We start from the raw sequence: 72,089 nt of genomic DNA on the forward strand, positions 1-72,089 counted from the left end.
GCAAAGAAGGTACCAATGTGAGATTTCTAGAGATAGCTACTCAAAGAGCAACAAGGTGTGGAGCATGCTTTCAGAAGTCTTAAAAGAGCAACACTCCAATGCAGAAACTACAGAACCCAAACCACCAAAACAAAAAAAATCAACCTTCTGCTGGTGGCATCTGACTCAGATGATGAAAATGAACATGCGTTGGGCTGCACTGCTCTGAATCGTTATCGAGCAGAACGTGTCATTAATATGGATGCATGACCTCTGGAATTGGGTTGAAGCATGAAGGGACATATGAATCTCTAGCACATCTGGAATGTAAATATCTTCCACCACTGGCTACAACAGTGCCATGCGAACGGTTGTTCTCACTTTTAGGTGACATTGTAAACAAGCGGGCAGTATCATCTCCTGCAAATATAAACAAACTTGTTTGTCTGAGCAGTTGGCTGAACAAGAAGTAGGACTGAGTGGACTTGTAGGCTCTAAAGTTTTATATTGTTTCATTTTCGAATAGAGGATTTTTTGTACGTAACTCTACAGTTGTAAATTCATCTTTCATGATAGAGAGATTACACTACAGTACTTGTATGAGGTAAATTGAAAAAGACTTTCTTCTGTTTTTTACTGTGTAAATATTTGTAATAAAAAATAAATATAAAGTTAGCACTGAACACTTTGTATTCTCTGTGACTGAAATCAATATATTTGAAAATGTAGAAAACATCCACAAATATTTAAATAAATGGTATTCTATTACTGTTTAATCATGCGATTAATCTTTTTAATCGCGCAATTAATCATGATTTTTTTAATCGCTTCACAGCCCTAATCACAGCCCTAAAAGCAGTACCTTCAACATCAGACTTACATCACAGTAAAATCAGCTTTAGTCCAACTCGTTCCCTGCCCCACTTGAAAAACGTATCTTAACGTCCTTAGTCTGGCATGATACTAAAAACAAAACTATCCAAAACAATCTAGGGTGTGAGGGAGAAACAATCAGTCTTTATTACATTAAATCACTTAAAATTATACAATAATTTTCAATATAAAAAACCCTTGTTAAAACAATGTAAATTGTTTTCTTTAAATGTAAACAGTGACCATTTTGTGCAATATGTGCCAACTGATGAATTAAGTAAAACTAGAGAAATGTGATGGTCAAAAGGGCACTGTAGTTCGTTAGTACAGTAGGTTTTCTAAACATAATTAAAAATATTTATTTTTCTTAAGTCAAAATAAATAGTTGTTGCTTCTTGGCACAGTCTGTTTGAAGACAGAAAAGAGGATAGACAAAATACAAAAACTTTTATACAATTCACTATTTTCACATTCATCCAGTTGTACTATTCATTTTTTGCCTTACCTATGAAAAAGCTTATTTTACACAATTTTAGTGATTACTTTATTATTTGTGACTAATTTGAAAACTCTGATCATTGAACATGCAGCTCCGAAGAATCCAACTAAATTTAATTTTAAAATGATAAACCACATTTAATTTCACATTTCAACCAGAAGAGTCCAGAAGTTCCACTGATACTATAGGGATCATTTTCATTACTGGTACAGGGCACATGCTTTGAAAAAAATATATTGTCTCAGAAATACTTGTATTGGTCTACCAATGTGCTTCTAGCTTAATCAGGTCACAAGATCCAACCTTACATTCACATAAAATTCTGATTACCATATTGCTTTCCCTCTTCTTCCCCCCCACCTTATATTAGCATAATATTAGCATCCATTATATGTTGGTAATCATAAAAAAAGTAATACCCTAAACATTCCTTATACCCTCTGGAAGTCTGAAATCCTTGCTTTCAAATGGCATAAAGCATTAAATTATCTGTTTTACAAGATAGTGGCTACTAAAATCATGCCAATACAAGCAGGAAGCAGAAAAGGGGAAGCAGGATGACAAAATGTTTTTTTTCCATTTCTGATCTCATGACATTCCAGAGAGCAGAATTAGAAAGCAGCATGTTCAGTTTCTAATGGTATAAAGTTATTTTTATAGCCCTGATGGTTTGAGAGATCAGACCTAAGTATACAGTTCAGGACATACATGCACTGTAAATTTTTAATCCCTAGATTATTCAAGTGGACTTAAAACACAAAATACAGAAACACTGTGCCAAACCTAGTTGCAGTTGATAGTTATAGCTCCTATTTCAAGGGTTTATCATCACAATTAAATAGTGAAGTGTGACTTATCCTCCTTGGCACAGAGACTATGGCAGGGACCAACCTTTATTTATGCCAAGAACCTTAAACTGACAGGTAAAAAGGACAAAGTTTAAAAATGTAAAAGAACAAAAACAAAACAAAAAAGCACCTCAGAAAAGTATGTTAATTAGTTGATTACACATTTTAAATGAATCACAAACTTCGATTATTTTTGCAATACTTAAGTTTGAAGAAACAGAAATTAATAATATTTTATTAGGGATATAGAAGTCTCCCTGTCAATTTCAATGTAAATTTTTTCCAGAGTGGTCATTGCTGAGGTAAGGATAACAAACATACAGAGGTTTGTGATTTGACAAAATTTCACAAGCTATTTTCCGTTTCAAGTAACAATTCAGATGACTTGTTTTTTAAGTGCCATACAAATCCTTCTCACATTTTATCTTCAAAAGTGTTCAAAATGTAATTGAGACAGTTCCCTCCAAACTATAACACAACTGATTCCGTTTGCAAAAAAGTCATATGTGCCAAAGGCTACTTGTCAGCCTTGGTCTAATCACTTTGATAGAGGCATTTCTGCAGGTTATTGCATAGAATGACAGGCAGACTCTCCATCCAAGATCTTGGGACTGTTTGTCCTTACTATAAAAGAAAAAGAAAGAAAAAAAGCTTAACTGGAAGAATCTGATCCTGGGACAAACATTCATTATACAGCTTCTAAGATTAGGTTATCCACAAAGGTAGAGTGCCAAGTTCCAATATCTTTGTCTCCAACTGCCAGGCTGGTGAGTAATTCAATGTATTTTTTTTCAGGTTTTTAAGTCCAGTGATTTTTGTAAACTTGGCTAGTCAAATCTGACATGTTATCTTTGCCAGTTTTGCACCACTAATTTAAACAAATCCTACAATTGCAAAATTAAAGATATATAATTTAGTGCTTTTCTGTTGAATATCTATTTTCAGTGTTGAAAACTCATTCCAGCTTTGCTAGAAAAAATATATTTTGAGAAAAATCTCTCTCATCAAGTCCCTCCATTTTCTCATTTAGGGTTTGACCTATACAGTGATGGCCATTGTTTATTTTCCTGAATCATCAGCCTTTCCTTAGTCAGTCTTGATTTTTTCCCCTGATACAGTATGACTACAGCAACTTTTTGTGTAGCATCTTTCATGCAAACTGTATCCCCAACTGTTTTTCAGAGTTAAATTAAAAAGCACAAAGTAGAGGCAAAAGAGAAGAGAATTGAGGCAGATATGGAAAGACTGTTCCAAATGTCAGAAACTGTAAAGTAGGGACCAGCAATGTAGATATTATAGGGAGGACCACAGGTCAGTGGTTGTAAGCAGACAGTGTAAGAAAATATCTGAGTGGTTAGTGCAAGTCCATGGGAAGTTTTTAAAAACAAACTTGTCTTTGTATTGAAATTGATGAGGAGCTAGTTGAGTTGATTGAGATGGAGAAGATTTATTTCTTAGAACAGACAGGAAGTTATTCTGCAAATACAATAGCCCACAGAGGTGGGATTTGGGAATTACCACTAAAAAGGAAGCTGAAAAAGTGAATTCCTAGCTAAGAATGTCAGTGTATATGGAAGTGAGAATATGAGCAATGTTGCAGAGGGGTTGACAAGCCAATCTATGAACCTAGGAAAATGCAAGAAGAGGAGCAAGAAAATTAAGATCATAAATTATATTCTGAAGACAGTGAAGGAAAAATGGAATAGATGAAGAAGTTGGTAAAAAGAATGAATATGGGAAAAGATCCTTGTGGAACTCCATAAAGGAGAGGCCTTTGTGTGTAGAGGAAGTATCAACAGGGACAGAAAACTATCAGATACAAGCAAGAATGCAACTAGACATCTGCACAGCTACTGAAGTTGGGCAGGAGAATGGAGTAGTTCAGTTTCAAATACTCTGCAGATTTCAAGGAGAAGGAAGGAAGGAGCGAGTACCAGCAGCAACAGAAAAGACATAGTTAACTAGGAAGAAAAAAGAGTGGCTTCTGTAGAGTGGCCAAAAGTAAAACTAATATTTTCATACTGAAACTCCAACATACTATTCTACTGAAAAGTGTTTAAGCAATGAGGTTAGAAACTGAAGATAAAAATTGGTCACTGTGTACTCTCAAGAACTGGCAAAAGTAAAAGGACTGGTTGACAATTGTCCACTAGAATGGGCAGATGACAGACAAGGGCAGGGGATAAGGAGTTTTTGGTAAAGAACTAGGTATCAAAAAAGTCCCAGAGGAGTCTCTCACTGCTACTTCTGTGCTTAAATCTACTGGACCACAATCAAAAGAGAAGTTTTTCTTTTGCACATTCAGGAAAAGATTATGAGGGAAGAGTGAGCTAGTTATGGAGTGCACAATGTATAAATAAGGATTACCAGTACTGTAGTTATGGAAGCAGAACTATATTGTGTGCTTCACACCCTCATCTGGCAATTTCACAGCAGATATTTTGATGTAACATGCACCTTTTTTGATATGTTAACTAAACATTTGAGGGTCCTTATCTGGAAGAAATATTGGTGGATGAAAACTAGAGGTGTTTATCAGGGCAAATTTGTTCATGGGCAACGTCTAGGTTACATGTATACTAAATGGCTATGTTGCAAAATCTGTAATCTACTTTTTGCTTTATTTAGAGAACAGTGAATATACAGAGACTGTAGAATACAATATCATCCCCTGAATATCTTCCAATAGCTCAAACTGGTTTCCTGTGAATTAGGGCTGTCAAGAGATTTAAAAAGTTAATCGTGATTAATCACACTGTTAAACAGTAGAATAACATTTACTTAAATATTTGTGGATGTTTTCTACATTTTCAAATATATTGATTTCAATTACAACACAGTATACAAAGTGTACAGTGCTCACTTTATTTTTTATTACAAGTATTTGCTCTATAAAAAACAAAAGAAATAGTATTTTTCAACTCACCTAATACAAGTACTGTAGTGCAATCTCTTTATCATGAAAGTTGAACCTACAAATGTAGAATTATGTACAGAAAATAACTGCATTTAAAAATAAAACAATGTTTGTTTACATTTGAAGGAGATAATGCTGCCAGCTTCTTGTTTACAATGTCACCTGAAAATGAGAACAAGCATTCTCATGGCACTGTTGTAGCCAGTGTGGCAAGAAATTTATGTGCCAGATGCACTAAAGATTCATATGTCCCTTCATGCTTCAACCACCATTCCAGCGGTTCATGCTGATGACAGGTTCGGATCGATAACAATCCAAAGCAGTGCGGACCGACGCATGTTCATTTTCATTATCTGAGTCAGATGCCACCAGCAGAAGGTTGATTTTCTGCTTTGGTGGTTCAGGTTCTGTAATTTCCTCATCAGAATGTTGCTCTTTTAAGACTTTTGAAAGCATGCTCCACACCTCCTCCCTCTCAGATTTTGGAAGGCACTTCAGATTCTTAAACCTTGGGTCGAGTGCTGTAGCTATCTTTCGAAATCTCACATTGGTACCTTCTTTGTGTTTTATCAAATCTGTAGTGAAAGTGTTCTTAAAATGAACATGTGCTGGGTCATCATCCGAGACTGCTATAACATGAAATATATAGCAGGATGCAGGTAAAACAGAACAGGGGATATAAAATTCTCCCCCAAAGAGTTCAGTCACAAATTTAATTAATGCATTTTTTTTTAAATGAGTGTCATCAGCATGGAAGCGTGTCATCTGGAACAGTGGCCGAAGCATGAAGGGGTATCTGAATGTTTAGCATATCTGGCACGTAAATACCTTGCAATGCTATCTACAAAAGTGCCATGCAAATACCTGTTCTCACTTTCTGTTGACATTGTAAATAAGAAGAGGGCAGCACTATCTCCTGTAAATGTAAACAAACTTGTTTGTCTTAGTGATTGACTGAACAAGAAGTAGGACTGAGTGGACTTGTAGGCTCTGAAGTTTTACATTGTTGGTTTTTTTGATTGCAGTTATGTAACAATAAAAGTCTACACTTGTAAGTTGCACTTTCATGACACAGAGATTGCACTACAGTATTTGTATGAGGTGAATTGAAAAATAGTATTTCTTTTGTTTATTTTTCACAGTGCAAATATTTGTAATCAAGAATAATATACACTTTGATTTCAATTACAACACAGAATGCAATATATATATATAAAAATGTAGAAAAATATCCAAAATATTTAATACATTTCAATTGGTAGTCTATTGTTTAACAGTATGATTAATGGTGATTAATTGTTTTGAATTAATTGTGTGACTTAACTGCGATTAATCAACAGCCCTAATGTGAATGTCGTCCAGTGTCCAAACATGGAAACAGTTTAAGAAACTGCTAAAAATTCACCCATTCTAAGGTTGCTAATATGCAGAGTGTATTTCTATTGAAGCTAGTACAGCTAAGATTTTGGAACAATTTGCCATTTCTAGAAACCTGCTAGTATTGTTCACAGAAACAGCTCAAAAGAAAAAATGCTATTATTTTTGTTTCAAGTCCAGCTCACACCTCCCTAATTTTCCATGTCCAGTGGATGTGGTTAGGAGAACCTGTATAGATTGCTGCTTCCCAGCTCCCTATAATACATATCAAACAAGCAGCAAGGCAGCAGTTTGGTCTGCTACCTGAGCTCAGTTGTAGTATTTCTGTGCTCATCATTCTTCAGGTCATACAAGATAAACTATTAACAAGCACTAGCCAATAGCATTTTAAGTTCTCCATAAAAATCCACATACCATTTTTGTGAAATCCCTGAATCTGATGTTCGTTGGTATGTTTCCAAGTAGAAAAGTTGCAAGTTGCATTTTGACTGAATAATGTATTGTATGTTTTTACTTTATGGAAACATGGTTGACTCTCTGGCGACTTTGCTCTCAACAGCTGATTGTCTTTATAGTTTAAAACAGGAAACTCCTAGGTTTGTAAACAAATTTATTTTAATATCATTATTTCAAAAATCTTCATTTCAATAAGTTAACAATTCGGACTTCACTTCATTTGAATCAGTCCATGCTATAAAGGGTGCTGATCTCAGGATATAATAGAAACAAGTGACAAAGAGTCCTGTCACACCTTATAGACTAACAGACGTATTGAAGTATTCACCCACAAAAGTTTATGCTCCAATACGTCTGTTAGTCTATAAGGTGCCACAGGACTCTTTGCTGCTTTTTACAGATCCAGACTAACACGGCTACCCCTCTGATAGGACAGAAACAAGGTGGTTGAATTTCTTTTATTGGACCAACTTCTGATGGTGAAAGAGCTTACACAGATGCTGTAGAAGAACTCTGTGCAAGCTAGAAAGCTGGTCTCTTTCACCATCAGAAGTTGGTCCAATAAAATATATTATCTCAACCATCTTGTCTCCATGTTATAAAGGATCATTTTGGGGGTTAAGTTACTGGAAGTTTCAGATCACCAGTATAAAAGTTTTATCTTCATCCCTTCTGAAAATTAAAAAAAAAAAAAAAGAAATAAAACAGTTATTCCCGCTATAGTAACTTTGGTTCTTATAGATGCTGTCCACTTCTGGTGCACATGCGCCCTGTGTCAGTGAGATCGGATGCTTTTGGCCAGCAGTGTTCATTGGGGAAGAGGCATGATCTGATTGCTCTTGTGTGTCGTCATTTCCCCCTCCCCCCAAGGGCATAAAGGGCAGGACAGAGCAGAGCCAGCTGCTCCTCAGTCCCTGCACAAATACAGATTTGGGGCATAAGGGGACTCTGTAGTAATGGGGAAGGTCAAGGAATACACATGGACAACATCTCAAAGTTACCATTTGCTCTTTCATGTGATTGTCCATACAGATGTCACTGCTGATGATTCTCAAGCTTTGACCTGATGTATAGAATGCACTTGCTAAGTATCTACTCAAATATCAACTGCAGGACCGCTCTGCCAAAACAGGCATTAGAGTTTGATGCCTCAACTAGGGAAAAATGTCATGCACATATATGACCAGATCCCCAGGTCCCTGATAACTTTCAGATTTCAGAGGTGGGTACACTTCTCAAGAAAGCCACAGAACTTACCTCAGCTCTGGTGAAGTGAGCCCTAACCTGCACTGAGGATCTAATTTGCCTAGCTCAAAAAACCCTCAAATAAGTAGACACCCACTTAGATGGCCTCTGGGGAGATACTGCCTGACCTCAATTAGTCTCAAGAAAACCTAACATTTTGGTCCTATCCAGATGAAATATTAGAGCCTTGATCACATCTAGGGTATGCAATCTGGCTTCCTCTTGATGGGAGTGGAGTTTAGGGAAGAGCTCAGGTACATGACTCATTTGATTCAAATGTAAGTCTGAGACTACCTTAGGTAAAAATTTAGGGTGGGGCCTAAGGGTGACCTTCTCCTTATGGAGCTCACGAAAGCTCATGCTAAAATAAATTTGTTAGTCTTTAAGGTGCCACAAGTACTCCTGTTTTCTTATGGACTACAGCATCTGATGGGACAGAATTAAGCACTTGTATTTTTCCTATTTGCCACGCTGATATAATTGTCACTAAAAAGGCCATTTTTCATGGACAAATGATGTGAGGGGCTCAAAGGGAGTAGCCATCAACCCTGCTAGGACTGCACAGAGATCCTAGGGGGGGAAGTGACTGACTGGGGGAAAACATGAATGAGACCCGTAAACCTAGCTACCACAAGATGGGAGAAAATGGCATCACCCTGCATGGAGGAGATGGTCAGCTGATTCACTGCCAAGTGTACTGTAATAGAGCTGCTGGACAATCCCGTGGGTTTTTTTGTTTTTTTAAATCTTAGCAGATAGTCCAGAATAGCTGGAATCTGGGTATCTAGAGGAAATATGCTGTTCACCCTACTTGTGAAATGTTACAGATAAAGGATCTTCAGTGTCCATTTGTGGTCTTCTAAGAATTGCTTTATTAGGTGGCATACTGCAGTTCCCTTGGGACAACTCCAACAATGTCCAACAAAAGTGCCAAGTTCATCAGTCTGGAGAGAGTAAACATCAGTACCATAGATTTGGTATTGGGCATGGCATGAATCTTTTCATAGGCTGGTACCATGTTCTCCAGGGTGTCATCAGGACTCATTCCGGGCTGAACTACCCCTTTGTGGGAGTGAAGTGAGGAGATTTTTGCTTCTTCCAGTTAGGGCCTGAGGAAGGCAATCTGCACTTCTGCTCCCTGGAGGAACAGTGTTCTTCCCTACCCATTAGAAGATTTTGAGGAGGACTTGGCAACCTTGCCTGTCTCAGCAGCTGGGGTCATCTTAGAGAAAGAGCCTGGGAACTCAACATTGAGCCATAGCTAACTGGAACACTCCTGCACATAGTCAGTTCAGGTCCAGGGAGGTCCTTTCTGCACCGATCTAAAGCAGGCTTCATAAAATAGTGTAAAAGCAGAAGTTTGAGGCAAGCCCCTGTAGCCTTCCATGTCCTTTTTGAAAAAGAATGATAGAGCATTTCTCTGGGATATGCCCTTCCCAGGGGCAAAAAAGGCACCTTGAGTGACCACTGTTAAAGAACACAGTTGTCTCACATGAAGGGCAGTTCTTGAAGCCAGGCAACTTTAGGTATGTCTACATCTTGAGCTGGTTGTAGGATTCCCAGCTTGCATAGACATACTTGCGCTAGCGCAAGTATCAACCTTCCACACAAAACAGAATAATGTAGCCAGGGTAGCAGCGGTACAGGCTAGCCATGCCAAATATTAACCCACCTGAACCCTGTGCATACATATTCAACCCAGTTAACCTATGCTGCCACTTGCTGCTGTTCATGCTTCACTACTCTCTTTAGCATGCTAGCTACACAAGCTGGGAATCACACCCCCAGCTCCAAGTGTAGCTATACCCTTTGGTTCAGGCATAGAGGAAAAAATTCCTAACACTAACAGAAGTTTGGGGGCGTTTTTCCCAACAGATGTACCAACCCTATACACACTAATAGTAACTAATTTAACACCTAACTAACAATACAAAGATGTGTTTATTTGCTTCATAAAGCACATAGTGATGCAGACACTGCAGGGTTCTGTCTCACAGCCATGGATGGTAAGAAAGAACTGAAGGGCAGTTGGACCCACTCTGACTTTGGGTGGGGATGTATAAGGGCACTCAAGGTGTAGACACAGCCCCAACAGACACTGCTGTGCAAAATAATCTGATTTCATGCACACAGGGCATAGGCGTACCAAGAGTGGAATACACACAAACATTTGAAGAACTGAATAATTCCCCTTTGTTTTAGTCTAATATATCCCCTTTCACTATTCTCAGAAACTGTATTATGTGTTTGTTGCTTTCCCTTGCCTCTGTACAATGAGATCCACAAGTGGAAATAGAGAACTCAAGTTGAAAAATGATCTTAAAGACATTCCTCAGCGTACTGAATCAAAGTCAATACCATGGAACTTTTAAGATATCCAGGGACGGCATGTTGTCCATTTGTAGTCTCACCAATGCTTTTGCCAAAGAACACTGAGCCAAGTTCTCCCCAAGCCCCCAGTGCCTTTTACTCCTGATGGAATTCTGCGCACCTGCACGGGCAGAGAATTCTTATGGTCATTAGATATCTGTCCCCCCACGCAGAAAAATGCAGAAGAAATATGCGGGGGACATGCGCCTCTTCCTGGGCAGCCCAGGCGGCGCATATGTTCCAGCACACCTGGAGCAGCCATCGGAGATGCAAATCACTTCGGAGTGGGGCAGGGCATGCGTGCCTCCCTGGGAGACATTAATCACCATCAGGGGGCGGGGCATGCATGTGTGTGAACAAGCGAGAGAGACTTACTACATTGTAGCTTGCCGGGCATGGAGAAATAGGGCTTAAGGTTGTTAGGCATAAGGCAGGCTCTGTCCCCTGAGGCAGAAATGTAATAGCCTGCCTGCCTATGTTCCTTCACTGCAAGGAAGCAAGCAGCTGTTTTGCCAGGGTTAGAAATGCAATCAGCCAGTGCTATCCCTTTAATTGCATGGAGGTTCATTTTATAACAGGGATTGGATTGAAACAAAATTCAGTCAGTTTTTGCCTGAGATGGGATAAGGTGTGGAAGAACAAGAGTCTGTTCTGTGCATTCCTTCAAAACCGTTAATCTTTTATTTCATACATTGAAACAATGTGGGTTTTTTTCACATTTAGAACAATGACAGGTTTCAGAGTAGCAGCCGTGCTAGTCTGTATCCGCAAAAAGAACAAGAGTACTTGTGGCACCTTAGAGACTAACAAATTTATTTGAGCATAAGCTTTCGCGGGCTACAGCCCACTTTTTCGGATGCATAGAATGGAACATATATTGAGGATATATATATACACATACAGAGAGCATGAAAAGGTGGGAGTCGTCTTACCAATTCTGAGAGGCCAATTAAGTAAGAGAAAAAAAAACTTCTGAAGTGATAATCAAGATAGCCCAGTACAGACAGTTTGATAAGAAGTGTGAGAGTACTTGCAAGGGGAGATAGATTCAATGTTTGTAATGGCTCAGCCATTCCCAGTCCCTATTCAAGCCAAGCAGGGGGGGACAGATAGCTCAGTGGTTTGAGCATTGGCCTGCTAAACCCAGGGTTGTGAGTTCAATCCTTGAGGGGGCCCCTAGGGATCTGGGGCAAAATCAGTACTTGGTCCTGCTAGTGAAGGCAGGGGGCTGGACTCGATGACCTTTCAAGGTCCCTTCCAGTTCTAGGAGATTGGTATATCTCCAATTATTACCTTTATTACCTAAGTTGATTGTATCTAGTTTGCATATCAATTCCAGCTCAGTAGTTTCTCGTTGGAGTCTGTTTTTGAAGCTTTTCTGTTGCAAAATTGCCCAACGTGTGTGTGCGTGTGCGTCCTCAATATATGTTCCAGTCTATGCATCCGAAGAAGTGGGCTGTAGCCCACGAAAGCTTATGCTCAAATAAATTTGTTCGTCTCTAAGGTACCACAAGTACTCCTGTTCTTTTATTTAGAACAATGTTACTATAGATAGTTAATTCATCTCATTCTCTAATGCAAAAATGTAGCAGCCTGCCTGCATAGTAATATGGTTGATGTTCCTATTGTTAACTTACTGTTCCCATTCTCAGTCAATTCCTCCAGGAGCATAAAACGTAAAAGTGTAAAGGCTCCTTTACATTGCCAGAGTGATGTAAACGAGCCTTGTTATAAATGACTTTAAGGGAATCCTCATCTAGGAGGTCTGTGTGCTTTCTTACTTTATGGGGTTAGATTACAGCTCAGGATTTATTTTACTTACCCATTAAAATAATAATAAATTAAAAATATTGGGCAAATAAAACATTTATCAAGTAATCACTAAAATGTCACGACAAATCAGAACCAAGCACTTCCCAGAGTACCCAGCCAGGTCCAGATGAAGTTACTAAAGGGCAAAGGGATATTTGTTCTTTTGCATGACATGAATGGCCTTTTCATCATGCATCAAAAACAGTTGCACCAGGTTCTCATGCTCGAGAATTCCCTATAAAACTGCATGTGGACAGGGACAAATTATTTTGCACATCCTGCAATGTTGTTTTCAATCGTGACTGACTGTAATTGTGAATCATTTTACATTAAAAAACAACCCGCATTATTTTGACCAATAAAATATGAGAACTTTAAAATGTCGTGTGCAGAATTTTAATTTTTTTTTGGCACAGAATTCCCCCAGGGGTAGCCTTTGGGGTCATCAGAACATATGAATTTTAAAATTAGGATTTTCAGTATAAAATTTTCCTTTATTTTATAGATCATCTTTTTAATCTAATACTTGACACTAAGGCCAAATAAATTTGCTGTCTACAAGTTCCCAGAAGTTCTTAGAAACAATTTGTCAAACCTCTGACCTAGCAGGGAGTGGTGTGAAGGAAGGCTGGGAGGAAACAAGGAATGGATATTGGAAATAGAAAAATATATCATTCTATGCATTTCCTACCTTAGTTTTGGAAAGCTGAGATTTGTTCTGAGCCTCATAAGAATGTACATTATTGTCTCTGCAATTGTTCTCAGCCCCAACTGTATCTATAATGCTGCTTCCACATGTTTGTGTATTATAGCCACTGTCCACCTAGGAACAAAAGCCAGGAATTAATATCCTATGTTCTCTGTTCCAGATAAGCTCCCCTATTTCTTATGCATTACTTAATTTAATTTACATTTCTAAGGCACATACTTCATAATCCTTTCATATTGTATTTATAAAGTTAATCTATCGTACAAGCTATACATATCAGTGATGAAAATATGAACCATTGAAATACAGCCATATCTAAAGGTGATATCTGGCAATTATTTAACAATGCATGCTTAGAGTCACTTCTGTCTTAAACTATTCATTATCTGATTGAAACTTCAGGGAAAGTCCAATAGGCAAATTGGAAATACTTGTGTGTTAAAGTACATGCCCGTTGGACAATCAATGGTCACAACTCAGAACTTTTTCAAATATTAAGGCGTCAGCATTTTCAACAGGACAGTTCCTACTACTATCATCAGAGCTTCTTCACTACCTTCAGAAACGAGGATTTCTTTGGAGACCTCCTATCCAAGATGATATGGCTGGATGTATGTGACTTGCATATTTTACAAGATAATACAACTGCAGGCTTAAATAAAATTGAAAATCTATTTGCGACTTAAAAAGCAAAAGAAGGCTGCATTATGTAATAACTTAGGCTATGGCTATACTTGCACTTCAAAGCGCTACCGCGGCAGCGCTTTGAAGCGCTAAGTGTAGTCAAAGCGCCAGCGCTGGGAGAGAGCTCTCCCAGCGCTGTCCGTACTCCACCTCCCTGTGGGGAATAACGTACAGCGCTGGGAGCCGCGCTCCCAGCGCTGGGGCTTTGGCCACACTGGCGCTTTGCAGCACTGCAATTTGCAGCGCTGGAGAGGGTGTGTTTTCACACCCTGCTGCAGCGCTGCAAATTTGCAAGTGTAGCCATGGCCTTAGTTAACTACAGCAGATTAATTAGAAACAAGAGAAGATGGTAAATGGGTCAACCAGAATCAAAGTACTTTGGGATTAATCCAAATTTACTACTGTGGTAGCATAAATATTTCCTTGAATTGCTGTGTTGCCAGTCATATGGAAAAAGCTTTAAGTAACACAATTCAATGTTTACACCCCATCAGATAAGAGGTGACAGAAAGTATATCCAGAATGGTAGAGGGACAAATGTGAAAACAGAGAGATTAAACTTGGAGTATAATTTACTAAATTATTTAAATAAAACAAAAACTCTTACCTGAATACTACTGCTGTCACAAGGAATTACACTGCTTTCTGCAAGAGGTGATATGCACATGTGAGAGCTTTCAATACTGAAAGTAATTCCTGTCATGAAGCTGGTCATTGGCATATTGCCAGTACCAACACATTCCTTAACCCAAGTGTTCTCATCTGACACCTCAACTGAATCAACCATATCAACAGTATTATTTTCTTTTAAACCTTCTATATCCTGCAACGATGCCAGTCCTTGTTCACAAGCTTCAGAGTGATCTGGTGAAATGGATACAGTCGCCACAACTAAATGTGTACCATGTGCAAAAGTATCACCATCCTGCTGCTGTAAATTTACTCCAGTGTCCATCTGTGGTAACAGAACTTCTGCAGGTAGGGCATTCTCTTTGTCTTCTGCCTCTTCGTTGTGATTTTCAAGGGTAAATGGTATCCTAATGAGGGAAGTTTGATACTGTGCAGTCCCTCTGCATGCTCCAAGTCTCATAGGAGAACAATTTTTAATTGGAGAACAGCCATCTATATAAGGACTTCTAGTACTTGGGGGTGTCATTCTGTTTGAGACTGGTGCAGAAGGAACATCGGGAGAACGAAAAGTCAACTTCCTTTGTTCTGTCCATAGTAAAAACAGAATAATTCAATTAATTAGATTTCAGATGGAGGAAAAGCTAACAGTCTAAATCCTAGGACCAGAAGTGGCTGTAATTGTTCTAGTGACACTAGGTGGTGATGCCCTTGAGTATCATCTCCTGGCAGTAAAGGCATTTGATACAACTATTTTTAAAGGTTCTACTTGTTGCACACACGTTTAGCCATCATACTTTCAAATTTTAATCCTGCTTACCTAAAGATTTCCTCTCTCTAACGGGTCTGCTACAGCAGAGACCGGGTTTTCAAATGGCAGTACCAAAATGTGTCAAAATGAACAGTCCTTACCCCAAAATGCTCCCAGTCCAATAATCTAATATTCATACTAGGCAAGTACTGTAGATTTCTTAGAACACATTAGTTCTACAGAAGCTTTTTGAGGGTGAAAATTATCAGAACTTATTACAATCAGGCACAGAGTGGAAAGTAGCTATTCAGTCTTTATACATAACTTTGCCGAAGTATCTGACAGCAGGTTCTGACTGAATCAGCTATGCAAACAGACTAAGTTTTTACAGAACACAGACTACCAATACTGCCAAATTGCAACAGATTACGGAGTCCGATATGGATAAGCATCCACTAGGTTTCTAAACTAGTGAATTCATTTCATCTCAGCTTAATCTAGTTATGGGGATCAGGGCTCAAATGTAAGACACTAACCCTATCAAAATAGTTTTTCCTACTACTTCCACCTGAACTTTTTTAATTAAAACACAATTCTGACTGCTTATCTTATTTTTGATACATAACTTCAAACAAAAAACTCTCCTCCTCCAATCATATGGCTCCCCTTTATTTCATACTGTGAGTTTTCATGATTCCTTTTCCCACTAATTTATTTTTTGCACTTTAAGTAATTCTGTTCAGGTAAACATTTTATACATTTACATTGATGATACTTTACTGCTAAACATGCCATCTGCCATATTAGATGAGACCACTGGACTATCAAGCCAAGTACCTGCCTCTAGATCAGTTTTTCTTCACAAGAAATATAAGCTGCATGAAAGGAGACTGTATATACAGTCAAACCATACCTGACAACGGTGTCTTTCTTATCTGAAAAGCAATTGGAGAAAAAGTAGGGGAAGCGATATTTGCAGGGGACCTCTCTGGAAATGTGGGACTGGTAATGCTTCCCAGACTGTATGCCCTCGTACCTCCCTGAATAGGACTGGAAGAAAACTGACCCTTTAACAACAAAGAGTAAGAGTTAGCTTTTACATAATATAAATTTATAGACTGATATACAAATTTGTAGACTTGAAAATACAGTGCTACTGGGAAAATAATTCTATTCCTGCTTCATTGACACTCTCAATCAAGCATTTCACTGCTTGAATAGTCCACTTGAAATTCTCCAATTGGATTTCATGATGCCTCATAGGAAATCCAGTGCTTCCAAAGAGTACTAATTAAGATTATGTTATCAATCATATTAGGACTATCAGGAGCCAGACTACTGAATAAGGATTTTCCTAATCAACACCCGAATTACTGTTTAGTATTTGTATTATTGTTACACCTACAATGTTTCACCTCCCAAATGGCAGATACCCCAAAGCAGAATGGAATGTTGCCCCCAATGCAGTGACTAAGTAGCCTGCACACTGCCACTGTTGGATATTTTAACGGAATCCACACTATCTGAAGCACATAACTTTAAGAGAGTCAAAAGAAGCTGTGCTCTTATTTCAGGCCAAGTCTACAGTAGGAACAGTTTGCTGCCATAGGTATAACCAGTATATTATATTGGTAAAGTAGTAATTGTGTGGACACATTTACTGGTGAAACTGCGGCTTTGCCAAAATAGCTTATTCTAGCCCCGCTAACAAAATAAATTCTACTGGCAAAAGCAGAGTTTTGGAGGTATAACTGCATGTACACTCAGTGGTTTTGCCAATACAGCTATAATGGTCAGAAACCACACACACAGCACCTCTGACTAACATAACTATGCCAGCAAATGTCTTTTGTGTAGACCTATCCTCAGCAGGAAGTAGCAATTTGCATAACATCATCAGAAACTGTGAATTGGAGCTAAGAAAAACAACGTTCAGACATTTGTGCCTTAGTTGTGATCTTGTCTTCATCAAGTATAATATGCTCCTGGCTGGCTGAATGTCTCATTTAAAGTAAGTTTGTGTTGGAAACTGATGGCTCAAGAAATTGATGATAGTTCACTTCAAGGGACTTCCAATTCACCTGTGTATTATAGCATGCCAGAGGTGCATCTGTATTTTACATTCCCACATCTGAGAGTTCTGAACAAAGATCACAAATGAGTAAACAGCACTGTAAACGTTGCAGTTCTGTAATACATCATCATCCTTTCAAGGAAAATACTTATTTTACTTTGAAGTGTAAAAAAAAGGTTTGTGCCTTTTTTGCTTTATTATGTATAGGGCTTCTGATTTTTTTCTGGTTTTATTCTTGATACAAATGAGTGGGGGAGGAAAGAGAAATTGGTGTTCATCCACCGAATACCAGAAAAACACCACAAATGGTTACTTGTATCTAAGGCTTGTCTACACAGAGAAGTAATGCAGACTATAGGGGAGAGATTTCTAAAGCGCACTAAACATGCTGCATATTAACTGGTCCATGTAGATCCTGCTGGTGTGTAATTAAGGTTCCCTAGGGTGCTTTCAAGTCATGTTGTTTGAAACATTATGACATTAAAGCACACATTACAATGAGATTACTTGTTACAGTATAAATAAGCAGAAAGCCCTGAATCCCCCCCTATATTTTATAGATCTACATAAAACTTGAAAATTGCTACAAATACCGCCCCCAAAAAACCAAAAGCCCTAACTACATATAAATATCTGTAAAGTTTTCCTCATTCTGCTTTTCTTTTTTTTTTTTTTAATTAAAAAAATGTTTTGACTACTTTCCCCAGAAATGCTACGGATTACTAGAGAATTAGTAGGTTTAGGATATACGCCAAGCAAGCAAGCAAACCTTGGTTGAGAAAGGATGTGATTTTTATTCAGATTGTTAACTTTTTGTTAACAATTGTTTGGAGAATGAATCTTTAACATTCAACACTTCCCTTTCAATTAAGGGTTAAAGAAATCTCACAACTTCACTCAGACCAAGTTCTCTGCAAACTCAGGGAAGACTAGATTTTACATTCCCAATATTTCCAAAGTGTTTGGTTTTTTAAACAAGCATAGAACAATCCCCTTTTAGGTACATTGGGTCATTTATACCATTCCGGGGGGGGGGGGGGGGGAAAGAGAGGCACGGACTACACAAATCTTTCTCCTTTGCAGATAAATTTAAGGGACAGCAACTAGAGATGTTATATACACCAAATGGTGTTTTAGGTACTAATCAAGCCAAGGACTAACATGATATTTTTGGTATGCAAACTTCATGAGTTTATGAAGGCATGGCTGCAATATGATCTCAGCCAATATAGTCTTTCTGTAAAATGCATCCTAAATCAAAAGATCAAAGAGACTTCACAAGCTACTCATATTCGAATCATTACCTCTCATTCTCTCATGTCAATATCATTCAGACACAAATATCATTGGGCAGAGAAAATGGCAGCTCTTCAACAGTGAATATCAGGACTACACAACAATTTGATAGTGAAAGAAAAGCATAAAATTGAAGTTAAAAAACGAAGTTTTACTTAGGCACAATTTAGTTCCAAAATTGGAATTTGACCAGGACCCATAGTATTAACACCACTCTTTAATTACTTCAATTATATAAACTATTCAAAAGTGGCACTTCAGCTGGTGAAATCTGATCAGACACTCAGAAGTGGTTCTGCTGCTTTAGAATCAGAGGGGTAGCCGTGTTAGTCTATATCCACAAAAACAATGAGGAGTCTGGTGGCACCTTAAAGACTAACAGATTTATTTGGGCATAAGCTTTCATCGGTAAAACATGTTGCATCTGAAGAAGTAGGTTGTTGGGTTTTTTTTACCACACACAAAAGCTTATGCCCAAATAAACCTGTTAGTCTTTAAGGTGCCACTGGACTCCTCGTTGTTTTTGGTGCTTTCGAGAATTTCACGTGTACCAGCTAAATAGTACATACACAAAGAAACTGAAAAGCCTTCTTACTGAACTAGATGTTTCCACAGGGCTTCTGCACCGGGCTGGAGAAATATCTATTGAACACAGCACTCCAAGTGATGCTGGTGGATTATTACAAGGGCTTTGCGGAGAAAGAGACAAACACTCAGCTACACTTCCATTCTCATCTAAAAAAAGCTTTCTTCTCAGTGATGAGGAGCTTAGGCTTTCCTGAGATTGGTCTGCAAATTCTCCTGTTCTAAAATATTCACCTAAAAAAAAAAAAAAAGAAAAAGTTGGTTGGTAAGTTTAGCCAGTCTTGTCTTATTTCTCCTGTCTACAGAAAAAGTATGGGGGGAACAAAGGGGACAAGGACCCTGTCTGCACAGTCATAAACAGCCATTGAATTCTGTAACTGCTGAAATGGTTAATAATATTTTAGCCATGCTGTGGGCATTAGACTAAGCAGCATTATAATAAGGTTAATATAAAAATCTGTGCTTTCCCTCCATAAAGGCTGGGTTTATTAAAATTTGCTGTAATGTGATTTTTCCCACACATGGAGGTTGCTCCAAATGTACCAACCCCAGTTTAGACATGACAATGTTGAATAGTTTCTGTTGAACTGTTCTGGTTGTGTAGACAAAGCTTTTCAGACAGCTGCCATGCCAAGTGACCAAGCTTACAGAACTCCCATAGAATCACAGGACTGGAAGGAACCTCGAGAGGTCTTCTAGTCCAGTCCCCTGCACTTATGGCAGGACTTAGTATTATCTAGACCACCCCTGATTGTCCAACCTGTATGTAGTGGAATGCACATTCTGGCCACCTTACCCAAGAAAAGATGGACAGGCAGGAAGTATCCAGCCAGAAACTCTTCTAAACGGAAGACTGAGTCAAGTCTAACGGAAGTATCATTATGGATGCAATCAGTATTTTCCTCCCTATTAGCACATTCTAGTGCAAGGGTTCGTAAACTGGGGGTCGGGACCCCTGAGGGAGTCGCAAGGTTATTCCGGGGTGTGTGTGGGGGGGGGTGTTATAATGGTGTTATACATTATACAGCATTTATAATGGTGTTATACATTAAAAAACACTTTTTACATACATCTCTACCCAGACATAAACGCGGGTTCACATACAACGTGGTAAAGCTCTGACACGCTGCTATGAGCAGCGTGTTAAGGGTGCCGGGCCAGGCCGGGGCTGAGGGGTTCGATAAGGAGTAGAGGGTCTCGGGGGCAGTCAAGGGCTCCCCGCCCAGGGTCTGGGGGGCAGGAGCTGTGGCAGGGCACTTTTGGGGGCCCTGCAGTTGAGAGTGGTCCAGGGGATTAGCGGGGGGCCGGGAGCAGCCCACTCTGCTTCCCTCGCCCCAGCCCCAGCCATGTCGCTCGGGGGAGGGGGCTTGGGGGAAGGGATCCCCCCGCACTCACCAGGAGCAGCGGAAGCAGAGCAGCCCGGCCCCAGCCCGCTCCACTCCGCCTGCTTCCAGCCGCAGCTGAGTACGGGAGTGTCCTTTCCCCAACCTCCCCGCACTCACCAGCGGCAGGAAGTGGAGCAGCCCAGCCCCAGCCAGCTCCACTCCGCCAGCTCCCAGCCGTGGTGCTCCACTTCCCGCCGCAGGTGAGTGCAGGCGGGCATCCATTCCCCAACCTCCCTGCACTCACCGGCAGCGGGAAGCGGAGCGCCGCGGCTGGGAGGTGGTGGAGTGGAGCAGGCTGGGGCTGCGCTGCTGTGCTTCCCGCCGTTGCCAGTGAGTGCCTATCAGGGGTCGGGGTGTGGATAGCGGTCAGAGCAGTCAGGGCACAGGGGGGTTGGGTAGGGGTGGGGTTCTGGGGGTGATTAGGGACAGGAGTCTCTGGAGGGGCGGTCAGGGAACAAGGAACTGGGGGGGAGAAGCAAGTTTGAGGGTATGTCTACACTATGGGATTATTCCGATTTTTACATAAACTGGTTTTGTAAAACAGATTGTATAAAGTCGAGTGCACGCGGCCACACTAAGCACATTAATTTGGTGGTGTGCGTCCATGGTCGGAGGCTAGTGTCAATTTCTGGAGCGTTGCACTGGGGGTAGCTATTCCATAGCTATCCCATAGTTCCCGCAGTCTCCCCCGCCCCTTGGAATTCTGGGTTGAGATCCCAGTGCCTGATGGGGCAAAAATCATTGTCGCGGGTGGTTCTGGGTAAATGTTGTCACTCATCCTTCCTCCGGGAAAGCAACGGCAGACAATCATTTTGCGCCCTTTTTCCCTGGATTGCCCTGGCAGACGCCATAGCATGGCAACCATGGAGCCTGTTTTGCCTTTTGACACTGTCACCGTATGTGTACTGGATGCCGCTGACAGAGGCGATACCTGCAGCGCTACACAGCAGCATTCATTTGCTTTTGCATGATAGCAGAGACAGTTATCAGCCGTTCTGTACCGTCTGCTGCCATTGTAAATTGGCAATGAGATGACTGTTATCAGTCGTTCTGTACCGTCTGCTGCTGTCATGGGTGCCCCTGGCTGAGGTCGGCCGGGGGTGCAAAGACAAAAATGGAAATGACTCCCCGAGTCAATCCCTCCTTTATGGTATCTAAAAATAGAGTCAGTCCTGCCTAGAATATGGGGCAAGTGTACTAGAGAACCAGTGTATCAGAGAACCAGAGAGCACAGCCGCTCCGTGTCAGATCCTGCAGAAATGATGAGCTGCATGCCATTCACAGGGGGAGGAGGGAAGCAACCCCACCTGTTGCTTCCCTCCTCCCCCAGCCTTCCTGGGCTACCGTTGCAGTGTCCTCCCATTTGTGTGATGAAGTAATAAAGAATGCAGGAATAAGAAACACTGACTTGTTAGTGAGATAAAATGAGGGGGAGGCAGCTTCCAGCTGCTATGATAGTCCAGGCAGGACATTAAACGGTGCGGGGGAGAGGAGCCCAGCATCCCGCTGCTATGATAGTCCAGGCAGTACAGAATCTTTTCTTAGACATGAAGGGCGGGGGCTGATGGAGCTCAGCCCCAGTTGCTATGATGAAGATGGTAACCAGCCATTCTATACCATCTACTGGGAATGACCGGGAGTCATTCCTATTTTTACCCAGGCGCCCCCGGCCTACCTCACCTGAGGCCAGCCAGGAGCACTCACGGGCTAATGATGACGATGGATAGCAGTCATATTGTACTATCTGCCACCGGGGGGGCGGGGGGGAGAGAGGATGCTGCTGTTCACTGCCGCAGCATCGCGTCTACCAGCAGCATTCAGTAGACATAGGGTGATACTGAAAAAAGTCAAGAAATGATTTTTTTCCCTTTTCTTTCCGGGGGGTGGTGGGGTGGGGTGGGGGGTAAATTGACGAGCTATACCCTGAACCACCCCGGACAATGTGTTTGACCCTACAGGCATTGGGAGCTCAGCCAAGAATGCAAATGCTTTTCGGAGACTGCAGGGACTGTGGGATAGCTGGAGTCCTCAGTAGCCCCCCGCCCCCCCATGAGCGTCCATTTGATTCTTTGGCTTTCTGTTACGCTTGTCACGCAGCACTGTGCTGAGTCCCTGCTGTGGCCTCTGTCTGGAGATTTTTTTCAAATGCTTTGGCATTTCGTCTTCTGTAACAGAGCTGGAACAGAGCTGGAACAGATTTGCCTCCCCATACAGCGATCAGATCCAGTATCTCCCGTATGGTCCATGCTGGAGCTCTTTTTGGATTTGGGACTGCATTGCCACCCATGCTGATCAGAGCTCCATGCTGGGCAAACAGGAAATGAAATTCAAAAGTTCGCGGGGCTTTTCCTGTCTACCTGGCCAGTGCATCCGAGTTCAGATTGCTGTCCAGAGCAGTCACAATGGTGCACTGTGGGATACCACCCAGAGGCCAATACCGTCGATTTGCGGCCACACTAACCCTAATCCGATATGGTAATACCGATTTCAGCGCTACTCCTCTCGTCGGGGAGGAGTACAGAAACCGGTTTAAAGAGCCCTTTATATCGATATAAAGGGCCTCGTTGTGTGGACGGGTGCAGCATTAAATCAGTTTAACGCTACTAAAATCGGTTTAAACGTGTAATGTAGACCAGGCCCGATATAACGCGGTCTCACCTGTAACACGGTGAGATTTCTTGTCTTCCGAGGACTGCGTTATATCGGGGTAGAGGTATATTTAAGGGTGGGGGGTGTCACACTCAGAGGCTTGCTATGTGAAAGGGGTCACCAGTACAAAAGTTTGAGAACCACTGTTCTAGTGCAAAGCAGAGGTGGAGACAGATAAAATTTAAGAGTCACTTTGTGGAGTTCTACCAGGTATAGGAAATGGTTTATCAGACTCCTGTTCTCAAAAGAGAAGTGTAAGTCCTACCCCATCCACCAAGGTAGTTCAGAGATAGGAAGGAGTCACAAAACCACAGTAGGGATAGAGACTGGTAATCTTATTTGCAGTAAGTTGAAAATTCTAAGTATTCCATCCATTCTGTTGCTATGGGTTGAAAGCCCCACCACCATAAGACAGGCTGAAAAACATTCTGCATCTTAAAGTTGGCTCCTCCCCGCGTGTTCTTTAGGTCCTGCAACACCTCTCCTTTCAGTGGCTGGCTCATGCTTTGTAGCAACACCAAAGAAAAAACGGTTACTCGCCTTCTCGTAACTGTTGTTCTTTGAGATGTGTTGTTCACGTCCATTCCCATCAGTGCGCACGCCACGTGCACAGTCGTCAGAAAGTTTTTCCCTTAGCAGCTCCCATCGGGTCACCGGGGAGCCCCCTGGAGTGGCACCTTCATGGCACTCAATACATGACCCTGCCGACCCAACCCATCTTCAGTTCCTTCTTATTGTCCGTGGCAGCCGTTGGAACTGTGGCTCGCTTGCTTTGCAAGTGCTCCCTTAGCACAGTTACCTAGTCTAATTCTTCTTCTTCTTATCTTGTTTTGTAGTTGTTAGTATAGTTATAGTTAGTATAGGTGTTTGTGAGCAGGCTCTTTCCCTGTCCTCTCACCCCTTCTTGGGCTCTGGGACATGACGCGAGCTCAAGGCTTTAAGTCTTGCAGCGCATACCACAAGCCCATGCCAAATAATGACCTCCACAACTCTTGCCTGAGGTGTCTGCGCGTGTACACCTGATTGGAATCGATGTGAACAAGCAATCGAAGAAGAACTATTTTTGGTAAAAGCACCCCATCTGTAAAAATCAGGATGCTGGAATGAGGTTGAGTTGAATTTTTTGTTGTGCTGTTTCTCACTTACCTTTTTCCCTATAAGCTGTTTGCATTAGTCACACAGTGGATGTGACTAGGAAGTAGTAACTCATGTAAACTATGTGGCCCCAACTAGAGGTAAAGGGAATAAGATGGACGGGTCTAGAATAGCTTATTGAACTCTTCCTACTCAAGTTGTTATAGTATTTTTAAGTATTTCACAGAAAGCAAACATTTCCTTTAGATAGGTCAGTGTGCAGTGCAAGATAGTATGCACAGTCTTCCTAGTCTGTGTAGTCTAGAAAACCATGGATATTTTCTTTTGACTCAAGACCTGTGGTCTTCCATTATACCAAGGATAAACATGAGCTTATTGTATGCAGTTTTTAAATTCCTGCAAAATCGTCATGCAGACCCAATCTAGCAATTGAGACTATTAGTCTTCCATCGCTAACTTCCAAGCCAGCCTACAACATTATGAATGCTGGCTCATACTTTAACATATTATCTTTTTAAATATAACAATACAATGTTTATGTACACTTTTATCACTGTCCTACCATTCCCCATCCCGCCACCTTTTGTTTTTGTCCTCTCTTGCTGAGCCATGTCCAAATTTGAGCAGGCACTCCACAGGACAAGGAGCTGTTATCTCTCTAAAACAACATTTGTACTTTGGACAATTCTATGAATACTCAATTTTGATTCACACTAGGTTTCCAGTGCATTGTACCACCATTTCTAATCAGGATGCAAAATAGATTTTCAATTTAGACATTCAGACAAAGTACAACACTTGACATACCTAATATTTTTTCTAAGTTAAAATCCACAGGCAAAGACAATACTGTCTGACAAGCAGCTGTAATGAATAAAAACAATTAAATTAGCCTACAGTAACTTAGTCAATTAGTGCAAGTAAAAAAGTTGAACTCCAAATTGTATTTAACACATCGCTAGTTAAATTAGTGAAACAACGTGTTGCCATGAGGAAAAGGGAAAAACTTATTAGGCCTGTGGTCCTGAATTGGCTACAGTATAAGGAGCAAATCAGGCTCAGGGATAAGTGAAAAGGGTCATTACACACAAGCTCTCTAGATGGCACCATGTCCAGCTGTACCTTAGCTGGGGGAAAGGCCTTAAAAAAAAAAAAATACAAGCAAGAAAAAAAAAAAATCAGTGGAATACCCTGAAAATTATGTGTTTATATACAGGTTTCAGAATATAGGTTCTGTGACCTTGTACAGAATTGAGGGGAGAGAAGACAAAGAATCTTTATATATATTGTAATTAAGTTAGTATGCAATTTGGGCTTCAAAGCATAAACAGAACATTACGTGGAATAACACAGTTATTCCTAGACATAACATAAGTACCTTGCTGAATTGGGGCCTAAATACATGCCTAACTTTAAGCACTAAGTTGTCCCACTGAATGAGACTACACATGTGTGTAAAGTTAGGTAAGTGCTCAAGCACTCTGGCAGTATTGAAGTCAAACAAACTTGTTTTTAAAAAGGGGTTCAGTTAGCTTAAATAAAAAACTTCTTATTTTCCTCTGAGTGCACGTTCATTTTGTCACTTGACACGGTTTTATACCAACCATTGCTTTTTCCAGGTTGCACAGTTAGCTGTCTTCCAATCGGTGAAATGTTATTTAAATCTATACCTGTAAAGCATCATTTAGAAAAATTCAGTTAAAACTTAAATTCAAGCTTTATATCATTCTGAAACACAACAACAGTAAAGTGAAAATATTTAGTCCGATTGTATTGAGGAACATCTCAAAAATAGTTAGCTACAATAAAAATATTGTAATACTTTAGTTTACATCAAACCAAAATATTTTCAGAGCATAAAACTAGGACATGATGTTTGCAATTGAGTTTGGGACAGATTAAAAAAACCTAGAGAGACAAGTATCAGAGAAGCCAGAGAGAGGTTACATCAGTTTTTCTGACCAGCTTATGTTGTAACAGTTTTCCATCAGAAAATGCAATTCAATTGAAATCTTAAAGTGTCTCAGATTATGTTGATTTTCCCAGAGATTTGTGATGGGCGGGGGGAGGGGGGGGAAGAGAGGAGGGAGAGATGAAGGGAACACAGGTGAGAAAGTTATCATCATGTCAAAAGGTCATTCATGACATTTTAGGAATGAAAAGCTTCAATTTTTCTTTTCAAATTGACTGTTTTGAAATTTATTTTGGATTATGTTATATTAAAAAAATCAAAACTGAACACTGATCTTTGTTTTAAAAGATAATTCTAGAAAATTTGGTGGGTTCAATAAATATAAGTCTGTTCAATTTTTCTAGTCAATATAATTATGCTTGTTTTGTGAAAGGGAGAAAGAAGCAAAAAGGTAATTCTAATTATTGCAGTGGAATGTAGGTAATGAGAATATAATTGTAATACAAAGTATTACCAAGAGATGAGAGATAGGATCAAGTTCACAGGAACTGAAAAACCATGAAGCCTAACTTATTAGGCAAAATCCTGGCCCCACTTAAGTAAGTATTCCCATCTAATCACGCTGTCTATAACTTTATAAAAAGTTAAGCATATACATATTAATCATGCAAAATAGCTGATTTCTAATTTAAGCTACTAAAAGACACTTTTAGAGACATACACAACTTACATTTAGTGGAATGAAACTGGGAAACTTGCTTCCCTTCATGATCAGTCCAAGGAGAAGGAACGATAAGACTTTTGGTGAAAAACTAGAGGAAAAAATGTAACAATTAGATAGTCTTAATGTTTGGGAGTATCTACTTAATTTTATAGATACGTATTTGCAAGAAACTAGTTGTAAATCTTGAGTTTTGATTCTTATAGGCATGTTCAACATAGCCAAGATTAATCAAAATTCACTTTGGAACAGCTGATAGCTTTCTATCAGATTTCTTCAGCCACTTATTTTCAAATTCCTTCTCTGATATACAGCCTCGAACACCACAATTTAAGTTCAAAATGTTAACCTTTCTGTAACAATTTGAAGAGCCCCATCTTTTTTTAATTCCACAAGTATACTGGTACATATCCCATGTTAGCTTTGACAAAGCTTTCTTCGCACATCTGTATTGACACACTCAGTGCTGGTGTCTAAAACATGTCTCATTAATCCAGCAAAGACTGAAGAAGAGTGAATAGATTTTATGAGGTTCCATACACTCTGCAGCAACCTGGAGCTAAGTTCTGAGGCAATATAGTGCAGCAGAATGGAAATCACATTTTCAGTACACCACAGTTTTGTACTGACAATTTAAATGCTTTGTAGAAGCAATCAAGAGAAAGTTGAAGTTGTTATTAAAGATGAATAAGTGGTGACTGTTGGGGCTTTTGGCACCTTAAAGGACATTTAGGATCATAGAAATAAGCACATTTATGGTAGGTTTCTGCTAAAAGTTAACAGTACTTGACACTTAAATCATCACTGTTAGGTTTGGATTTTGGAAATGCTCAGATATAAAGGCGATGGAGGTCATTATAAAAACCTGGATAAACAAGGGAGAAATCCCCCCACCCCAACCAATACAAGCAAGACCCAAAACACAGCCAAAAGGAAAACTGGAGTAACTGGACTTTTGAGATGTGCTGCCCGTATATTCCATTGACAGTGCACATGCACTCGAGATTGGAGTCTTTTGGCCAGCAGTGTCCATTAGGGTATATGTCACAAGTGTCCTTATTTCCCAAGCCATGGACATAAAGAGCAAAGTGGGACAACTGCCACTTTGTTCCTTTACCACCATGGAACTTGATGGATATAAGACTCCAAACCAGAAGGGAAGAAAGGTAGGCTGACATCTCAAAGAATTCCAGTTACAGCACAGGTAAGTATATATTCAACTTATATTGACTCACAAGCAATGAGGGTGGGAGCTCAGAATCTAGGAACATAAAGACTGGAATGTAGCTTTCCCAACTGTAGTTATTGGATCTCAAGGCTTCAGTGACAGAATAGTGCTTCACAAATGTGTCGAAAGATACCCAGGTAGTTGCTTTACATTTGTCTAAAACAAACATTTTTCAAAGATGCTGTGGGAGGTTGAATGAAAGAAGTAGGAGGATCTACTGTAGCCACCTCATAAAAGTTGGATATCTATCTAGATAGGCTGTGTTTCATATGTGGATGTCAGAGGGCATTAGCATTCTATTAGCAAAAGATTAAACCTTTCAGAGATCTACTCCAAAACAATTTATGGCAGTAGCAGAAATGATGAAAGACCTGTTTTGCTGCAAAGACTATCTCTTAGAAGAGCATAGCTTGGGAAAAATATGGGCAAATGAATCTCTTGGTTCAGATGAAAATTCATAGTAATTTTAGGAAGAAACTTGGGATGCATCCTGAGAGATATTTAATCTGGATAGAAAACTGTATAAGGTGAGTCCACTATCAAGGCGTGGATTTTACCAACTCTTCTCTGAAATGGAACTGAAATAATAATGGAACTCTTTCTACTGATCCAAGACATAGAAGTGAGAGAGCTTCCTGCTATAACAGTCCCTTGTGAGATGTGTCCCTGAAGAAGCCCAGAGGTAGGCACAGTGTGAAACTTGATATCCCAGTGTGAAACTTGATATCCCAGTGTAACTGTCTCTAGTACCCATTGTTCTGAAATTACAGAAGGCCACATGTGCCTGAAGGATGTGTTGATGAAAGTAGGCATAGAGCAGGGATAGGCAACCTATGGCACATGTGCCAAAGGCGGCGCACAAGCTGATTTTCAGTGGTACTCACACTGCCCGGGTCCTGGCCACCGGTCTAGGGAGCTCTGCATTTTAATTTTAAATGAAGCTTCTTAAACATTTTAAAAACCTTATTTACTTTACATACAACAATAGTTTAGTTATATATTATAGACTGTGAAAGTAGAATGAATTATATTGTAAAAGTAAGAATGGATTAAAGAAATGTTGTATGTACCTTTAAGCAGAAATAAGAAATGTTGAAATACAGGTGCCAGGAAAAGAAACATTAGGCATAAACAATTGTGCTAATGGCGAAACATTAACAGAAGATCGGTAATAGTTAGTAAGGAAATAAGGTATGCATGTCTAGCCCAGGTAAACTTATCAGATTCTGCTTCCTTTATTATCTTTTTAAGTTCTCGCCCTTTTATCTGTATAAATAAGATAGTTTGTGTCTTGCATGGTGCTCACATTATCTGGGTGTTATTAGCAGAGCGCTGTGCTAATAAAACAGAGTGGTCTGACAAACTGTGAGTCCTGAGTCTAACTTTGACAAGACTTATAGGAAGAGTCCTTCTAAAAATGTTAAAATGAATTACTGGCACACAAAACTTTAAATTAGAGTGAATAAACGAAGACACGGCACACCACTTCTGAAAGGTTGCCGACCCCTGCTCTAAGGTGAGATTCTGGTAGAAACTCCTTTAGCTACATTTTTGGACCCATGGCATTTGTGGCACAGAGTTGCCCACCTGCCAGTGACAGTTACTGAACAGAAGGCTGTTTAAATTCTCTTTTAAAAAAAGCAATTCAGGTCAGAAGTAACGGGGGCAGCCAACTCTACAATAAGATTTTTCCCTCAGTGAAAAAGCAAAGATTGCCAGGCACCATGATAACTGCAAGCAGGACTTAGAAACATGGAGATTCAACTCCTGGGTATTTTGAAAACAGTAATCTGTTCAGGACATCTTTGGAGAGTTTATATCACAGGTGACATTTTTGTGAAGTGCTTTAAAAGACTTGTGCCACATTTCATGTCTAGATAACAAAAGATCACAAAGTCCCAAAGTCTGCTTCTTTGGCCTAAAGCTACAGGGTGGAGGAATTCAAATAAAAACCACAAATAAGGATTCCCATTCTAAAACTACAAGAGATAAGCAGTAAACTGCATTGTCTTCTACTAACCATTAAAATACCACATGCTCTTGGTGAAGAGCTACCTCATACTTCGTAAAGTTGCTTTGCAAAGTTGCTAGATAACGCTGAAAATTTACTTTTTACCATTGTTCATTTTACCCATATACACACAATATTAATATCTGGTTTAATATCAATAACAATTTTAATTACCTCTTCAATGGCTTTCTGTCTTTTGTCTTCCATCTCTTTATCTATTCTAAACAATGCAAATAAAAAAAACCCACAATAAATTACCAATGCCATTACTGCATTTGATGGTTCAAGTAAATGAAAAGTACCATTTTTATAAAAGATTAAGATTAGCTGCCTTTTAAAATAAATCACAATTTACTCTCTATATAATATTCTTAATATACTGTGTGCAATTCCTTTGTATTCAAAACTGATAAGTATTTACTGTACTCAGACTGTACACTTTAAAGAAGGAGTTCCCACCTCGGGCAATTTTGTAATAACATTTTACACAGTAAGTGATTTACTTTGTAATCTTCTGTATAATCCCTTTTACTGTTATGAAAGATATTTCTATTTGAATGAAATCTGTTTTGCTCTTATACAGCTTCTCTTTCCACCTAAATCTCTGCAAAGAGTCTGATTTTGAATGCTTTTATAAGCAACTTTTAAAATTACTATAAAATAGACAAAGAGAAACTCACTCTAGGATCTAGCAGGACAAGGAATTGGACCTTAAGGAAGAAAGCTCTTTAAACAGAAAAAAAAATAAAACCACAATGGAAAACAAATAAAGGAACTTGTACAGATTTATTTGACATTATCTACTTCTTCCCCAACGAAAGGTTCCCTCTTCATGTGGCTTGTAAACACATATTATCCCAGCCGAACACAATAATCACATCAAATATCTGAGTTAAGATTTTATACAATCTCTACCACAAAATAGTCAATTCCAAAAGTAAGCTTGTATTAAATGGTATTTCCCCTAGTTCAAACATTTCTCAGCCATATTCAAATGATCTGTACAGCTTTTCACAAGTGATAGTTTCCTTTTTGTGTCACCATAACTGATAAAGCTTCACTATACCAGTCATTAGGAGGCTTATAAATGACAACCAAAGAAATTCATACTAAATATAACTTTTGAAGAACAGCAGAGGCATGAAAATATTTATATGGACGTTTATGTGAATAATTTCTTCAGACCACATAAATTATATATTTAGAAAAGACTGGGTACTACAGCATTTGGATAACTGATAGAACTATTCATAGATGTCCTGATGACACCTCTTTTTTCCCCCCAAAAGAGGTCAGTCATGGCTCTGACTAGACTTGCAATATATCAATATATAAAAGGTACCATCTACAACTAAGAGCTTATGATACCACTAAGGTTGCTATAGTGTACAAGTCCAGTGTTAAGATAACATAACAAAAGAACAGGCCAGGCACCTCCACTTGTCATTTGTTCGTAAATACAAACAATCACAAAAACAAGTATCCCTGCAGGTCAGACTGCAAAAAAGACGGTTATTCACCTTTGTAACTGTTGTTCTTCGAGATGTGTTGCTCATATCCATTCCAATTAGGTGTGCGCGCGCCACGTGCACGTTCGTCGGAAGATTTTTACCCTAGCAACACTCGGTGGGTCGGCTGGGCGCCCCCTGGAGTGGCGCCGCTATGGCGCCGGATATATACCCCTGCCAACCCATCCGCCCCTCAGTTCCTTCTTGCCGGCTACTCCGACAGTGAGGAAGGAGGGCGGGTTTGGAATGGATATGAGCAACACATCTTGAAGAACAACCGTTACAAAGGTGAATAACCATCTTTTTTGCAGTCTGACCTGCAAAATTTTTGCAGTCTGACCTGGGCACAATTAGCTCAACCGCGGCATGCGCCGTGGAGCTGGTAGGCACCGGACTCGACGGCTCTTGCGAGACCGGAATCAACGGTGCAGCAGGTGTCGGTGCCGCGGCAGTTGACGGCGCCGGGCGGTCCGACTTCGATGAGCACTCCGACTGCGGCGCAGACACGGGGGCCGCAGGAGCCTTATGCTTTTTGACCCTTGGGGAGAGTGAGCGGTGCCGAGCAGGAGCCTTGGCCGGTGATGGCTGGTGTCGAGGAGCCTTCACGGTGCCAGTGGTCGGTGCCAAAGATGGAGGAGTAAGAGCTGCCTCCATCAGGAGCTGCTTGAGTCGAATGTCCTGCTCCTTTTTCGTCCGGGGCTTGAATGCTTTACAAATGCGGCACTTGTCCACGAGGTGGGATTCGCCCAATCACTTGAGACAGGAGTCGTGAGGGTCTCCTGTGGGCATCGGCCTATGACAGGTCGAGCACGGCCTAAAGCCCGGTGAACCGGGCATGGGCCCCGGTACCGGGTGAGGGGAAGGGGCTAAGCTCCGATCCCTCGTAACTATATACACTAACTACTACTAAAACTAATAAAACTAACTAGAAATATAAAATACTGAACTATATACACAATAACTAAGAGAAAACGAGCAAATAGCTAGGGAAGTGGAGGTCAGATAAGCCGCACTCCACTGTTCCAACGACCGACACGGGCGGTAAGAGGGAACTGAGGGGCGGATGGGTCGGCAGGGGTATATTTCCGGCGCTATAGCAGCGCCACTCCAGGGGGCGCCCAGCCGACCCACCGAGTGTTGCTAGGATAAAAATCTTCCGACGAACGTGCACGTGGCGCGCGCACACCTAATTGGAATCGATATGAGTAAACACTCAAAGAAGAACTGAAACAGAGACTGAAATGGCAGCATCCAGTTAAGAGGAGAGTGAGATTGATAACATATAGTGCAAGAGCATGTGCTTTTTCTTTGGGCAGTGAAGTTTGGAAAGTGCAAAAGTAAAAACAACAAATGTAGTTGGCACCGAAAATATCAATCCTGTATGCATCTTTAAGCCAGGGTCAAAATGTAACCGCGGCACTGTATTCAAGTTGCTATGTGGCTTTTTGAACAGCAGATACTTCATACCAGATCATCTAATCGAAAACATCCTGCTTCTGCTAGAGGAAAACAAAGAGGATAAAAGCCAGGAGACTGGCCTAGGACACCCCAAGCAAAAGAACATTTTGTACCAAATGTACAGTAAGAATTACAAGAGACAAACAAGTGTGTTCTGGGTCTTTCAGCTTGAACTCCTCAGCTGATCGAATACTGCAGTGGAATTTGGGAATAATTTAAGTCGCTAATACTGATCTCAGAAACCTGTAATAAGTTGCCATTTATGCATGGAATAGGCAAATGTGTCCATGCTCACTTGAAAGTTTCCTTTCTTTGAATAATAAGGTCTACATATTTGTTTCAATGGTACTTGAACCTTCTAGCAGCTTGGAGACAAAACCACACTAGTCAGTCACTGGCAGCAGAGGATTATGTTAACTATGCTGTGAGGAAAAAGCACAATTTCTCTTGATACGGCATATTCAACCTAACAAGAAACAAATCCTTGAATGTCAAATTTCATCTTTCTTCTGGATGCTCCATTTGTTCCAGATTGGTCCAGATCTGTGGACTTATTACTCAAAGAAAGGAAATTTCAAGAAGCATGGATAAGGTTCCCTATTATTCGTCATGCTAAGATTCAAAGATCTGGTACAGAAGGATTGTCATAGCAATGAGCCTCCAGGGTAAGAGGCAGGATCAGTCTTTAAATATGGGGATCTAAAACAAGCTAAATTTACATGGGCTCAAAGGCATGGAGAATTGCCAAAAGAAAGGAAGTTGCACTGGCTAATATTGGACGACCACTATTATTCCTGGAGGAAAATACATTCTGCTGGAAACACACTGCAGTTACATCTTTCACCCACCAGGGGCTGCTGCATCACCAGAAGAGAGGGCAGCTTGCCTGGACTTGGCTGCTTGTAGAGTATTTGTATAGCGAGACCATGCTGAGGTAAAAATCTCCACCAGTTATTAGAAAGGCCGAATTCCTGATCACCAGGAAAAATCACCACCTTTACCTTAGGAGTAACACCAGGTTAAATCTAGATTGGTGTTAAATCTAGATGCTGAGGAATCTACTGGCCTTATAAAATGGAGGCCAGGATAAGCCTCTGACTGCAATAAGGGTCTATCTACACCGCATGCTTCTTTTGACAGTATGTAGAGTGCATACCTACATAGCCCCCCTAGAACAGGTACAAATAGCAGTGTAGCTAGTGAGGCACAGCTTAGGCAAGTAGAATAAAAACACATCTGAAGGGTGTGGGTATGTATTTGAGTGCATACCCTACACGCTCTCTATTTGCCCATGCCATGCCTCCCCTTCTAGTCTGCTATTTTCAACAGTATTGCATCTTGGTGCCTCCCCACTACTGGAGTGTCTCTTCCCACAGGAAAAAAAATCGCCCAAAGAGGAAAGGCTCTGGCAGGGGATCGCAGTAGGGAAAGGATCCACCACTTCCCGCTGCTGGAGCATTTCCCCTCTGCAGAGAAAGGCTTTGGAAGTCTCTCTCTCTGCCATAGTGAAAGGCTTCTACAGCGGCGAATTGCTGAAGCCTCTCTCTGCTGCCTCCCTTCAGCCAGAACCTTTCACTGACATATATAACACATAGCAGTAGGCATACCACCTGCTTTCCACTGCGGGGTATAGCTACATGGTATGTAATGTAGATGTAGCTGTAGCCTAAGGGTGAAACAGGAAATGCAAACACATCCTCTGCCCCTGTCTTTTTTTTGGCTCCCTGAAGCCTTCAGGGGCATCAGACATTGCAAAAGCCTCAGACAGGGAAGTGAAGTGAGGGGACAATCTGCTCAAAAGGCTAACACAGACCTGGGCCAGAGCTAGGAATTGAAATTATTAAGCTAAACTGTTAGTATGAAAATCTGAAATAAAGTTTTGACTTTTTGCCTCACAAAAGCTCTGCCGGAGGGTGTGGGTGAGCCTCCAGCCGCTCAGGAGGCAGAAAAAAATGGAAGGAACTTTGAGAAAGAGGCAGGGGGTAGAATGGGGGGTGAAGGCCGGGGGGCAGAGGGGAAGCCCTTTCCCTCCTGTTAGTGACTGACAGGCCTGGTTTAGCCCCTAAGGGGCCAGCTGGCTAAAGTATCATTGTAACAGATCTGTGGACCTTTACACAAGGAAGAATGAAGAAACAGCCTCACTTAAGTATTATACCACAGAACATAGACATGAAAAGCAATGTTGGTGTCACTAGGCATGACTCTAGGTAACTCAGGAGGGTGGAAAGCCATAAGTGTCAATAAAGCCTTCTGTAGTAGGCCTGAATGAACTAAAGTTACTCCATGTCTGACCAAAGCGCTTCCATGTTTATGTTTGAACTTTAATCAACCTAGCAGGCCAGTAACCGAGAATGGAATGTACAACAGCTAGCTCAATCGTGGTACTGCCAGGAGATAATGATGAGGCCTGCTTACACCTGGCTAAGGGGAGGGGCGGGGGGCAGAATAACGGATCCAGGAAAGTAAAACAAGATAACTGTTCACAGAAGAGTTACTAACGAGCTAAAGTGGTTTTTGCGAAGTATGACTTAACTGCTTAATGTAATTGCTATTGCAAAGTGTATTTGCTGCATGGGAATGAAAGGTGGGGGGAGAGGAGGAGTGTGGGGGTGATGGGAACGCTTAGCTGAAATCATGTATAAGAAGAGAAAAACGGCTTGTATCTGTGTGCAGGATTTGAGAATGCTTTTTCTCCCTGGCACCTTTTTGGGCTCCAATAAACCTGGTTTGCTTCTCCACCCTGGTGTGTTAATTAGTGCGGCGCACACCGGGCAACGAACCCCCACTGTTGCTGTCCTCGGCCCTCTGTGCTGGCAACAGCAACTTAAAAATAAAATTCTAGATAAAAGCAACCTTATACAGACAATAGCTTAATACAAGATTATGTTGTATTAGATAAAGAATGTTGACTATTTATATGAACATGAATAAAGCAGCCATGCATATAAGAATAGCTTTCTGGCATTCAAATATCAGTTCAGTTCATTGCATAAAATAGAAAGCAACTTACCTGGCATGACTTAAATACATTGCCTGACGCCGAATATCTTCAGAGTCAATTTCCACAGGATTTATTAGGGCAAGTTGATCAATAGACCACCTAAATTTTCCTGGAGTCTGAGAAAGGAATAAACATCACAGTGAAGTAAGCAGTGCTTACTATTCTAAACAGACAGAATCAAAAACACAGAACACAAATCTTTAAAAAGAAGCCACATTGGAGCCATAACCTTCTTATATACATGAGCTAAAACAATAGTAATTGTTTCAGCCAGCTAAGTGAGCTACTTAAATTTTAAACTACAAAAAAATGAGTAACAGAATCAGACCAATTGATCTTGTAATCTATTTTTGTTTAATGGTCATTAATTGCAATTGTATGTAACATGAACCAAAGCATAGCATATTTAGCATTTATATAGTAATTTGCATCTTCAAAGCACTTTACAAACATTAAAACTTCACAAAATATAATTACAGAGGTAAGATAAATATTATCCCACTTTTACTGATGGAAAATTGAGGAAGAGAATTTATGTGATAGTGGTTTGAGCATTGGCCTGCTAAACCCAGCGTTGTGAATTCAATCCTTAAGAGGGCCACTTGGGGATCTGGGACAAAATCAGTACTTGGTCCTACTAGTGAAGGCAGGGGGCTGGACTCGATGACCTTTCGGGGTCCCTTCCAGTTCTATGAAATAGGTATATCTCCATATAAAAATTTAAAATTGTCTAAGATCACAGAGTTAGTGTCAGAGCCAGGATTAAAACTGAGTGCCTATTTTCTAGTCCTATGCTCAGTCCACTAGATCAAATTGCCTCCCAGTGCTCAAGCCTCCTACCTGTAGTCATATCACCTCTGCCTATAAGGAGATTTAAAAAGTAGAATAAAGCCTGTCCAGTATTCAGGTGGAAGACCTCAAATTGCTATAGAAATGAAATTAGGGATTCAGAAGGCATGTTCCTTCCAGAACTTCAGTATGATGTTTAAAGGTTCTATACTACTAGCAGTGCCATCTTTAAGATACATGTAAAATGAAGATCCAGATCCCTTGTGGTAAAAAATTCATGATACACCCACATCTATACAATTGTGGGTAATATCCTCAAGGACCTGGTTAAATTCCAGTATGGGAAATTACATTCCATCTACCTAAACTTTTTTTGTTGTTTCAATGGAGTAAAGTTTTCTTCACTGCATGTCAAACTAATACTGCTTCTGTAAAGTGCTGATTTTATTCCAGTGTCCTGGAATTTATGGACAAATGATCCAGATAAACCAAAAAATGGGAAAATGCAATGCTACAGCACCATCCAGCAGCCACAAGATTAAGTATTATACCACAGAACATAGACATGAAAAGCAATGTTGGTGTCACTAGGCATGACTCTAGGTAACTAGAGCTAGCTCCCTTTCTGGACATGTGTGCACTGGTTGTCAAGTAGAGCCAAATAATGGAGGGTCGGATGAACAGGTTTCTACTGTATATAGATATAAACAATTTAAACAGGACTTCAAAACCTTCACATGATAGAAGTGCTATAATAAAAAAAAGAATGTAAGATAGCATCATTCTAAAGATTTTGTATCCAACCTGCTTGTGTCACAAGCCTAGAACAAGGATTGCTGCAGACAGAGCACCTATTTAGACGACAACTAACTCTAACAAGTGGTCTTCATTCCACCCTTTCTCAAGAATTTGATTAGCATCATACAAATAGTTTTTTGCATTTAGTATATATGTTAACGCAATGTTATCATTAATATTTTAAAAACAAAGTCATAGTGCTAAGTGACATCAGAGTTTTAGCACTAGGTTTCCTTTAGTATTAAGAAGGTTGTAAGGAACTATGCTACTTAGTCTTGCTTAAACTCTAGTAAAAACTATCTGCACATTTAAGAAATGATAAATTAGTATTTGGCAGTATTAATACTGCCTCTGTGACATTGTTCTAGATATTAAATCTTACTGATGAGGATTTTGTTGATTTAAAAACAGAAGGACTGGAAACAATCTGCTCCTGAAGACTATAGTAATCACTTGGACTTTCAAAGGGGTTTAAGACTGTGGCCCGTCCTGGAGTCTTTGGTGTTATTTGCATTTTAGTTTCTTTTGCATCTCCCATAGCACAGAGCTGCACCTAGAAGAAAACAATTTTTTTAGTTACAATTTAGGAAGCAACATTTTTCATTTTGAGTCACTCTTAGTTTTAGGAAAAGACAAGAAATCATATCATTTTTTGGTCTGTCAAGCAATTACAAAATAATCGTGATTAATCTCTCGATTAAAAAATTAATCATGATCAATCATGAAATTAATTGCGCTGTTAAACAATAACTGAATACTGATTATTTAAATATTTTTGGATTTTTTTATATAATCAAATATATTGATTTGAATCACAAAATACAAAGTGTACAGTGCTTCCTTTATATGAATTTTGTATTAAATATTTACACTGTAAAAAACAAAAGGAACTATTTTTCAATTCACCTAAATACTGTAGTGCAATCTCTTTTTTGGCCTGGTCTACACTATGAGTTTATCTCGAATTTAGCAGTGTTAAACCGAATTAACCCTGCACCCATCCACACAACGAAGCCCTTTACTTCGATATAAAGGGCTCTCAATATCGATATCTGTACTCCACCCCGACGAGGGGAGTAGCGCTGAAATCGGTATTGCCATTTCGAATTAGGGTTAGTGGGGCTGCAATTCAATGGTATTGGCCTCCGGGAGCTATCCCACAGCGCACCATTGTGACCGCTCTGGACAGCAATCTGAACTCGGATGCACTGGCCAGGTAGACAGGAAAAGCCCCGCAAACTTTTGAATTTCATTTCCTGTTTGCCCAGCGTGGAGAGCCGATTAGCACAGGTGATCATGCAGTCCCAGAATCAAAAAAGAGCTCCACCATGGACCATACGGGAGATACTGAATCTCTATGGGAAGATGAATCTGTTCTATCAGAACTCTGTTCCAATAGACGAAATGCCAAAACATTTGAAAAAATCTCCAAGGCTATGATGGACAGAGGCCACAACAGGGACTCAACACAGTGCTGCGTGAAACTTAAGGAGCTGAGACAAGCGTACCAGAAAGCCAAAGAATGAAATGGACGCTCACAGAGGGAGGGGCGATTGATGACTGTAGCTATCCCACAGTTCCCGCACTTTCCGAAAACCATTTGAATACTTGGCTGAACTCCCAAAGCCTGAAGGGTCAAAAACATTGTCGCAGGTGGTTCAGGGTATATGTCGTCAGCCCCCGCAACCCACTCTGTGAAAGCAAAGGGGAAAAAATCGTTTCTTGCCTTTTTCCAGTGTCACCGTATGTCCACTGGATGCTGCTGGCAGACACAGTGCTGCAGCGCTACACAGCAGCATCCCCTTGCCTTGCCTTGTGGATGGCAGATGGTACAGTAGGACTGGTATCTGTCATCATCATCCCAGGGGTGCTCCTGGCTGGCCTGGGTGAGGTCGGCCCGGGGCGCCTGGGCAAAAATGGGAATGACTCCAGGTCATTCTCTTCTTTAAGTTTCGTCTAATGGAGATTCAGTCCTGCCTGGAATATCATGCCAGCTGGAGGCTTCTGCCTCTGGCTGCTCTCCCCAGTCAGCAGCACCGTGTAGTCACACCTACCCCAGCCTACCCCTTGCTACCAGGGCTCACAATCAGATACTTAGCCCTCTACATTTTGCTACAAATAAAAAAATTAAGCTGCCGTTTAGAACTGTCCCCCAACATACACATCATGGGACATTTTGTATTTTACCAGTGTAAACGAAAGGCCCACACACAAACGGAGATTCATTCCTGTCTGTGCTTCTATCCTAGTGCTTGTCACAGATTCCCATTTTCAGCTATAGGCTGAGTAAGTGCAGAATGGTGGTTCACTCTACTTTGCTGTAAGCCAACCGCCCTCCCCTCCCCTGCTTGCAGAGGCAATAAAGTCAGTGTTGTTTCTTCATGCATTCTTTATTACTTCATCACACAAATGGGGGGATAACTGCCACGGTAGCCCAGGAGGGATGGGGGAGGAAGTAAGCAACAGGTGGCGTTGTTGCAGGGGCACCCCCTAGAATGGCATGCAGCTCATCATTTCTGCGGGATGTCTGGGGCTCTGACCCGGAGCGGCCGTTTGCCTCTCTGGTTCTTTAGTAGGCTTGCCTGATATTCTAGGCAGGACTGACTCTCCATTAGACAAAATTTAAAGAAGAGAATGAAATGGGGAGTCATTCCCATTTTTTCCAGGCGCCCCCGACCGACCTCACCAAGGCTGACCAGGAGCACCCATGACAGCAGCAGACAGTACAGTATGACTGGTAACTGTTTTTGTCAACTTGCAAAGCAGCAGATGGTACAGTAGAGCTGGTAACTGTCTTTGCTAATTTGCAAAGGCAAGGGGATGCTGCGTGTAGCACTGCAGTACCGCGTCTGTTAGCAGCATCCAGCAGACATACGGTAACAGTGAAAAAAGGCTGAACAGGCTCCATGGTTGCCATGCTATGGCGTCTGCCCAGGCAATTCAGGGAAAAGGGCGTGAAATGATTGTCTGCCGTTGCTTTCACGGAGGAAGGATTGACTGACGACATTTACCCATAACCACCCGTGACAAATTTTTGGCCCCATTAGACATTGGGATCTCAACCCAGAATTCCAATGGGCGGGGGAGACTGCAGGAACTATGGGATAGCTACCCAGAGTGCAACGCTCCGGAAGTCGACGCTAGCCTCGGTACATGGACGCATGCCACTGAATTAATGTGCTTAGTGTGGCCGCATGCCCTCGACTTTATACAATGTTTCCAAAAATCGGTTTCTGTAAAATCAGAATAATCCCGTAGCGTAGACATACCCTTAATCATGAAAGTTGAATTTACAAATGTAGAATTATGTACAAAAAAAAAAGTGCATTCAAAAACAAAACAATGTAAAACTTTAGAGCCCACAAGTCCACTCAGTCATACTTCTTGTTCAGCCAATTGCTAAGATAAACAAGTTTGTTTACATTTGCAGGAGATAATGCTGCCTGCTTCTTGTTTACGTCACCTGAAACTGCGTTCATGCTAATGACGAGCTCTGCTCAATAACAATCCAATACAGTTCGACACGACATGTTCATTTTCATCATCTGACTCAGATGCCACCAGTAGAAAGTTGATTTTGTTTTGGTGGTTCGGGTTCTGTAGTTTTCTCTTTTAAGACTTCTGAAAGCATTCTCCACACCTCATCCCTCTCAGGTTTTGGAAGGCACTTCAGATTCTTAAAACCTTGGATCAAGTGCTGTAGCTATCTTTAGAAATCTCACATTGGTACATTTTTTGTGTTCTGTCAAATCGTCAGTGAAAGTGTTCTTAAAACTAACATGTGCTGGGTCCTTATCTGAGATGGCTATAACATGAAATATATGGCAGAATATGGGTAAAACAGAGAAGACATACAATTCTCCCCCAAAGAGTTGAGCCACAAATTTAATTAACACATTAATTTTTTTAACAAGCATCATCAGCCTGGAAGCATGTCCTCTGGAATGGTGGTGAAAGCATGAAGGGGCAAACAAATGTTTAGTAAATCTGACATGTAAACACCTTGCAGCTACAAAAGTGCCATGTGAACACCTGTTCTCACTTTTTGGTGACATTGTAAATAAAAAGCAGGCAGTGTTATCTCCTCTAAATGCAAACAAAATTGTTTGTCTTAGCAATTGGCTGAACAAGAAGTAGGACAGAGTGGATTTGTAGGCTCTACAGTTTTACACTGTTTTGTTTTTGAGTGCAGTTACATAACAACAACAAAAATCTACATTTGTAAGTTGCACTTTCAGGACAAAGGGATTGCACTACAGTACTTGTATGAGATGAATTGAAAATTATTATTTCTTTTGTTCATTTTTACAGTGCAAATATTTGTAAGAAAATCAAATAAAGTGAGCACTGTACACTTTGTATTCTGTGTCATAATTGAAATCAATATATTTCCAAAATGTAGAAAAACAATCTAAAATATTCAATACATTTCAATGGGTAGTCTATTGTTTAACAGTATGATTAAAACTGCAATAAATTTTTTTAATCACAATTAATTTTTTGAGTTAATCACATGAGTTAACTGAGATTGATCAATAGCCCTGATCATTTTTGAAGAAGCACTAACATCTTAAAGTCTAGTCGGGTTGAAAAAGGTGTGAAAAGTAGTTTCTGATTTGAGTTACCAGGCTCAGCTATGAGAGGCAGACACACAGAGGTACAGGGGAGTGCGAGGAAGATAAGATGAAGAGCAAAAATTTAATACCTATCAAAATGAGAGTTAATGAGAACAAAGTCAAGAGAAAGGACAGAGATATAAAGGAGAGACCAAATTTCAAAAAGACAGCTCTTAACACACAAGCCATCTGAAAGAGGCAGATGCCTGTTTGGTGCGTGGAGTTTCAGAAAAAGGAAAACAATCGGAACAGTGCAAAGTGGAGGGATTAGCAGGAAATTAGAGCAAGACATATAGCAGGACTTGGGTAGGGGAGGTTTCAGACAGCCTACTGTTACAGAAGATTAATTAAGCGCTTGAATAATTTACTAAATATCTACAAGCCGGGGGGAGGGGGAAAATTTACTCAACACCCCTACAAGACAGTGGCGATGCTGACTTTCCTACCAGGGATTTACTCTTATTCACCAGGGATGTGATCTCCTGGAAGGACCTTGCCTGGACAGGGATTCGAAACCCCACTGGTGTCCACACTCCCTGGTTCCTCACGCTTATTTATTGTCATTTTGAGGGTAGAACTGGGGCAAAAGAAGTTTCCTAGAGTCTAAGGCCAGAAGGGACCATTCGACCATCGAGTCCACACTCCCGCCTACCACCAGCCATTAGGAACTTAGGAAGGTCTCTCTACTCTTTCTCCCAACAACCCCCGCCCCCCGCGGAGAGGCCGGGCTACTGCAGCAGCAGCCGCAGCGGGAAACTCACAGCCTTGTCCGCTCAGCTCCGCCGCCGGTGCCCTGTGAAAGCAGCCGCCTGGCGGAGCCCGCCCGGCGAGCCGCGAACGCCCGCAGCGGCACCGCGCTCCCCGCAGACTCGGGGCCCGAGTTAACGACAAGCGGGACTCGGTCGGTCACAGCCTCCCGGGAGAAGGTAGCTACCGCCGCCGGGAATCCGTTCAGCCGCCGTTGTTGAGCTGGGGCGAGCAGCACCGGGGGCCCCTCGCCACTTTCACTCCGGCGGCTGCATCACTGGCCTGGCGGCTGCTTCCTCACGCGTCCGCGCCAGCCCGGGAGGCTCTTTAACTGCCACGCCCTCTTTCCCCGTGGCTGCCCAATCGCCGCGCGTCGATTCTCATGCCCGGCCAATCGCGGCTCGCCTTCGCCCTCGAATGGCCCAATCAACACTGTCTCGCTTCACAAATTCGAACGGGCCCCTCCTCCCACCTCTCCAGTTGGTAAGCGGGCAGGCTCTATTCAAACTAACACGGCGGATGGGGCGGGGCTTGAGGGTGGCAGAGGGAGGTCAGGCAAGGACGGGCAGCCGCGCGTGCGCGGTGAGACTTTTCTGTTGGGGCGGGAATGTTGGAACCCAGGGAGCGGGTGTCCGTTTCCGGGTTAGCGGTCTCGCGCTGAGTTCCTCGGTCGCCATGGCGAGCGGCGCAGCCAATTTAAACGCGGTGAGAGAGACGATGGACGGTGAGTCCCAGGAGGCGCCGCTCATGGGTTTCGTTGCGGTTGGCTCGGGTGTCCGACCGGCGTCGCTGCCCGGGGGGAGGTGACCTCGATGGGTGGCGGCGGCGGCGCTCCCAGCCCCAGGTTATCCCCGCCCCCCCCCTCCCCAGTGCCCGTGTGTCCTGCCCGGGCCCCGTAGCGTGACCGTTCAGCTGCCTCCCCTGCAGCGCCGCGCGCGTCGCCCGGGCATCTGTTAGCGCCACCTGTCGCCGCCCGACGCGCGAGGGGACGCTGTATCGGCCCGCGATTGAGGCCCCGCTCCGCGGGCGCGGTGCAGCCGTTAAGGACGCTACGAGCCGGCGGGCGGGTGAACTGAGCCGGCCCAGGAGCCGAGCGCGGCCCCCGTGGTCCCTGCGCTCTGCGGCCCGCTGCTGAGAGAAGAGCGAAACCACATTCCCATTCCACTAATTGAATCTATTTCCCCATGTTAAGTATCCTCACACCTCCTATGGGTCATCCCCATTATCCCCTCAGAAGTTCTTTTCTCCTGCTGATGATAGCTCATCTCCATTGATTGGCCTCTTACAGTTGGCATGGCTACTCCCACCTTTTCATGTTCCCTGTATGTATAAATATCTCCTGTCAGTGTGTTCATGTCTGTGCATCCCATGAAGTGAGCTGTAGCCCGCAAAAGCTTATGCTCAAATACATTCGTTAGTCTCTAAGGTGCCACAAGTACTCCTGTTCTTTAAACTGTAAGTAGTTGTCAGTTATTGGCGGCTGCTGACTGCTCATCTTCAGGAGCAGTTTGGTTGTGAGAATTGGCAAGAAAAATGACATTTTCTAGCTCCACTATTTCCATTTTGTGTGTTCAGTTATGCCTGCTTGCTGTTGACAATAATACATTTTTCTACGCTACCCTGCAGAGCCAGCACAAGAGAGAGTGAATTGGATTCTGTTCCTTTTTTACCCAGCAGGATTATTTTCAAACTCAGTTTTGCAGGATTTTATGTGCAACATCCTTATTTTCAATCAGGCCCAAATTATACACGTATAAGTCTATACAAATGCAATTACTAGCTTTGTGTATTTTGGTGATAATTCACACGGGGACCAGAACATGATTCAACTTTCTATTCCCAGGCTGTAGTTTTAGAGATGACAGAAAATTTATTCTTCTAGATCTAGGTAAGTAATCAAATAAGTGAGGTACAATAAATGTGAGTTCTGAAGATGGCCCCTCCCCCTTTTTTTTGCAGTCACTTTTCAAAGTAGAACTAGAACTTAATGTTGCACTGACGCTAACACTTCTAATAAAATTACTTTTTTTTTCCCCTGTCAGTAGTAAGATACAGGAAAATAACTGAAGATGATTTCCTTCATGTACAGTAATCCTGTTTGCAGTGACTGCAAATGAAACACCGAAATTCTTTTTCTTAACCACAGATCTATAAATTTTTGTGTGGGGGGGAGGAGGTGAACAAATGATGACATGAAAATGGAAAACTGTTATATATCCTTTAATTCAAGCTTTTTCATTACTATTACAATAAGAATATTTGTTTGGCGATGTCACCGCGTGCACAGGCTCGATGCTCTGGAACCACTAAAAATGAAGTTCAGACAATACCCTCTGGTGGTGACACACTCCTCAGGGTACATGTTAGGATATAGATATTCAGACCTGTTTGCAAAGGGCTATACTTTAAGAATTTAGGTGTATTTTTATTACTTAGCTAGTTATAGAGGTATAAAAGAAATAATTAAAATTACTGTTTGCTGGTGTAAGGGCCTTTTTTACTGTGACAGTTGCAGGCCCTGTTCTTAGGCTAAGCAGCAGAGGCAGCCATAAGGTGGGAAGCAAAGGTTTACATCCTTACATTTCAAACTAGTTACATTGAAATAAGGCAATCTGGGGCTGTTAAAAGGGTGATCCGATTTATCACCTCCAGATAAAGAGAAGAGCCTAGAAGATGTAAAAGGAAACTTAGTTTAATAGCATCCTGTCTGGAAAGAACTCACTTATCAATAGCTGGGATGTGAAATCCTCATTTCTGTATTGGTCTATCACTGTAGTCTCCACTTCCCTATTGTTTGTCTGTATAATCTCTGTCTGGTTCTGTAACTGTTTGTCTGCTGTATAATTTATTTTGTTGGGGTAGACCAATTAAGGTGGTGGAATATAATTGGTTAAATAATTGTTACAATGTGTTAGGATTGGCCAGTTCAATTTTAGTAAAATTATTGGTTAAGGTATAGCTAAGCAGAACTCAAGTTTTACTATATAGTCTGCAGTCAATCAGGAAGTAAGGGGAGGATGGGAACAGGGAATGGGGGTGGGGGAATGGAATCATGTTTTGCTAAGGGGGGGAATGGGAACAGGGACACAGGCAGGGCTCTGTGGTATCAGAGCTGGGAAGGGGGACACTGAGGAAGGAAACGGAAATTATGCTTGCTGAAAGTTCACCCCAATAAACATCAGATTGTTTGCACCTTCAGACTTCGGGTATTGTTGCTCTCTGTTCATGCGAAAAGAATCAGGGAAGTAAGAGGTTAAAAGAATAAGCCCCCTAACAGCACGCTCTAAGTAGGGCAAGCCTCCTTTGCTTCAGCGCTTCCTTGGGTCTGAGCTCTTGAGCGTTCAGCACCTCTGCTCACAGCATGAGCTCCTCACAGTGAGTCCACTGGATAGGACACCTGGGGAAACCTTCCATCCCCCCTCCCAATGGGGCCAGGCACCCCATCTTTGCAGTTATAAGTTACTCGGCCAGTGAGGTAAAACAGAAGGGTTTATTAGTTGACTGGAACACAGTGTTGAACAGATCTTGTTAGTACAGAACCCAGTGATGTCCATCTTGGGGAATCCAGAGTCTTAGGCTCTCCCATGTGAATCCCACATGAGACTGACTCATTTCCAGTAGCCAACCCTCAATCACCACGAGTTGCCTCTCCTCCATCCTTTGTCTCTTTCCCAGGTCTCCACCTCTTGCTTTGTTCTCTTACACGTCTGGCTGGCTCTTGCGGAGGATGGGCCCTGGCTATCAGTTGCCATGATACAGTGTCAGTTATTGTCTGGGCCAGGCAGCCAGACGGCAGTCACACCTGCCCTCTAGAGGTCTCTGCAACGATCACACACCCTTGTACCATCACCTAGATACTTGAGTAACACATAGGGGAAATTGAGGCACACACACAGTATTCAGACAAAACATTAAGAACATTCCCACTTCGTCACAAAGGATATATAATTCTTTTTGCATTCCCATTTATGAATAGACAACAGACTGTCAAACTTTAATGGTCACAGTTGGCATTATTTTGTCCACTTTAGTCTTCACGTTATAAAGAATTAAGTGTGGTTAAATTTAACTAGTTTTGTGTTGAATGCACATGACTTTTAAAATTAGTCAAATATTCTTAATTTATTAAAAGAAAAATTGAAAGTGAGGAAATGCATAATTAAGGCTCTACAAACATCCTTAACTCTGCTACTATATGTATAGCCCTGCATGGATACAAATTTACAATATATATCCGTATCCACAGAACCGCAGGGCTCTCCTGGGAACCACAGCAACGAAAGGAGCAGAACGCGGGAGTGCTGTTCCCAGGAGCCAGCGCCCCGGACCAGCAGCTCCTCCGACACGGCTGTACTGCCTCCAGCCCCGCCCACTGGGGCGGGCACTAGGCTCACCGGCAGCTGTCTCTCATTGTGCTCTTGTGGTTAACTGTTAGCATCTCCTGTCACCCCCAGACAGGAGAGGCTAACAGCTGTGTGGAAGGGACGGGGGCAAGGCTGGGGATGATACAGCTGCGCTGGTGGAGCTGCCGGTGTGGGGTGCTAGGTCCTGGGAGTGGCGGCCCGATGTTCTGCTTCTTTTGCAGCTATGGTTCCCGGGAGAGCCATGCAGTTCTCTGGAGACAGAGATTGTTCTTACCCAAAAACCTATCATTCCATAGTCAGAATAAAGTAAAATTAGAGCAACTATTAACGACAGATTAGGGAAAAAATAGTTATAAAAGTTGCAAATATGTGAAAAAATTACGGTAGAACCTCAGAGTTACGAACTGACCAGTCAACCACACACCTCATTTGGAACTGGAAGTGAGCAATCTGGCAGGATCAGAGACGACGAAAAAACCAAAAACAAATACAGTTCTGTGTTAAATGTAAATTACTAAAAGAAAAGGGGGTGGGCCTAAAAAAATTGACAAGGTAAGGAAACTGTTTCTATGCTTGTTTCATTTAAATTAAGGTGGCTAAAAGCAGCATTTTTCTTCTGCATAGTAAAGTTTTAAAGCTCTATGAAGTCAATGTTCAGTTGTAAACTTTTGATAGAAAAAACATAATGTTTTGTTCAGAGTTACAAACGCTTCAGAGTTATAAACAGCCTTGATTCCCAAGGTGTTTGTAACTCTGAGATATTTGATCAATTATTTGTAGTCAGATAAATGTACAAGGGATACTCCTGGGGGAATTTTGTGTCACTGTGCTTGTGCAGAATTCATGCCCCCACAGATTTCTTTGTTTTCCTGCAGAAAAATGACTTCTGACAGGGAAGCTGCAAGAGCGGTCACATGCCCCTCTCTGTAGCACAGGCAGGTTGGTTCGGGCACCCGGAGCAGCTGGTTGGAATGTAAATCACCGCTGGCCAGGGGGAGGGAGGACAGTCGTGCGTGAGAGAGAGAGAGAGACTCTGTCCCTCTCGCTCGCTATTGCAGCGTGCTTGGCGCGGAGGGGCAAGGCTTTAGGTTGTTTCTGAGGACTAGGCATGGGGCAGGCTCAGTCCCCTTAGGCAGAGCAGAATGTAGCAGCCTGCCTCCTTAGTGAATTGTTCCCATTGTCTTTGTGAATTCCCCCAGGAGTATAAAACAAGTGTAAAAGTTTTAAGGCTCCTTTATGTTGCCAGAGTGGTGTAAAGCACAGTATGGCCTTATAAATGCTTATGCTGCTTTAGTGATTAGAACTGATCTACATTTTTGGACTGACAAAATTTCCTATCAAAATCTGCTCCATGAACTATTTGCTACTGACCTTTCTGGAGATGGTCAGTAGCCAATATAAATTGATTGATTTTTCCCAGCCCTCGCATCATAGGTAACTGAAAAGCAAGTAACACCAAGCGTATGGCTCCATATATTTGTTGATTAATAACTAGAAATAAAGGGTCAAACCTACCTACGTTACTATTAGGCAAGAGGGTTTGAGGATTTCCTCCAGTGCTCCCCACTCCCATTCTTCATCCATTGTATTGTAGTTTAAATAAATTATAGAAATAACTGAAACCAGAGTGATTATATTGTGTTATTTTGACAAATAACATGCAGAATTTTGCAGAATGTTGAAATGTCTTTATAAGACTAACTGAGATTTGAAATTCTAAATTTAATCAATTAACTCATTTAATCAAAAGTAAAAGTTGTGTGTGTAAATGAATAACCCAGAGGTCGGCAACCTCTAGCACGCAGCTCACCAGGGTAAGCACCCTGGTGGGCCGGACCAGTTTGTTTACCTGCCGTATCGGCAGGTTCGGCCGATCGCAGCTCCCACTGACCGCGGTTCACTGTCCCAGGCCAATGGGGGCAGCAGGAAGCACCGAGGGACGTACTGGCCGCGGCTTCCCGCCGCCCCCATTGGCCTGGGACGGCGAACTGCAGCCAGTGGGAGCCATGGTCTGCTGAACCTCCCAACGCGGCAGGAGAACAAACTGGTCCGGCCTGAGCCACATGTCAGAGGTTGCTGACCCCTGAACTAATCTTAGGCTGGAATGTAAGATATCTTTCCATAAAACACCATTACCAAGTACTAATAAAAGAGAAATTCTGCAGAGAATAGGAGCTGAAATTAGTCACTGAAAAGCTGTGCAATTCTCTGTCTCAAGTTATCAAACACTACTTTTCCATTGGGCGGGCGGGGGGAATCAGAACAAAGTAATCAGAAATTTGTATGCCCAGGAAATATATACTAAAAGCTCATTAAAAAAGTTAAATGTAGTGTTCTGATTTCAAAATAGACTGTGTTTATATAATTGCAGTATTTTCAAGGTCATTATGAGAGAATTACAGCCACCTTTAGTTAAGCAGGGAGAACATATCAATAGAACTCACATTTCAAAAGTAGTGGACATTTGGCAGCTCCCACTGACTTCGTTGGGCTCTTCTGGGTTCTTAGCACTTCTGAAATTTAGGCCACTTACCTACGTGTCTAGTTATGGACATAGATTCCTAATTTTAGGCACTCATTTTTGAACATCTTGGCCTGGCCTATGTGTGGGTGATCTTACTTTTTTTAAAGCTATACTTCAGTATACCATAAATTGATACTTCAGTAAAACATTTTTTAGTATTAACTATATATCTTGTCAGTATTTGCACATTAGGTATCCAAACAGCCATCTGTTGTCCTAGTGTAATGGTGGAAGGAATGAAGTAGCATTTCTATTTCAAATTTTGGAAAGCTTTGTTTCTTTGCGATTATAGAAACGTTATAAGTAATATTTCTTAATATAAATCACTGTTGTCAGGGAATCTTGCTGAAGACTGAACCTTGTACTGCTCTAGAATAGTGAAAGCTTTTCATAAGATTCAAAAGGGAGTAGTATCTAGTCAGAGGATGCCATTTCATCACAGACATGCTTGGATGAAGATGCTTGTAGTGGAATGGGCAGTTCAGTGATTGTTAGTAGATGGGAAGAATGTAAGGCAAAAGGGTAATGATGCTGGGAAAAACTAGTCAGTAAAAATTAGAAGAAATATCTTGAGTCACTGAATCAAGTGATGGCCATTTTTGTAACACATGGCATTGTCAAAGGGGGAACCAAGTATAGATGTAGGAGTGAGGGCCTAGGACAGTGGTTCTCAACCCAGGGTACAGGTACCCTAGGGAATGCATAGAGATGTTTCCAGTCAACTCATCTAGATATTTGCCTAGTTTTACAATAGGCTACATAAAAAGACTAGCGAAGTCAGTACAAACTAAAATTTCATACAGACAATGACTTCTTTATACTGTTCTATATACCAGTATTTCCCAAACTTGGGGCGCCACTTGTGTAGGGAAAGCCCCTGGCGGGCCGGGCCAGTTTGTTTACCTTCCCCATCCGCAGGTTCGGCCGATCGCGGCACCCACTGGCTGCGGTTCGCTGCTCCAAGCCAATGGGAGCTGCTGGAAGCGGCGGCTAGCACATCCCTCGGCCTGCGCTGCTTCCCGCAGCCCCCATTTGCCTGGAGCGGTCAGTGGGTGCCGTAATCAGCCGAACCTGTGGACCGGGAAGATTAACAAACCGGCCCGGCCCGCCAGGGGATTTCCCTACACAAGCAGTGTCCCAAGTTTGGGAAACACTGCTGTATACTGAAATGTCAGTACAATATTTATATTCCAATGATTTATTTTATCATTATATGGTAAAAATGAGAAAGTAAGCAATTTTCCAGTAATAGTGTGCTGTGACACTTTCGTATTTTTGTGTCTGATTTTGTAAGCAAGTCGTTTTTAAGTGAGGTGAAACTTGGCAATAAGCAAGACAAATCAGACTCCTGAAAGGGGTACAGTAGTCTGGAAAGGTTGAGAGCCACTAGCTTTGAACACTTTTTAAAAGCTTAAGTTAATATTTGCTTTTGAGAGCAAATAAAAGTTAATATTTATATCTGTATTGTCAGACAAAACTTTAATATTGAGTAAAATTGATAATTAAATATGCAGTAATACAAAACTATTATAATTAGCTCATGCTCCAATACGTCTGTTAGTCTGTAAGGTGCCACAGGACTCTTTGCTGCTATTATAATATTGTAATCATTAATTAAAACTGCTCCTGTTTTCTTTCCTACCTTCCATTTAATGGGCAAAGATTTGAATTATCGTTACAATTTTAGAATTTTTTTAAATCACTGTCTACAAATGAAAGCTTACTACATTCTATAGGCATGTTGACTATTCTTCCTATCACAATAGTAAACAAGTAATATCCTGGTTCAGTGAATGGGAAACACTAGAGTAGAGAATGTAAATGTGGATCTGAGTTGTGAGTCTGGGACTTCTGACTCACATGGGGAAGGTGATTATGAATGTTACAGGTGGGGTTCAAACTGGGGGGGTGGATAGTTGGTGTTTCCATTGTCCCCATCCACAGAGGTTCAGCTTTTGAAAATCCCACCCTTAAGAAATAAATTATTTTAAAGAGAAATGTCAGTAATCTCATTTAAACTTTAACAAAAACTAATTTTAATTTTTAAAAATTGTTGCAGTTCTGCTTGAGATTTCAAGGATATTAAACACTGGTTTGGATATGGAAACTCTGTCTATTTGTGTGCGGTTGTGTGAGCAAGGTATAAATCCGGAGGCCTTATCCTCAGTAATTAAAGAGCTACGCAAGGCTACAGAAGCGCTAAAGGTAAGACACTTTTATGAAAAACATGCAGAGTTTTTGTTTTTTAATTAAAGCAAATAAGAATTCAAATTACTGCACTTTTAGCCTTTTATATGAAATTGTACCTTTGCCTTGCATTTTAAATAAAATAAAAATAATCATCTTAGGAAACAAATCCTGTCGCCTTCATCCTGTATTGCTAATAGGATTGATCCAAAGCATAGACTCTGCAGATAGCAAACCTTACAAATTTTTACTTGTTTTTTTCCCCTTACTTTGAATGAGTGACATATTTTGATGGACCAATAAAATTACTAACTTTCTTTATCATCAATCACAGTGGTAAAAAATGGGCAACTGGGCCTTTTTGTTCTTTGAGTGAACAGGTTTCACTTTCATGATAATTTTGCAAAGCTATAAATAATGTAGAGCCAGGGACTGGATTCTCTAACAATTTGCTCATCAGATTTTCAAATTTTATCAACAGATCCACACTTAGGCTTCAATTCCCATTCATCTCTATATCAAATATAGGCTCCTTGTTTTTTACCTTTAAGGCTCTTCATAATTGAGCCCTACACACGCTAGCTGCTTTAGTAATCTTTCTCTCTTCTTCGAATCCCAATTTAAAAAATAATGATCTCAGTTACATGTATTCCTCTACATTTATGTAGAAGGCAGTATCAGTTCTTCCCCCCGTTAACTTTCTTGTATGTCATATCCGCATTCTCTGCCGTTTGTCTGTAGAGCCTTTCAGGGCAAGGATATCTCTTCTGTGTTTATCCAACATCCAGTGGTACCATTATATAAATATTTACTACTACTACTGCTGCTGTTACTATTATTACTACTACTATTAAAATGATCTGTATAACTCACTGTAGTGTTACTTCTGAATTATGCCAGTGTCCCAAATTCATGCAGATAAAATGTTTATGCTACACCATTATGTATTTCATATTATATAATAAAAATATGGAAAGGACAAGAATAAGGATTCATATACATTTCACACATTTTTTTGTTTGTTTGTTTTGGTTTACAGTTTAACAAGTAGGTGCGACCGCATGACTATATGTGGGTCTGTAGTAAAACATGCCCTAATCTGAACACCACCTGCATGAGTCAGTGCGAAAAGACCAGGTACAGCTCCTTGTTAGAATTATACACTTGGCTTTCCTGTGTCAAATTTTGTCAAGTGATGGCTAAATTAATAAAGGAAGAATAGTGGGAGTCAAAAATATTGTGAAAATGAAAATAATCCATGAAAGAGCCATTTAAGCAGCATGTTAAGATTACATATCACATGATTTATGATCTGTAAACTATTTAAACATTGTTCACCAAATAAAAGTAGTTGCAAGAAATGACCATAAGTGTTATAGCTGATCTATAATCTCCACAGTGTTTATTTTCAGTGGGTTCATTATAATGAATTGTACTTCTCTTTCTAGGCTGCTGAAAATATGACAAGTTGACTTCATGGGAGAAGATATCTTGATGAGATAAATGTCGAGCTAGCAAAGAGTTTGAAGACTGGCTGCTATTCAGAAATATAGAATGAAGTTACTGTATGTTCAAGTTTCCAAACATTTATGTAATCTTCTTTAAAATGAAAAGGATGAGATGTAAAAGTGTAAAGCTTTATAGAAAAATGAAAAAAGGCATATTGATGGAATTATCTAATAATTATTCATTGCTTACTTTTTTCCTTTTTTTTATAGACTGTAGTACTTTGGAAATAGCATGATTATTATATGTATTCCTTATAAATCTGAGCTTTAGTTTTATAAACAGTCTGTCAAATATTGCACGTTCACTGAATCTACCTAAAAGTTTACTGAAACTTAATCCCTCTGATATTGTAGATATAACTTGTTGAGAGTTTTAGTATAAACTCTTAATTTTGGACAGTTCATGCATTAATGATTGATTAGTTTATTTTCTTCTGGTATGAAACTTGGCATTCAACTTCAGATGTAATCTTTTATGTACAAGCTATCATTTAAATCCATTCTAGGTTTTGTTTTTAATCAGAGAGCAGGGGAAAATAGTGAGAGTTTGCTTGCTTCTTAAAAAACAAGCTTAAGATTTCAAAACTAAGCTTATCATTTTGATAGGATTTTTTTTTCAGAACTAAATAATGCTTATTAAAAAAAAAAGACTTTTCTAACAAGCTAACCTAAGTCTGCAAGCAGTTACTATACATGCAGATTTATATATACTTGAATTCCATAGTACATCTTATATGGAATATCCTATTGACTTCAGTGGTGCTTTAATTAGGTTTATATCCTGTCCATTACAGATCACAAAAATTCTAATGGAATATTTGCTATCTTGGTCCTAGTCAAAGTATAGACCAGAGATGTCAAACTAATTAGGAAAGAGCCAAATTCCATTTTTAATTATTGTTAGTGAGTTTGGGTATAAGACTATTTACTCCCCTCAATTGACAGTGGAATATCCACTGATGTCTAAAAAGTATCAGAGGGGTAGCCATGTTAGTCTGGATCTGTAAAAGCAGCAAAAAGTCCTGTGACACCTTATAGACTAACAGACGTTTTGGAGCATGAGCTTTCGTGGGTGAATACCCACTTAGTCGGATGCATATAGCAGAAATTTCCAGGGGCAGATATATATCATCATCCCTGATTGAACTAACCTTGTTATCTCTAGCCTGCTTCTTGCGCATATATAAATATATAAATATATATATATATATAACACACACACACACATACCTGTCCCTGGAAATTTCCACTACATGCATCCGATGAAGTGGGTATTCACCCACGAAAGCTCATGCTCCAAAACGTCTGTTAGTCTATAAGGTGCCACAGGACTCTTTGCTGCTGATGTCTAAAAAGTTTGCATAGGAATCATGGTAGAATATACAGTAACTACATTTTTTGTTTTCATTTTAGTGTTCATTATCACTCAAAGGGAAAATATACTCACATTCAGGAGAATTGCTATTTCTCCCCTTTGTTTCTGTCTCTATCCTTCTTTCTTCATTTCCTTCCTTCTTCCTGTTTCTCTCTGTCTCCGCTTCAATAATTCCCACCCCTTCCCCATTTTATCTATTGAAATAATTAGTGCTCATGAATAGATGCCATTACTGGGTTTAAAGTAGTGATGGGCCTCATGTGGGTTGCAGGTTGCCCGCCACTGGTTTAAAGTCACTCCAACACAGATTAATAGGAAGCAGAGATCACACTTCTGATTTGTTGTTTCAGGTAGTCTGCAGACTCAAGAAGATAACACTATATTGACTTACATTTGGAAAACTATCTTTGCAGCCTGGAGACAGAAAAACCTTTTTTTTTTTTTTTTTAAATGGAATCTTAGATTCTGTTATAATCTGAGTAGGACATGAGGACCACAGAAATGCATCAAGCAGGCCTAATGGTTGACACACCTATTATAGACAATATGTAAAATATGAATTCATTTTAATAGTGATCTGCATCGTTTTATGTTTATTTTGTTACCTGGTAACATGATCTTTTTGGTTTGCTGTTTTACATATATGAAATAAAACACTTTAGTATCAAACCTGGGAAATTTAACTCTAGTGATGTATGCTAAGTATCATGGTACATTAGTGGCACCATAGTGAAAGTTGACACAGAAAGTTCATTTTAATTAATTAGTGCTTTTCTGACTTGAATATTTGTGGGGGGAGAAAAATGAAAATTTTAAATGTGAACACGTTTGAATTGTTTAAAGTATTTTCGGTTCCCAAGGTAAAATTGTACTTTCAAACACAGTTTTTCATATTTTTACAGTGTCTTGGGTTTTTTGTAATGTTTTTGGTGATGAGTGACAAGAAGAAAGTTTAAAAATAAAATACAATGCACAGTTGAATATTGAGGGGGGAAGGGGCACAGAAAATTAAGTTAACTAGTTTGCGGAATTGAGGGTGTCAAATCAGTTTACAACAGTATAGCAAAAATGACAAAAGATTGAAGAGCATGCTGATAATGTTGATTTGCCCATCTCTTCGCATTTTCCTGTCTAGTTTCCTAACCATAGATCCCGGGGAGGGGCCATCTTGGCTGAGGACATGCTGATTATTGTTCCATTTGCAAAGAGTGGGATATAGTGGCACTACCTAGGGGCAGCCTCACTTCCTCCAGCAGAAGCTTTAGGGAAGTGCCAACCATTGCTGAGGTCCATCTGTGGCTTCATTCCCTTTGGATACTTGCATCAAAGGCCACATTTAGGGCTGTCTGGGTATGCCTTTGGTGACTATAGTTGAGTAAAGCAGATTTGTAGGGCGGTGGACCATGTGCTTTTAGGTCCGTGGTTGTGAACAGAACTTTACTCTACATTTTCTGCTTTTTGAGAGTTTGGCATTATTGTCCCTGAGAGACCCTAAGCAGTTTTCAAAATGTTTGTTTGAAGATACTATTATACAATAGATGTTCAAAATGTCAATATGAGCAGTGCATTTTTAATTTTACATCTACAAATGCTTTTCTCTGTTATAAGCAGAGTTGAACAATAATATTAATTATACTTAGTGTTTTACATTTCCAAAGCACTTTGTAGGCATTAAGGACCATATTTATGAGGTAGCACTCACTCCAGTTATTCAGACTAGGATCTTCCCTATGCTGCTGGGAGCTCCCCACCAAAGGGAGCTCCTAGCTCCGGCTGGGCAGGGGAGGGAGAGGACTTGTCCCTCCCCTGCACAGCTGCTCTGGGGTGGGGAGACACCAGCTCCACCTCTGGGTGCCTCCCTCTGCTGCAGGACACTCTGGGACTGGGAAGCAGCCCCAGAAGTTCCTGCAGCTGGAGGAGTTCTTGTGGAATTGTGTCAAATCTTTCCTGTGCTGCTGGGAGCGCCCCAACAAATAGGGCTCCTAGCTCTCGCTGGGCAGGGGAGGGACAGTCCAGCTCTGAAGGGAGCACAGAAGTGAGGGTGACAATCCCCTGACCCCCTCCCCCCCACAGGTTTGCCACCTTTCCCCGCACCATCCCTTTTTGGGTCGCGACCCCCACGGTTACAACACTGAAATTTCAGATTTAAACATTTTCAAATCCTATGGTTTTGAAATTGGCCATAATGGACTGTGTATTTGGTAGGGCCCTATTCATAACATTGTTCCCTGTAGGTCCCTGACTGCATTTCAGCAAGGGGAGAATCAACCATTGCAGAATACACCATGTAGCCCCCATATACATTCATTCTCCTCAGTGCTCTCTGTTTGATGGACCTATACCAACTCCACTGTCAGGAAACCAGGGTAGATAAAAATCATGATTTTTTTTAAAAAACCAAAATATCACAATTTTAATTTTAAAATAAATAGTTTTTAATTTATACATTGTTAGTTTAGTATTTCTCATTTTAGTCTTAGCTTGCTAAAGTCAATGTTTTGTATTTGTTTCTTTAGTTTTCTAATTATTAGTAGAATTTCAGATTTTAGATAGAGATTTTTTTCTATGGAGCAATTTCACAGTTGAGGTCCTCATGTGTGTTGGGGGGGGGAGTCCATGGCCTCACTAGCATCGCAGCATAAATCCAATATATTGAACTCTCACAGGTCCAGAAGAAGCGTTTCAAGGAGGCTTCTCTATCTGTGATTCTAAACTACCTTGGTGCTTTTGAAAATTCAAACGTTAACTCCCCAAATATATGTTCAAGAGTTTAGGCTCCTATTTTTGATATGTTGGTCAATGTGTGTAATAAAATTCAGAATAACCTGGTTAATGTTTTAAAAGTCTAAACAACTTTTATTGTTAGCACCAAATCAATTTTGTTTCAAGTGAATACAATTTTATGCCACTAGAGAAAAGCTTTTAATAAAAATACAATTTTAGCCTCTGATGCCGCAAACAGTTGTGCACATACTGAACTTTAAACAAATAGTACCATTGAGGTTAATGGGACTGTTAATGAGAGTGGAGTTACACACCTTCTTAAGTGTTTGGAGGAGCAGGGCCTTACTTTTCAATATTTTCTTTTTGCCCACAGCAATTTTGTAAAATTCTATTAAAATGCCTACCAGGAGCAGCATTCAAAAATCAGAAATTATAATTTAGTTATAAATTTTAATTTACAATTATAGGAGCACAAATTTTCAAAATAGTTTTACAACACTTCAACCTAATTAAAATGGTTTTTTTTAAATCAAAAGGTTTAAATTAAAGATTTGTATTACCTTGCTTTAAATCCTGCAGAAGACTAAACCTTGCTTTAAATTGATCGACTTTGGGACTGGAAGGAAGGGCATGTCACCAAGGAAGTATACCTGGGAATGGTGTGAGCATGTAAGGACATAATCAGGAAAGCCAAGGCAAAGAATGAGTTGCAGCTGGCAAGGGGTCAAAAATATCAGAAAAAAAAAGAAAGACCAGGGCTACTGTGGGTCCAGTGCTCAGTGGGGAAAGTGAGCTGGTAATGGAGGATGATAGGAAGGCAGAGCTGTTCAATGCCTACTTTGCTTCAGTCTTCTCACAAAAAATAACATATGACTGGACAACTAGCAAAGTTATCATAGATAATAAAGGGAAAGGGATGCAGATTGGCATAAGTAAAGGACATGTCAGAGATCTGATCAATCTGAATGAATTCAAGACAGCAGGATCTGATGCAATTCACCCCAGGGACTAGAAGGAATTAGCTGAAGAAATCTTGGAGCCACGGGCAATAATATTTGCAAACTCATGGATGACAGGAGAGGCCCCGAAAGACTGGTGAAGGGCTAACATAGTGCCCATCTTTAAAAAAGAGGGGCTAGGGACCTATAGACCAGTCAGCCTTCAATAGCAGGGAAGCTACCAGGGCAATGTATAAAACATTCGATTTGTGAATACCTAGAGGACAAAGGAGTAATCACTAGCAACCAGCATGGATTTACCAAGAACAAATCATGCCAAACCAGCTTGATTTCCTTCTTTGACAGGGTGATTCGTTTGGTGGATAGGGGGAGCATGGTGGACATAATATACTTGGACTTCAGCAAGGCTTTTGACACAGTCCCATATGACATTCTTATAAGTAAGCAGGAGAAATGCAGTCTCAGCGGGACCACCATTAAGTGGATACATAATTGGTTAAACAACTGCAAAGTAACCATTAATGGAATTATGTCAGATTGGAGGGAGGTCTCAAGTTGGGTTCCACAGGGATCTGTTCTGGGTCCAGTGTTGTTTAACATCTTTATTAATGACCTGGATGTAGGAATAGAGAGCATAATGATCAAATGTGTGGATGACACAAAACTGTGAGGGGGTGGCCAACGCTTTGGAGGAGAGAGCTAAAATTCAGAGGGAGCTTGATAAATTGGAGAACTAGGATATAGACAGCAAATTCAACAAAGTCAAATGTAAGGTGCTACACTTAGGGAAGGAAAAAAGGAGTTTGAGTCAAATAGTTGAAAGGCTGCCATAAAAAAGATGGATAAAAGTTCTCTCTTGCCACAGAGGATAGTACAAGAAGCAACTACAGCATAGCTGATTTAGATAAAATCTCAGGAAAACTGAAGAACAGTAGGACAATGGAACAGACTCCCTTGGGAGGTTGTAGAAGTTCCTTCATTGGAGGTTTTCAAAAGGAGGCTGGATAGCCATCTGTCTTGAATGGTTTAGATACAACAAATCCTGCATCTTGCCAGGGGGTTAAACTAGAGGACCCTCGTGGTCCCTTCTAACCCTATGATTCTATGACCCTATGCAGCCAGGGTTTAATCATACTAGGTTTTGTGCATCCTTAACACCCATTGAAACCAGTGGGATTTAAGCATGCTCAGCAGCTTGCAGGCTTCAGCCCTCATAGATGAGGGGCTGCATTTACTCCTTAGCTAAGTTGTACCACATCCCAGTATAATAAATTATTTCCTATTTGTTTTTGTTTTAAATGTTAGTGTAAGTTATGGAGTTTTAGGCCTACAAAGTCTTATGTGTGTGTTTAAGTTTATACAGAATGTGTAGTCTGTTGACTTCAGTGTTAAGCCTCTGCAGGATTGGTGGCTTCCATGCTCTGTCCATTTACCAAGGATTTTATTCTAAATATAAAAAAGGAACACAAATGATGGAGTCCCAGCAAACACACCCAAAATTATATACTGTGATCTTATTTAAAAGACAGAATGCACAATGAATTACAGTTTTAACAAAACATTTTATAATATCGTCTCATATTTCACATAATTACAAAACACAGCAGAGCAAGGAATGATATAAAGGTTTTCAAGCCCTTACTCTTTATTTTTATTTTCATTGTAGGCTTTTTTTAAATTTGCAAGTGTTTGCATGTGACTTTTGTAAAGATTATCAACAAAGACTAGATGCTGCTTAAGTATGGCTAAATACAGTGCTACATTGTGATGTTACAGTTTCAAATACATACATTGAGTATCTTGTTTAGTATAACATATCTCATCTGTCCAAAGTGTTTCACCATTTTAGTAATTCTAATTCAAACTGATAGAGAACTTTCATTTTGTTACAAGAGAAAATAATCTATGGTGAAATAAATGCTTGCTCAGGTACTGGGATAAAGGTATTTGCTAATGGGACAACTGAAGGATAGTTATAGGCTTTTCTGGTCAAGAGGCATTAAATCCATTCCCTGCCACAAGGAAAGCTATTGCTGCATAAAGTTCTTAACTATTACACTTTTTAATGTCTCTTTTGCACTAAATAAGGATTCTGCAAGTGATACAAACTTTTTGAGGAACATTAAAAGAGGGATTAGCATGGGAGAAACCTAGGTTCAGTTCTGGATTCAGCAAATCAGCCAGTCTGGATAACTTGCATCCATGAGTTTTTAAAGAGCTGGTAGAGGAGCTCGCTGGACCATTAAGTTGATTTTCAATAAGTCTTGGAACACTGGGAAAGTTCCAGAGGACTGGAAGAAAGCTAATGTTTGCCAATATTTAAAAAGGGTAAAGGGGATAACTTGGGTAAATATAGGCCTGTCAGTTTCACACGGATCCCAGGCAAGATAATGGAGTGCTTGATACAGGACTCCATTAAAGAATTAAAGGAAGGTAATATAATGTCAATCAACATCAGTTTATGGAAAATGGATCTTGTAATCTCATAAAAAATCAAGTTAATTTGACTATTTATATATATTACAAGTTTGGTTGATAAAGTTAGTATTGACATAATATACTTAGACTTCTCTAGGATGTTTGATTTGGTATTGGACAACATTTTGATTGAAAAACTAGAACTATATAAAATTAACATGGCACACATTAAATGGATTACAAGTTGGCTAACTGATAGGGAATCACTGAGTGGATGTGTTTCTAGTGGGGTCCCACAGCGATCTGTTTTTGGCCCTATGCAATTTAACATTTTTATCAATGTCCTGGGGGGAAAAAAAACACTGATAAAGTTTGCTGATGACACAAAACTTGGGGCATGGTAAACAATGAAGAGGACAGGTCACTAATACAGAGGGATTGAGATTTCTTGGTAAACCAGGCACAAGCAAATAATACACAATTTAATATAGTTCAATATAAATGCATGCATCTAGGAATAAAGAATGTAGGCCATACTTACACAATGTAGGACTCTATCCTGGAAAGCAGTGACTAAAAAAAGAGGGGGTCATGATGAATAGTCAGCTGAACATGAGCTCCCAACGATGCTATGGTGAAAAGGGCTAATGCGATCCTTGCATGCATAAATAAGGGAATCTTGAGTGGAAGTGGAGAGGTTATTTTACCTCTGTATTTGGCACTGGTGGAATATTGTGTCCTGTTCTGGTGTCTGCAATTCATGAAAGATGTTGAAAAATTGGAGAAGGTTCAGAGGAGAGCCACCAGAATGATTAGAGAATTAGAGAACATGCTGTATGCCAGAGATTTCACTCACTCCATACTAAACCAGCCTTGGGTGAAACTCAGGGATTTCACCACTAAAATTAAGGGGGAAAATGCTCCACTGCTGCTAATGTGCCCCCACCTCAGGAATGCCCCTAACCAGAGTTCTAACACAAGGGTGGTAAAGTAGAGACACCTAGGCACTGGGAAGTTTAGGGAGGAAACAGGAAGACCCCAAGAATTGGTAAATTAGATAAGATAAGCTCTGACTAGTGAATATATGCTGATCATCTGCACAAACAAACTCTGACCCTTCTGAACAACCATGACATGCAGAGGCGTTGCCAGAAACCCCAGACGAGAGTATCTTGACTGGCCATCAGGTGAATTTTGTCTGTCTATTGGGAGTGGTGAGCATAAGAGATTTGCTTGGTATACATATTCTGTGTCTGTTGTTAATAAATAGATGTTTAGAGCACAACTGTGTAAGGCTCAATGGGAAAAGGTTCTGCAGGCCTGTAGAGCACTGAGCCCTGTGGGAAAGGGCAGGTACCTAAATTGACCAGGTCATGCCTTGAGCCCTTGGTAGGGTATAGGTGGGGTGCCCTATAGTTTTTTTGCAGTTAACAATGTCTTATAGTGAAAGACTCCAGCTGAGTCCAGGTAGCTCTTCTCCACCCCCTTAGAGACTCTGGCACAAATCAGCCAGTTGAGGGGAAAGGAGTGCCAATTGTTCGCATCCCCCAGCTCCAGGGATTTAACCTGGAGTATTGGCCATGTGGAGCCTCTTCTGGCTCCATTCCAGCAGCTTACTCACCAACCCGATAGCAGCAGCAGTTGTGGTCAGGATGCAGAGGAGTTAAAGTTAAGGATTCTAGGGCCATTCTGCCTAGGGGTATCAGGTCTGCCTCAGCAGCGGGAAGGGAAGGAGGTGTCTCTGCCCCACTGCAGGAGTCAGATCCCAGCCCCACAGTATGCAGGTTCTGCCCTCTACCAGAGGATGAACCCCCTTAGGGAGGGATTTCATGTTGACTCCCTCCCTGCTCAAGGTGAGGGAGGCAGAGGACACATGGTGCTGCTGTGGTAGCTGTGATGAGTCAGGGCAGGACTTTGAGGGTTTGACATCTGTCACCACTGCCCCACCCCACTCCTCCTGCTTGGGAAAGGGGATGCCATGGAAGTGCTGCAGCTGCCACAGGAGCACACAGCTCCTTATGTCCTGCTATGCCTCCCTCCTTGTCCCACTTCAGGAGAGGGAAAGGGAAGGGCCCGTGGAGCTTCAATTAAGAGAACAACCAGCAGGTCTGTGGGCACCTGCACCAGGAGTTACTCTGAGGAAGTGAGACAGAACACTTAGTCCCTTCCCCTCCCCTGGGGTTAGACAGTGAGGGTTAGGGTACAGGTGGTAAGGTTGTCCTCCGGCAGGCATTGGAGGGACCTAGCCCTGCCCTACTGGAGGTACTGAGAGAGGTCGCCTTAGAAGTGGGTGATGGTTCATTCAGGCAGCTTTGCCCAAGAATTCTGAGTGTGGGATTGTTGCCCCTTGGGGAAGGATGTCCTCAGTCTTCTCAGGAGTAGAGATCAGGGAGGATCAACGGTCTGAAACGGATGTGAAAGAAGAGTCACAGGACAAAGGGAGCAGATGGGTCAGATCCAGGACCTTTGCTAGGACATTTCACTTTGTGGTTGGTGGTGTGAGAGAAGTCCATTCCTCCCTGATGGGATCTTGAACCTTGTACAGGAAGTCTCTGGGAGGCACAAAAAGGATGAGTTTGAGTCCTGGTCTATACTACAAACTAGGGCTTTCAAGTTATTACAAAAATGAATCACGCGACTAATCGTGCTGTTAATAATAGAATACCATTTATTTAAATATTTTTGGATGTTTTCTACATTTTAAAATATATTGATTTCAGTTACAACACAGAATACAAAGTGTACAATACTCACTTTATATTTATTTTTTATTAAAAATATCTGCACTGTAAAAAACAAAAGAAATAATATTTTTCACTTCACCTCATGCAAGTATTGTAGTGGAATCTCAAATGTAGAATTAGGTACAAAAAATGCCTGCATTCAAAAATAAAACAATGTAAAACTTTAGAACCTACAAGTCCAGTCAGTCCTACGTCTTCAGCCAATCACTCAGACAAACAAGTTAGTTTACATTTGCAGATGATAATGCTGCCTGCTTCTTGTTTACAATGTCACCTGAAAGTGAGAACAGGCGTTTGCATGGCACTGTTGTAGCTGAAATTGCAAGATATTTATATGCCAGATGCGCTAAAGATTCATATGTCCCTTGATGCTTCAACCACCATTCCAGAGGACATGCTGATGATAGGTTCTGCTCAATAATAATCCAAAACAGTGCAGACAGATGATGAAAATGAACATGCTTCAGAGTCAGATGCCACCAGCAGAAGGTTGATTTTTCTTTTTTGGTGGTTTGGGTTCTGAAGTTTCCACATCAGAGTGTTGCTCTTTTAAGACTTCTGAAAGCATGCGCCACACCTCTTCCCTCTCAGATTTTGGAAGGCACTTCAGATTCTTAAATCTTGGGTTGAGTGCTGTAGCTATCTTTAGAAATCTCACATTGGTATCTTCGCATTTTGTCAAATCTGTAGTGAAAGTGTTCTTAAAACAAACACCATGTGCTGGGTCCTCATCCAAGACTGCTATAACATGAAATATATGGCAGAATGCGGGTAAAACAGAGCAGGAGACATACAGTTCTCCCCCAAGGAGTACAGTCACAAATTTAATTAACACATTATTTTTTAACAAGCATCATTAGCATGGAAGCATGTCCTCTGGAACGGTGGCCAAAGCATGAAGAGGAATATGAATCTTTAGCGCATCTGGCACGTAAATATCTTGTGATGCCAGGTACAACAGTGCTATGGGAACGGCTGTTCTCACTTTCAGGAGACATAAATAAGAAGTGGGCAGCATTATATCCCGTAAGTGTAAACAAACTTGTTTCTCTTAGTGATTGGCTCAACAAGAAGGACTGAGTGGACTTGTAGGCTCTAAAGTTTTAAATTGTTTTGTTTTTGAGTGCAGCTATGTAACAAAAAACCCTACATTTGTAAGTTGCACTTTCATGATAAAGAGATTGCGCTACAGTACTTGTATGAGGTAAATTAAAAATAATATTTCTTTTGTTTACAAATATTTGCACTGTTAAAATGATAAAAAATAATATAAAGTGAGCACTGAACGCTATTTTGTATTGTAATTGAAATTGATATATTTGAAAATGTAGAAAAACATCCAAAATATTTAATAAATTTCAATTGGTATTGTATTGTTTAACAGTGCGATTGATCACGATAATTCTTTTAAATTGCGATTAATTTTTTTTAATCACATGAGTTAATCTACAGCCCTACAACAAACTTATGTTGGTATAACTCCATTGCTCAGGGGCATGGAAAATCCACACCACTGAGCAACGCAGTTATACCTACCTAACTCCCAGTGTAGATAGCGCTATATTGACAAGAGGGCTGTGTCACCACTGCAGCACTATAAGAGTACAGAAGCCCTGATAAGGTGACCAGGTAGCAAGTGTGAAAAATCGGGACATGGGGTTGGGGGTAATTGGTGTCTGTATAAGACAAAGCCCTGAATATTGGGACTGTCTCTATAAAATCAGGACATCTGGTCACCCTAAGCCCAGACAATAGCAAGGGACAGAGTCTTATTGAGGTGGACAAGGACAATGAGGAGAGAATGACAGTCCCTGGGCCTAGGCCTCATTCCCATAATCCACCCAGAGTCCAGTGAGTCTCCTTGGGATATGTCAGTGGTGTTTGCCAGTGGCCCGAGATAATGAATGAGGAGATTGCAAGCATTGGTGCTCATGAGCAAGGTCCAGCCCTGGAGTCAGTGTCTATACAAAGAGCCACATATTAACTTCTGAAGAGCCACATGTGGCTCTGGAGCTTTAGGGTGTCAAGTATTGAGCAGTATTACTCCTGACACATAGGCTGGGGAGCCTGCCTGAGAAAGCAAGTGCTTCAGACAAAGGGGTAGCACTGTCACAGGTTTGGGGCAGGACTGATATCTCACAAAGGGATACACAGCTATCAGGGAGGAACCCCCTGTTGCCAGGCAGCAGCATTCCTAAGGAGACACAGGTGAGAGATATGGCAGCTAAGTTCCCGGGGATCATATGGGGGATCCAATCAGCCCCTGGCGAATGATCTGTCTATAGGGGTTAAGGAAATGATTTGGAAGGGGGAGTAAATGGATTTACTTACCTTCCTGTTTAGGGAAGAGCAGACAGAGGAAGGGGGCAAAAAGAACAGAAAAGACAAGGACAAACTCTGCTGACCTAAGGTGCCACAAGCTCTTGAGGTCTAGTCCACAACCTATTGCATTTATGCAAATATAATTTGTGTGAGGAGCCCCAAGAGGTGTATTTCCTTGTTCAAGTACAAGGATTTAATAGCAAAGGCTTATGCTATACTTGGTAGGGTAGCATGGTTAAGGTATAGCAGAGAATTTAAATAGAGGGCAACAGAGGATCCTGAATTACCCTGGGGTAAAATGGACCAGGAACTTTAGCTGGTGTATATGACTCCTTATCTCCCCACCCAGCTGACATTCACAGACAGCAGGGTGTCTGTGCTAAAACCTTGGCTTCAAAATGTGGAGATAAAAGTGAATGTTAGTTTTGCATTTAACAATCCATGTCTAGTTGGCAGCTGGTATCAAGCGGAGTGCCCCAAGGGTCGGCCATGGGGCTGGTTTTGTTCAATATCTTCATTAATGATCTAGAGCAGGGATCGGCAACCTTTGGCACGCAGCTCGCCAGGGTAAGCATCCTGGTGGGCTGGGCCAGTTTGTTTACCTGCTGCATCTTCAGGTTTGGCAGATCACGGCTCCCTCTGGTTGCGGTTCACTGTCCCAGGCCAATGGGGGCTGCGGGAAATGGCGCAGGCCGAGGGATGTGCTGGCTGCCGCTACTTCCCACAATCCACATTGGCCTGGGACAGCGAACTGCGGCCAGTGGGAGCTGTCATCGGCCGAACTTACGGATGCGTCAGGTAAACAAACCAGCCCGGCCCGCCAGGGTGCTTACTCTGGCAAGCCGCGTGCCAAAGGTTGCCAATCCCTGATCTAGAGGATGGTGTGGACTGCATCCTCAGCCAAGTTTGCAGATGACACTAAACTGGGAGGAGTGGTAGGATACGCTGGAGGGTAGGGATAGGATACAGAGGGACCTAGACAAATTAGAGGATTGGGCCAAAAGAAATCTGAGGAGGTTCAACAAGGACAAGTGCAGAGTCCTACATTTAGGATGGAAGAATCCCATTCACTGTTACAGACTAGGGACCGAATGGCTAGGCAGCAGTTCTGCAGAAAAGTACCTAGGGGTTACAGTGGACGAGAAGCTGGATATGAGTCAACAGTGTGCCCTTGTTGCCAAGAAGGCTAACACCATTTTGGGCTGTATAAGAAGGGGCATTGCCAGCAGATCGAGGGACATGATCATTCCCCTCTATTCGACATTGGTGAGGCCTCATCTGGAGTACTGTGTCCAGTTTTGGGCCTCACACTACAAGACGGATGTGGAAAGGTTGGAGGGAGTCTAGAGGAGGACAACAAAAATGATTAGGGGGCTGGAGCCACATGACTTATGAGGAGAGGCTGAGGGAACTGGGATTGTTTAGTCTGCAAAAGAGAAGAATGAGGGGAGATTTGATAGCTGCTTTCAACTACTTGAAAGGGAGTTCCAAAGAGGATGGATCTAGACTGTTCTCAGTGGTACCAGATGACAGAACAAGGAGTAATGGTCTCAAGTTGCAGTGGGGGAGGTTTAGGTTGGATATTAGGAAAAACTTTTTCACTAGGAGGGTAGTGAAGCAGTGGAATGGGTTACCTAGGGAGGTGGTGGAATCTCCTTCCTTAGAGGTTTTAAGGTCAGGCTTGACCAGGGCCACCCAGAGGATTCAGGGGGCCTGGGGCAAAGCAATTTTGGGGGCCCCTTCCATAAAAAAAGTTGCAATATTATAGAATACTATATTCTCGTGGGGGCCCCTGTGGGTCCCCGGGCCTGGGGCAAATTGCCCCACTTGCCACCCCCTTGGGTGGCTCTGGGCTTGACAAACACTAGATATATGAGTCAGAATTAGCCTTAATGTATAAGTTTAAATTGGTCAAAATACAGATCTAGTTTCTGAAGAATTTCAGACACAGAAGAAATAGTGTTTTATGTGGTTATCCCTACCCCTACTTTTCAACATGTGCATCCTTTCCTATCCCTTATCCCCACAAAATTAACTGATGTAACATGACCTAAGTTAGAGGGCTGTGTAGCCCCACCTTTTCATTCAATGGCACTGGGCATTTACACCAACCAAAACTTGATATTTATCCTTCATTACATTTTAAACAATGTGTGTGTCGGGGGAGGGGGGATTTCAGTTTTATTTTTTTGATGAGGCCTTTTGATAAATTAAAAAAGGAGAATGAAAAAGATTAGGAAATCATAAATATAATTGGAAACTGTGTTGAATACTCCACTAGATGGCAGACAAACATTTACAAACGTTGGCTTAAGCAAATACACTTCTATTTCTTTTGCATGGATTTTAATAAATGGCATTATAGGATCTATTGTAATTTTGGTAGAGGACCTGTGCAATTTATTCTTTTGATTAATTTTTAAAAACAATTTAAATTGAAAAAAAATCAACATTAGCTTTCTGTGTGCTGAAAAGGCACATTTGCGATTGCCGAATTGGGATGTTCAAAACAGAGAACCGAGTTAGCCATTTAAAACCTTAGCTTCTTGTATGTGACTTTGGATCACATTGGGAGTTAGTAGACTGTGGCACAACAATAGCAAAATATTCAAAGAAAGTTTTTAATGTGGAAACCAACTCTGTATTAACATTTTTATCATTGAATGCAGATTTTAAATGTAGCAGAAGGAAGTCTTACAAATTGCCCAACAGAAAGTTCCGTAATCCTTTTTCTCTAAAGTTTGTAAATACTTCGGGAGTGAGCTTTTCTCTTCCAGGAATTTAAAAACTTTTCTGGCAGATGTTACCTAAATGGGTGTCACTAGATGGCGCTCTTGCAAATATCTTGCTAGTTCTATTGCATAGCCCGTACATCTGGTAGGTCTTCAAAGGAATGCTTATTGTCCATCCAGCAATGTTTATTTCCCCGTCACCAGTAGAGTCTGTCCCATACCTAAATCTCTCTCAAACTGAATAATTGTTCTTAGGTGCAGCTGCTGCCCATAGTTTATACTCGGCAAACAAACAAAACATTGCATGGTGTCAGAAATTCTAAGTGTGGAAGCAGCCTAAAAGAAAAGACCTGGCTAGGATTCTAGAGTTCGCTGGAGTTCACAGTTAATTGGGAAAACATGAGTCTTCCTTAAGACTGGAAGAAGTTCAATCAGAACAATCCTTGTCCAGGATCTCTGAAATCCATATATGAGGAGGCATAACGCTGCTGTTATCTGATTATTTGGGCTGGACAGAAAAGTAGAGATGTTTATAATAGTTGGATATATATGTCAGCTGAAGAGAAAAAAGAGCCAAGGTTTGATTGTTACTTTAATACCTGTTGTTTGCCTCCCAGATTCTGAGGCGTTTACATGCTAATATTAAATATGAAACTATGAGGAGAGTATCAAGAGAGCAATTAGTAGAGGAAGGACTGAGACAATATCAATAAGAATACATGGTTACATAGTGATATAATTATTGAAAGGCTCAATGTTGGAAATTAATGGCAAACCCTTATATATGGACATATATTACTTTCCTTGGCAAGTATACTTCCTCTTTAGTATGCTTTAGGTATATTTTGCGGTGCACAGTTCCCAAACTGTACAATTATTTTCATGTATTGGTGCAACTGAGACTCTATCTCAAATATGTGAATCCAGGTTTGAAAAATCTGTGTGGTAAACTGCATGGAACTCTATTTATCTAACTTGAAGATGGAGGTCAGACCACAGGCCAACCCTGCCTACATTTGAACCAGTGCCTTCAAAGTCTGTGACATTCCACTTAATAAGCAGTACTTCTGAGGGCATTCTGCACCAAAAAATTAAAAATCTTGTGCACAATATTTCATAATTCTGCAAGTTTTATTTGTCAATAAATAAATGCAGAGGCTCAAACATGGCAGTGGGGAGCACAGGCCACTGGCTGCATGAAGGTGGGAGATCACCGTGGAGCTCCCCCAGTCCTGGGACATGGACTCAACATTGAGGCTGCACCCCACCCTGACACAGCACAAGGCCTGGGCTTGCCCCAGAAACACCCTGGAGCCCTGCCCCTCTGTGCCAGGCACACCAGGTCTGGGGGAGGTAGGCACAAGCAGACAGGATCCAAGTGTGGGGTGGATTCAGGTGTGGGGTGAGAGGATTCTGTGTGGGACAGTCTGGGTACAGGCAGCTCAGTGTGGATCTAGGTGTGGGGGGATCAGGATGCACAGAGGCTCATTGGGGGTTCTGGGTGCAGGGGCAATGGGACTCTGCAGGGGCTTCCAGGTGAAGGTGGTTGGGGTTCAGAGGAGGGATCTGGGTGTGGGGGTCTCAGTCTGGGGGTCTGGGTGCTAGGGGAGAGGGCTTGGTGGAGTGGGGGTCTGGGTGTAGCTAGTTTGGGGTCAGTGGCATGGGGGTCTGGATGTGAGGGCTCAGGGTGGTGCAGGAAGTGGGGCATCAAGGTGGGGGTTTGAGTATAGGGAGCTCAGTGGGGGGTGGTCTGGGTGCAGGGTTGGGGTCTGGAAGAAGGGGGTATGGGTGCAGGGGGCTGCAGATGCAGGGGTTGAGGTTGAATGGGGTGAGGTTCGGGTGTGGAAGGCTAGGGGAGTTCTGGATGTGCCAGGTAAGGCTTGGCAGGGTGTCTGGGTATGGGAGGTCTCAATGCACGGGAGTTGGGTGGATGGGGGAGCAGCTCCCCATATAGTAATCCCTCCCCCCACAGCTGAGGACCAATGGGGGCAGGAAGCAGGAGAGGATGCTGAGATTCCTGCAGCTGAGGAAGGTTTCTAGGGGTGGGTCTGACACAACCCCAGACACTTCTTTCAAGGGAAGAGGAAGTCCTGTCCTTTCCTGCCTCCAGCTCAGATGGGACTAGCAGTTGATCCCAGCTCAGGGTAGGAGCCACTAGCTGGCATGTCTTTAACCCCATGGTTATTTACCTCTCTGCCAGCTGCTCTTGGTGCCTGAAATGATGTACCTGCACTGCTAGGGAGTGGTGCATGACTGCTCTTGCAGCTTCCCTTTGCTTACCTGACAGAAAGTCATTTTTCTGCGGGGAAGTGAAGAAATCTGCAGGGGACATTAATTCTGTGCACGTGCAGTGGTGCAGAATTCCCCCAGGAGTATAAGCAGGGAGCCACAATCTGCACTTGCTTTAACTTCCTAGTGGTCTTAAGTATCACCTCATGCAGAACACAGCAATCCAATCCTGAGATGACAAAGGCCAACACAGCTGTGGCAAAGTCCACATCAAGCTGAAAAAGTCACTATGCTCTTGCAAGGTACATGTGGAAAAAAAAAAAGACTTTTGGCCACAGCTGTTACTCAAACATCAGGAGCTAATGTCACACCCAAGCTGCACACGTCTTACAAATAGCAGTCACACTTCCTCATTCAGGGCACTGATATAAACTTTGCCAACTCTTCTGGATATATCTCAAAGCCCGTGGTTTGCTGAACTAAGGCCTCCAAAGAAGATACAAAGGTGTTTCTGATACTGTGGTGTGGGTGGCCATATATGTGCCTGACTATATTCTTGGTGTGTTTTGTCTGTGGCAATTTTTTTCTCTGCACCTTTTGCCAAGGGTAGTTGTAGTAATCATACACTTGGAGTACTTTAACAGTCATTTACATGCCATCATCACCACAGTTTTTAGTCATTCATGAGCTGTTGCTGGGCTGAGGATAATGTTTTCTCAGGCCATAGCTGAAATGCTAATCCATGTAGTACTTCTGTCACCTCCAAGGTAGATTATTGTAATTCCTTTCTGGTGTCTACCTGACTGTAAAACTTCACAAGTTCTGTTTTACATAAAATGCTGCAGCTGACATGCTTATTCATCTTAAACCAAATTAGCATATCACTCTGGTCTTTTGATCCATGCTATGGCTGCCAGTTAGAGTAGTGCTTCCTTCCTATAAGACCTGGCATGAATTGATGCATTATGATGGATTCCAACCAC

The 72,089-nt window shown here is 41.3% G+C and overlaps 2 protein-coding genes across 6 annotated transcripts; one reads left to right on the forward strand and one right to left on the reverse strand.

The window, feature by feature from the left end:
• Positions 1-985: 985 nt before the first annotated feature.
• Positions 986-43,416, reverse strand: BORA (BORA aurora kinase A activator). Of its 4 annotated transcripts, none has more exons than XM_045011639.1 (13): positions 43,035-43,395; positions 38,040-38,210; positions 36,080-36,186; positions 30,278-30,323; positions 26,874-26,955; positions 25,836-25,901; positions 25,039-25,095; positions 19,113-19,336; positions 16,061-16,214; positions 14,377-14,984; positions 13,068-13,199; positions 6,908-7,085; positions 986-2,823 (listed from the first exon to the last, which is right to left on the reverse strand). In XM_045011639.1, exons 2-13 carry the CDS (start codon positions 38,193-38,195, stop codon positions 2,765-2,767), a joined length of 1,869 nt encoding a protein of 622 aa, XP_044867574.1. In that variant the 5' UTR covers positions 38,196-38,210; positions 43,035-43,395; the 3' UTR covers positions 986-2,764. The 4 variants fall into 4 exon arrangements, with proteins under 4 accessions (XP_044867574.1, XP_044867581.1, XP_044867596.1 ...); XM_045011646.1 differs by lacking the exon at positions 43,035-43,395 and adding an exon at positions 42,720-42,737; XM_045011661.1 differs by lacking the exon at positions 6,908-7,085 and having other exon boundaries at positions 43,035-43,416.
• Positions 43,417-43,586: 170 nt separating this feature from the next.
• On the forward strand, positions 43,587-57,925 carry MZT1 (mitotic spindle organizing protein 1). 2 transcript variants are annotated; one of them, XR_006578456.1, is made up of 4 exons: positions 43,587-43,744; positions 51,968-52,113; positions 53,544-53,660; positions 55,329-57,925. XR_006578456.1 is itself a non-coding variant. In XM_045011675.1 (3 exons), the coding sequence occupies exons 1-3, from the start codon at positions 43,696-43,698 to the stop codon at positions 53,565-53,567; spliced, it is 219 nt and encodes a 72-aa protein (XP_044867610.1). In that variant the 5' UTR covers positions 43,587-43,695; the 3' UTR covers positions 53,568-54,672. The 2 variants fall into 2 exon arrangements, 1 of the variants encoding a protein (XP_044867610.1); XM_045011675.1 differs by lacking the exon at positions 55,329-57,925 and having other exon boundaries at positions 53,544-54,672.
• Positions 57,926-72,089: the final 14,164 nt, after the last annotated feature.

The sequence above is a fragment of the Mauremys mutica genome, chromosome 1 (assembly GCF_020497125.1).
Source record: "Mauremys mutica isolate MM-2020 ecotype Southern chromosome 1, ASM2049712v1, whole genome shotgun sequence".
Taxonomy (NCBI): Eukaryota; Metazoa; Chordata; order Testudines; family Geoemydidae; genus Mauremys; species Mauremys mutica.

What these genes read in the sequence shown, in the direction of transcription:
- BORA (XM_045011639.1), bottom strand. Translation starts at nt 38,195, where the DNA reads ATGGGAGATGCAAAAGAAACTAAAATGCAAATAACACCAAAGACTCCA. An exon ending in CTGTGGAAACATCTAGTTCA is followed by an intron (nt 16,215 to 19,112) that starts GTAAGAAGGCTT and finishes TTGTTGTTAAAG; the next exon opens with GGTCAGTTTTCTTCCAGTCC. An exon ending in TCAGGGATTTCACAAAAATG is followed by an intron (nt 2,824 to 6,907) that starts GTATGTGGATTT and finishes TTTCTTTTATAG; the next exon opens with TAAGGACAAACAGTCCCAAG.
- MZT1 (XM_045011675.1), top strand. Translation starts at nt 43,696, where the DNA reads ATGGCGAGCGGCGCAGCCAATTTAAACGCGGTGAGAGAGACGATGGAC. An exon ending in GGTGAGAGAGACGATGGACG is followed by an intron (nt 43,745 to 51,967) that starts GTGAGTCCCAGG and finishes AAATTGTTGCAG; the next exon opens with TTCTGCTTGAGATTTCAAGG. An exon ending in AGGCTACAGAAGCGCTAAAG is followed by an intron (nt 52,114 to 53,543) that starts GTAAGACACTTT and finishes TTCTCTTTCTAG; the next exon opens with GCTGCTGAAAATATGACAAG.